Source organism: Populus nigra, chromosome 1 (genome assembly GCF_951802175.1).
Source record: "Populus nigra chromosome 1, ddPopNigr1.1, whole genome shotgun sequence".
Lineage (NCBI taxonomy): Eukaryota > Viridiplantae > Streptophyta > Magnoliopsida > Malpighiales > Salicaceae > Populus > Populus nigra.
This window is the reverse complement of record NC_084852.1, coordinates 18,864,876-18,936,325: the sequence shown is the minus strand read 5'-3', so window position 1 is coordinate 18,936,325 and position 71,450 is coordinate 18,864,876. Positions and strand designations below refer to the sequence as shown.

Below are 71,450 nucleotides of genomic sequence, written 5' to 3'. Positions count from 1 at the left end.
TTCGCCCAGTTATAGGAGGCGTAAAAGCCGGTCTCCAACACCTCCTAGGCGGCGTAGAAGACATAGAAGTAGAAGTAGGAGTGGATCATTATCTCCATTGCCTAGGTCAAGAAGTCTAAGTATTGCTTCTACCAAAATTGCTATCGAGAAACTAAAGAAAGAGGAGGAAGAGAAGAAAAGGTAAATATCTTATGCATGTTCTTGCTGACATCTTATTAATATTGCTAGCAGCTTAGTGACGTGAGTTTTAAATTTCTTCAATTTTTATCCCTATTTTATCCAATTGGGTTTTTGCCACTTTTCAGTGAGCAGGTTGATATTTAGTTCTGACATTTGACAGGTTAGCTTCTATGGGTTTTTGAATTAGTAAGCCACTGCTTATTCTAACATGCGTTGTTTAGTGAATAATTATTTTCTTGTTTATGTGTGCTTCCTCGAAGTGGAAATCTGCAATTTACTTAGGATAGCTTTTGCTTGCTTATTGAATGACTCTTGCTGTTATTTTTGTTTTTATTTCCGTACACACTATCAGGCGTCAACAAGAGGCTGTACTAAAACTATTAGAGGAAGAGACTGCAAGGAGACTAGAAGAATCCATTCGGAAAAATGTGGAAGAGAAGTTAAATTCTGAGGAAGTTCAGTTAGAAATAGAGAGGCGAATAGAAGAAGGTCGAAAGAAATTGTTTGATGATGTTGAAGCTCAACTTCATAAGGAAAAGGAAGCAGCGCTTGCTGAGGAAAGAAGGAAAGAAGTAAGAATTTTGAACTCTCGCTAGTTACTTGTCCCTTTGTTGCAGGTTGGTTATGAGCTTCCACCTGCCACCTGCCTATTGGTATTTTATTTGCAGTTGTAAAAAATCAGGACCTTAACATGTAAAATGTTTAAAGGAAGTGGCCTATGTTATATAGTAATCATTTGTTTTAACTTCTATTTATATTGCAAAGAGTTTTTGAAGAGAAAAAAGTAATTGAGGCATTGTCAATCTTGTAAATTGAAGCCATCTTTTCTATTCTTCTTTTAGGTGTGAGGATAGATTGGTGAGTCTTGTGCATCCATTGTGTTTTCTATCACTGTGTTTAAATATCATACTGATTTTTTAGGCTTAAGTTGGGATTTCCACTTGTCAGATATCTTGAGAAGTGATGTCAATTACCGCTGCCATTGCATCAGCCATTCTCAATATTGACACTATCAGGAATGTTCTCATTGTTTCTGTTTGCACTCGCTGTCATTGCCAATGCCAATGTTATTGTCCCTTACGTGGCATAAATAATCTTGAGTTCCCTTTGGGTGAAGTCCCTGAATAATGGTGAACTGACCGAATCCCTGGCATTCAACTGTCGTTTCTAACACTTATCATCATAAGATGCTAACACAAAAGACTTAGGTTTGCTGTTATATAGATATTGGCAATGTAGAATCACTTGTGCAAGTCTCCGCAGAGTACCTTTACAGTGAGTAATAGGAGGTCATTACAGTGGGCAAGACCACTTAGGATGAGGAGGTGCTCCTGCATGTAGAGTTTGTAGTTCTCTCCAATATTTCCTAAACTCAGGGCTTAACTTCTTTCTAAAGGAGATAAATGCCAAAAACTGTTTTAGCTAAATCATGGTTGAGTTAAGTCTTAACATTAAAGAGCCTTAAAATTACTGTCCAAGCATTGTAGTTTTCAAACATGAAACCAATGAGGGGAGCTGTAAGATCAAAGAATGTTCGGATCAGTCATCTATCTGTTTGGCAAAGAACATATCTGTATTTACTAAAATTATAGTAGGTGCAAAGCCAGAATCTGAAGATTTTTATCTGCTGAACCTTGAACCTAGATAAGTATTCGAGATGGTCACTCCTAAAGTTAGTTTTCCCCACCTCTGTTTCTTCTGCTCTTCTACCCACTTACATTAACCATCTCAGATAAAGATTTACCTGGTCTGTCTGTCATATGTAAGGGGACTGCACCACAGTTAATCCTTACAATTTGTATCAGTTCCCTTTTCTTCTGTGCCCAGCAGTGTACCATTCGATATCTATTTTGATCAAAGTTTATTGCTGAAAGCATATGAATAAGCTTTTCTTTTATTTTCTTTCGTTCTTTCTTTTTTTAAGAAGCTAGAAGTATCAGAAATTTGCTGCTCTCTAAAACCAGTTCATTAGATGTTTCTGTCATTTTGGCCTCGTGCATATTTTGATATGTATATGACCACTCAGGAACAAGCTCGAAAAGAAAGAGAAGAGCTGGATAAGATGCTGGAAGAGAATAGGAGGAGGGTGGAAGAAGCACAGAGAAGAGAAGCCTTGGAGCAACAAAGGAAAGAGGAGGAACGATTTCGTGAGTTAGAGCTGATCCAAAGACAAAAGGAAGAGGCTGCTTGGAGGAAAAAGCTGGAAGACGAAGAAGAACATGCAAACCAGATGAAACTGCTGGGTAAGAACAAATCTCGACAGAAGCAACCTTTTGGAATTGGTTTATGACAACAATTAATTGCCTGTATGCTGTATCCAAATAAGTAGGAAGTGATGACTAGAGTTTTGACAAGAGAATTGAAGGTAGGTTGTCGCGAAGGTATTGGAAATTTGGAATTGGCTTTATTTTGCTTTTTTTACTCCTCTTTCCTCTTTAGTGATATTACACCGACTTTTATTGATGTTCTATTTCATTGGATCAAATATCTATAATCCCAGGAACTGCAGCAGTTTTTGTTGAATGTCGTCAATCATGCGTACAATTCACCTTGCGCTGAAAATTTGCACCTCGCTCCCCAATTTAACTATAAATGGTCTAGAATTATCTCAGACACTGGAATTATTGTTTTGGTTCTGCCTCAACAACGCTCAAGAAGACAAGAAGCAAAGAAAAACAGAATTGTTGCCGAAAAGGGTTATCATCATAAGAATTCTAATTCGTATTTTGTGGAAATGTTTTTCTCTAATATGAGATACTGTACTTGTACTTTAATTAGCTTAGAAAATATAAAGTTCAAAATTAAACTACGAATCTGAAAATAAAACAGAAATATATTGAAATTGACTCGAATAGAATCGTTTGGGTCTAATTTGAGGGTCTTCTTAACCTACAAACTCAAATAGAATTGAATTTGTAGAGTTATTTTGCAAAATTTAAGTCTATTTTAATGGTTGAATCTAAAATTATGTGTTTTTCTTATTAGACTATTCATCTGGTGTGAATAAACCTCCTTTTAAGCCGTGCTTTGTCCTATCAACTAGCAATTCAGAACTATCATATTCTTTATACTCGCCTACATAATTTGTCCTACACATTTCAGCTAAAAATTCTCCTTTTCCCGCTAGTTTTCTACAAATTTTTATGTTTTAACTGAAACTGGTCTTACCATAAAAAATTATGGATCTGTTGGCTGTCTTTCTCATCTTAAGATCTGCTTTTTGTTGTGGTTACATCATCATACAAATTGCCATGAGATTTTTGCAACTTAGACAGTCTTCGAACATCAAATTTCTGCTTACTCAAGCTTCTGTATTTCTTGATCAAAGTATAAGATGCTAAAAGCTGCAAGGCTTACCCCATACATGACTGTCATGTATTCGAAACTTTGTATAGTAGTTCAAATGTCTGTTCGTTTCTTTTTGGTCAGCAAATTCTCTTTACATTCCTTAGGGAGAGTGTCTGAATGAGGATTGAGTATGAGGTATCTTCACTCAAATTCCTTCCTTTGGACCCAACTGAAATGTTTCATCCTGCTAAGAGTAGGTGTCGGGAGAAAAGCTTGCGAAACCTTGTACTAAAAGGAAAGCCACCCAAAACACACACACTGTAATAGAGCATTTCATTTCTTTTCTTTTCAGAGCTTTTCGAACTAATCAGCTGAGTCCATCCTATTAACAGTTGATACAAGTACAATTCAAATCAACTCAATGTGAAAGGGTCAGATTGAAAGAAAAAGAAGTTAAATGGCTGGATTTCTTTTTTAAAGGACCCAAAAATAGGAAAGCAGTGGACAAATTCACAATGCTCTCTCTCTTAATCCACTTGGAGGCCTTTTAGGGTTTTTTTTTTTAATTATTTGCGAAAACTAATTTCTGATGCATGCTTTTTTGGATGTATAACGTGCTCCTACCCTTTCCCTCGAACTCAATTTCTAAGTTGGGTTCGGAGATGAGTTCAAGAAAGTAATGTTTTCTTTTCCTCAAAGGACAATTGCTTATATAATGATTCATGAGCAATCCACATTGTCCCATCATAATATGAGATCTTCTCATATTTGAGAATAACATGATAGGTTATACCTCGTATTGTCTCAATTTCTTTAAGGTCATATGCCAAGATTATCCGATAATCAAGAAAAAAAATCATGAATTGTTCTATTTTCCTATAAATATAACAAGATCATGACAATATATATATATATATATATATATATATATATATATATATATATATATATATATATATATATATTAACATTACTAGTTGTATTATTCCAGGTATTCAAGTTGTAACTATAAGATATATACAAATATTTTTTTAATAAAACAGATAATTTTTATCACTTTTTAGTGAAATTTTTTTCTCTTTTTTTGTATTTTTTTCTCATATGTTATAAATAATCAATAATTATAATTTGAATATCATAAAATTATGTATTATTTGTACGAAGAGAGCATACAAATCCATACCATTAATCAGTGTCAATATTTAACTCTTAATGTCAAAGCCAAAAATGTTAACTTGTTTTTTCTTTTTTGGTGAATGGGTAATTTTTCTAACCAAAAAGAGAGAAAATATGAAGAAAGATGTGTAAAAGCACAGATGGCATCTGCCATAATAGAACCATCAAACCAACTTTGTTCCATCAATATATACCTAATTATAATTAGTAAACCAGTTAGCTCACCAAACTTCAACACAATTCTTCCACTTCTCTGTAAATATATTGCACTAGATAGAAAGAAGCAAAGACAAATGGAATCAATGAATTAAAATCTGTGTAGAAAGAATAAAGAATTTACAAATTTAGGGGGGGAATCCCTATAGTCTGTCTAATTTGCAATATGTATAGACATCATTCAATCAAGTTGTAGATCTCAAGCAACAAGTTAATGATTCTAGACTTAACTACAATTGGTGAAAGCAAATGAATACAAGTATTATGATATACTCATCAATATATATGTGTATGACAAATGGTAGGGAAGTCCAAAAAAACAAATTAAATTATCCCGGTTATTAAACTCGGCTATCTGGATCGATCGACCTGGTTTGTAAATTACTTGCAAGGTATTAAGATATTGTCATCCTTCTTAATTTCTCAAAATGGTTGTAGCAAATATGTGAGTTCAGTCTCATTTTTCCCAACCACCACTCATGACTCGGCCTTTGGTTTCACTCTCATGACCGATGATATCTCAACCTTCACTACAAGTTCAAATGTCTTGGTTTCCACTTTAAACCATCTTCAATGATCTCCTGTAATATCTCTCCTAGTCTTCTTCACACATGCGTCCTCCATTTTGTTCTCCTTTTTTGTAGATTCCAAAGTCCATCATGCAAGACCATTTCTTCCTTGGCTAACCTATATAATTAACCTTCACGAACCCGTCCATCTTTTCTCTCCAGCAAACATTTTCTTCTTGAGTGATTGCGTTATTCGATCATGGCTAGTATGACTGCTTTGTGTTTTGTTTTGGCGTTGGCAATGTTTACCATATTATTTTCTCCCGCATTTTCTACGTCACGGCGAGCTTTAGAACATCCGAAGATGCAAAAGGGCTTTCGTGTTAGGCTCAAACATGTTGATTCAGGTAAGAACTTGACGAAACTTGAGCGTATTCGACACGGGGTTAAGCGTGGAAGAAACAGGTTGCAAAGGCTCCAAGCAATGGCCTTGGTAGCATCTTCAAGTTCTGAGATTGAAGCTCCAGTTCTTCCAGGGAATGGTGAGTTCTTGATGAAGCTAGCGATTGGCACGCCGCCGGAGACATACTCTGCCATCTTGGACACTGGTAGTGATTTGATATGGACTCAGTGCAAGCCTTGTACACAGTGTTTTCATCAATCGACCCCTATTTTCGATCCGAAAAAGTCCTCTTCTTTCTCTAAGCTATCATGTTCTAGCCAATTATGTGAAGCACTACCCCAGTCCAGTTGCAACAATGGCTGTGAATACCTGTATAGTTATGGCGATTATTCTTCAACACAAGGGATTCTGGCAAGCGAAACTCTTACATTTGGCAAGGCTTCGGTTCCTGATGTTGCATTTGGTTGCGGAGCAGATAATGAAGGAAGTGGATTCAGCCAAGGTGCTGGCCTAGTGGGGCTTGGCCGTGGGCCCTTGTCATTGGTTTCTCAGCTCAAGGAGCCCAAGTTCTCTTATTGCTTAACCACTGTTGATGACACAAAAACCAGCACGCTATTGATGGGATCTCTAGCTAGTGTGAATGCATCAAGTAGTGCCATCAAAACCACCCCTTTAATCCATAGCCCAGCACATCCATCTTTTTACTATCTTTCTCTGGAAGGAATATCGGTGGGTGACACTCGCTTACCTATCAAGAAATCCACCTTTTCACTCCAAGACGATGGAAGTGGTGGCCTAATTATTGACTCTGGCACTACAATAACCTATTTAGAAGAAAGTGCTTTTAACTTGGTAGCCAAAGAGTTCACCTCTAAGATTAATCTCCCTGTCGATAGTTCTGGCTCGACAGGGCTAGACGTTTGCTTTACATTGCCATCAGGCTCGACTAATATAGAGGTGCCCAAGTTGGTATTCCACTTTGATGGAGCAGACTTGGAATTGCCGGCCGAAAACTACATGATAGGTGATTCAAGCATGGGAGTAGCTTGCTTGGCTATGGGGAGTTCAAGTGGCATGTCTATTTTTGGCAATGTTCAGCAGCAAAACATGTTGGTGCTCCATGATCTTGAGAAGGAAACTTTATCATTCCTTCCTACACAATGTGATCTGATTTGAGCTTGTGTAGTACTTAGGTTATTTCTTTGTGTGCTTGTTTGTGTGATTTTACAGAAATTTGCTAAATTTATTAGATGATCTGATTCAATAAAATCAATATTTTCCATCAAGGTTTCTAGTGTGCACATTTTCTAGGCCAGCACCTTGGCTAAACCTTCTCTTCCTCCTTATTTCGTTACACTTGAGATGCAACATTTTCAGCTCAGCAAGCCATCATAGGTTATATCAGGAATAAATAAATAAAAGGAAGCTAGCTAACACACACTACCAAAAAATTAACAAATACAAATGGACACACTGATAGAATATTTTCGTCGGTAGATGTGGCGAATATTTCCGACTGAATATGCCCTTGTAGTATCCATTAGTAAATACTGAGAAAACATTCAATCAGTATATACCAAGGGAATTACAGTGGGAGAAGAAGCTAGGAATGAGAAAAAGCCAAGAAGTACGATGATGTGTAATTTTTTCAAACCGAATTACCGACGAATTTAAATCCATCGGTAAATCCGTTTGTAACCTGACGAGCGACCCTCCACTCTCTCCTCCTCATTTCTTCTTTTCCCTCCATTTTTCTTTGCACCAAACAATACCCCCCCCCACCAAAATTTTTTTTTTTTTTTATCACAAATCAATCTCCTACTATAAATTCAGCCACACCCCCCCCGGCCCCAAATTTTATCACAAATCAATCTCCTACTATAAATTCGGCCACCCTGATACTTAGTTTGTCATTATCCCTTAAATCAATTTTAAAATGTTAATTTTTATTGAATATTTTTGTAGTATAAGTATTTTGTTTGGATATTTACTTCTTTTATAGCTTTTCCCCATGGAAATTTGTTGTATGAATGTATGATTTGTACATGTTAGGGTTTGTTTAAGATTTTATAAAATTATATTTATTTGTAAATTGATGAAGTTTAATTTGAATTTGTGACTTAGGTGTTTTGTGATGAAATAAATAATATTTATTTAACAGATCCGTATTTTTTCAATTTTATTGTTGAGTTGAAATTTTTAGTAAATGTATAGAAATTTAAATTTATATAGATAATTGATAATGAGTTACTTGTACTATTAAAATAGTTTAAATAAGTATGAGTTAAACCAATGTTCTATTATTTTTTTAGTTTACATAATTAATTAATTGATATTATCATCAATATTCTATATAGGTTTGACATAAGTAATGAATGATCGTTTATGGATGTGTCGAGATTCACCCAAAGGGTAGCGTAAAATAAATTATTGTAATGGAGTTCAGAGTTTTATTAATTATATACTATCTAATCCGAGAAATATTAGTGAATGCGATATTGGATGTCTATGTAAGAGGTGTAAAAATAAAAATTTTCTCGATTCATATATTGTAACGATGCATTTTCTACAAAAAAGTTCATGGAGAGATACCTATGTTGGTTTGCATATAAAGAACCATATATTCCTCACAAGACCATGGTAGAAATGATTGTTGGGTCAACTTCTAGTTCTAGCAACGTGCATGAAGTTATAGATGACAATAGGGAATATGGTTATAGATGCGATGAGAATGAATTAGGCTTATATCGGTTAATTTACAATAGTAGATGAAGAACCTAATATAAACGCGACTAGGTTTTTTTTATTATCTTTTGAAAAACTTTGACAAAGCATTATGGGATTGATGCATAAATCACAGAAGATTATCGATCGTTGCACATGTGTTCACATTTGAGTCAGATCATAGGTTGAGTAAGGTCAATTACAACATAATTTTTGAATGGGAGAAAAGCATTTTACATGAAAGGATTATGCTAAAAGAAAACTATTATGCTGCTGAATCCATGATGAAACCCTTCGGTCTAAGATATTAGAAAATTGACATGTGTCCACACTTCCGCATGTTGTACTACCTTAAAAATACAGAGTTGATCGAGTGTAGAACATGTGGGCATACTTGTTATAAACCCATAATTGGCAGGGAAAGAACTCTTGTCGCACATAGAAAACTTAGATACTTCCTAATCACAACTAGACTGTGAAGATTTTTCATTTCATAAAAGATTGTTAAGCATATGACATTAAATCATTCACATGATGTGGTGGATGAAGTGATGGTGTATCATTTCGATGGTGAAGCTCAAAAATATTTTAATAGGATGCATCCTTGATTTTCAATAGAATCAAGGAACATTCATCTTGGGTTATGTACAAACGAATTCAATCTATTCGGGTCATTTGCTACTTCTTATTCTTGTTGACCGGTGATATTCATGATTTTTAAATTACCACCGAGGATGTATACAAGACTGAAGTTTTTTTTTATCTATGGTCATACTCAATCCTAATAGTTTGAGTCGAAATATAGATGCTTGTCTTTGTCCATTGATTAATAAGTTGAAGTAGGTGTGGTCATCCGAGGTTTTAACATATGATGTATCGAGGAAATATAATTTTTAGATGAAGACAACTTTAATGTGGACTATTCATGATTTTCTTGCGCATGAAATAGTTTCTGGTTGCAACACACATAAAAAACTAGTATGTCCATACTATATAGAAAATAATAAGGCCTTCACGTTAACAAATAACACTAAAACAACTTTTTTTTATTACCACATACAGTTCTTATTAATGGATCACAAGTACATAAATGACTTCTTTGTTGGCAGAGTTGGAAGGGATATTGCATCACCGCTACCATCGAGTGAAGAATTGTATGACGTGGTGTTAGAGTAAGATGAATTATTGTAATGTAGTTTATGTTTTTATTAATTATGCACTATCTAATTCAAGAAATATTAGTGAATGCGATATTAAATGTCTATGTAAGAGGTGAAAAAATAAAAAGCTTCTCGATCTAGATGTTGTAACGATGCATCTTCTATAAAAAAATGTTCATGAAGAGATACCTGTGTTGGTTTGCACATGAAGAACCATATATTCCTCACGAGACCATAGTAGAAAGGGTGGTTATGTAAACTTATAGTTTTAGCAATGTGCATGAAGTTATAGATGACAAAAGTAATCATTGTAGGAATATAGTTATAGATGCGATGAGAATGAATAAGGATTATATTGGTCGGTAGTAAATGAAGAACCTAAAGTAAACACGACTAGGTTTTTTGATCTTTTGAAAGACTCTGACGAACTATTATAGGATGGGTGCACAAATCATAAAATTTTATCGGTCGTTGCACATGTGTTTACATTCAAGTCAGATCATAGATTGAGTGAGGTCAATTACAACAAAATTGTTGAATAGAAGAAAAGCATCTTACTTGAAGGGAATAGGCTAAAAGAAAATTTTTATACTGCTAAATCTATGATGAAACCCCTCGGTATAAGATACCATAAAATTGACATATATCTAAACTTTTGTATGTTGTACTACCTTGAAAATACATAGTTGATTGAGTGCAGAACATGTGGCATGCTTGTTATAAACCTATAACTGGTGTGGAAAAGACTCTTGCCGTACTTAGAAAACTTAAATACTTCTCAATCACACCTAGACTGTGAATGTTATTCATGTCATAAAAGATTAATGAGCAAATGATATGACATCATTCACATGATGTGGTGGATGAAGTGATGATGCACTCTTCCGATGGTGAAGCCCAAAAACATTTTAATATGGTGCATTCTTGATTTTTAGTGGAATCAAGTAACGTTCGTCTTGGGTTATGTATAGACAGATTCAATCCATTTGGGTTATTTGCTGCTCTTCTTGTTGGCCTGTGATATTCATGATTTATAACTTTGTCACCGAGGATGTGTATGAGACTGAAGTTTATGTTTTTATCTACAATCATACATGGTCCTAATAGTCCTAGTCGAAATATAGATGTTTATATTTGTCTATTGATTAATTAGTTGAAGTAGTTATGGTCATCTAGGGCTTTGACATATGATGTATCGAGAAAATATAATTTTCAAATGAAGGTAGCTTTGATGTGGACTATTAATTATCTTTCTGTGTATAAAATGGTTTCTGGTTGGAGCACACATGAAAAACTAACATGTCCATAATATATGAAAAATAACAATGCCTTTACATTAACAAATGACGATAAATCATCTTTTGTACGAAGGACCAAAAGCAGCATGTTCATGGTTTTGTTACCACACACAATGACAACTTCATCCTATTCATTTCGCATGCGAAGCGGATGGTAAGATTTTGAAATCACTTTCATGTATTTCACAAAACCATTGTTGAAATCACTTTCACGTATTTCACAACATTAATCTGAAATCACTTTCATGTATTTCATAAAACCAGTATTGAAAACACTTTCATGTTTTTCACTTGGGCAGGTCGCCCATAACAATTAGACCAACCGAAAAATCTGTGCATTTTTTCAACACTTCCATCGTTTTTCTTTACAAAACTTACTATGCAAAGTCAAAAGAAAATGAATTTTCCAATGCCTTTGCACCGTAAGCATTGTAAAGAGGGGGCAACTGTTGTAACCCAATTTTGGATCCACCAAGATTTTCTCGAATGTTATTTTATTTCTATTATTATTTATAAAAATCCAAAAAAATTAAGAAAAAGTTTAAAAATTCAAAATATACTTTTCTCAAGTCAACCGCATCTTTCCATCAAAACCGAGTCCACCGGGTCAATACGGGTCAAACCATGTCGACCAGGGTAAAAAATGAGTTTCGGACCGTTTCGGGTCAAAACCGTCATTTTTGGTCAAAACCGAGTCCACCGGGTCAATACGGGTCAAACCATGTCGACTAGGGTAAAAAATGAGTTTCAGGCCGTTTCGGGTCAAAACCGTCATTTTTGACCAAAACCGAGTCCACCGGGTCAATACGGGTCAAACCATGTCGACCACGGTAAAAAATGAGTTTCGGGTCGTTTCGGGTCAAAACCGTCATTTTTGACCAAAACCGAGTTCACCGGGTCAATACGGGTCAAATTATGTCGACCGGGGTAAAAAATGAGTTTCGGGTCATTTTGGGTCAAAACTATTATTTTCGGTCATTAAAATTAATTTTTAGCGTTTGAAACGAGGTTTTTCTAATACTGATTTGAGTTTTTAATTTCATCTATATAAATATATATATTATTATATATAATAAAACAAAATTAATAATTCAGAATTGTCATATTAGGCGGGGCTGTTATATTTATTGTAGGCGGAGCAATTGGATGAAATACAATTTTTATTTAAAGGAGATGCTTCTTGTCTCCTGTCATTGGCTATAAATAACCAGAGCCAGTGATAGTTCGAAAAAAAAAAAAGAGGAGGAGAAGGAAAGAAAAAAAAAAGAAAAGAAAGAAAAAAATTCTTTACTATTCACGTTTTTTCACTATTTCTTTGTGCGAGTAGGATATTGATTTTCAAAAAAAACAATTTGAAAAATACCAAATATATCCCGACGTCGTGTATCGACAGAATGGCGACTCCACTGGGGACTTAGGGTTGAGCCAACTGCTTGTGTTTGCTTTTCATTTATTTTTTTTTATTGCTATTTATTTTTGGGTATTTATTTTATTTGCATTATTTATTTTATGCAATATCTACTGTGATTATTTTCAATTTTCATATCGTCACATGCATACATGTTATTTATTTGTGTATTCACACACTTCACGGTGAACCCATAAAAGCTCTGGACCCGAGCTCGTCCTGTTTAAGATTAGAAAAGAAAGATTCAGGTGGCAAGTGTGACTTATGTCCACTGATGCTCATTTGGACTTTCGCTTGGATTGTAACTCACCCTATGCAACTAGTACTGTGGAGTCTTTCTCCCCTACTCATGTTGTATAAGGTTAAGAGGCCGATTACTTCACGAGTAATTCGGGCAATCTAAGAACCAAAGAATATCTTTAAGGATAGACTAAACTAAGCCAAACCTTATGAGCTAGATCCTATCAAGTAGGATATACCCATTAGGACACGAACAAATGTCAATGCATGAACATACATGTTCATATACATTTCATATGCTCATTAAGTCTCCACCGATCCTTACAGGAAGTGTGAGATGGAAAAACCCATTACTATTGAGGAATTTTTGACCAGATCAGAATTGAGCCAACATGATGAAGGGGATTGTTTGCCATTAGAATTTGAGTCTCAGTTGCCAGAGCATGTTAAATTAGATGATAGACCACTTGGTACAGGACAACTGCTAGACTGCTGGGAAAAGTTATCCTCTCATGATCAAATCACTTTCCAGAAACAATATGGGGATCTGTCACAATTACTGAAAATTAGGGTCCAACATGCTTGTTTTGAGGCCATGATAGGGTTTTGGGATCCAGAATATCGGTGCTTCACTTTTGATACTGTGGATATGACTCCTACTATCGAGGAGTATGAATCCCTGCTAAATTGTCCCAAGTCAGAAAAGGTGTACTTTTACACACCTATAGAGCATGCACTTTCCAACTTTGCTTGGATTACCCAGACAGACTGTCAACTAGCAAAATCACATGCAACTAAACGAGGAAATAGCCAGGGTTGGTTTTGGAATGAACTAGAAGCCATATTCAAGAGGAGATTACATGATGAAAGCAATGAAATCCGATTGAGAATTTTGGCCTTAGGCATATATGGTTTGGTTCTTTTCCCATCTGCAGAGGGAATGATCGATTTTGAGGCTGTCAATGTATTCAAAAATGTGGTGACCCTTAAAATTAACCCTGCTACAGCAATATTGGCAGAAACTTTCTCATCCTTGAATTATTGTAGAAAAGTCAGAAGGGGTCGTTTAAGATGTTGCTTGCAGTTGCTGTTTGTCTGGACTGTGAGTCATATGATTAAGGGGAAGATTTCAGGTTTGGTTGGTACCCCATGGCATCTTTATTCTCAGCTGGAGAATTTTGCTGAAAAACACTTGCATGAAGTAGGAAGAACCACATGGGAATCAATGTTCTTGAGTCTAAGTAAATCTCCATTTCATTGGAGAAGTCGATACTCTTATTTCAAATCTTATCTGGCATACTGTGGTGGGTACCCATGGGTCCCGTTGATAGGAGCCCGCTGCTGTATTAGTTATTGTCCCAACATGGTCTTACGACAGTTTGGATTTGAGCAGTTTATTCCAAGGACTACCAAACTGGGAACATTTTATGAAGATTTCAAGACCTCAAAGAAATTATTGGAATCAGTGAAGAAGGCATGGAAACATCCTGGTAGGGTTACTTCTGCTAAGAGAGTAGAAGGAAAAACAACTGAAGGATATCCAATATGGCAAAAGAAGAGAGGGAAAGAGTACAAAGTTCCTCCTTTTGAAGGGCCACCCAGGTCTTTGATTCAGTCTGCTGAAGACATACACGAAGAAGTCTGCGCCCAACAAGAATCTTATAACCTAAGTTTGAATGCTGAAGTGGAAGAGTTATGGGCTAAAAAAAGAAAGTTAGAATCTAATCTCGCCGTTCGAGAGAAAACTTTGGCTATCATACAACAAGAAAAGGATGACTTGTCAGCTCAGCTACAACATCAACAGCTTCAGTTCCAGCAATTACAAGAAAAATATGTACTTTTGTCAGAAGATAGGAGGAAGCAAGATGTCAACTTGAAGAGATGGGTTAGAAGAGCATCAAAAGCTGAGAAAATGGTATTAAAATTGGAAGAGAAAAATGAATCACTTCAAGAGCAACATCAAAATCAAGATTTAGTCATTGCCAATTTAGATGAGCATGTCGACCATTTGCTTTCTGTTGAGCAAACCTTATCATCAGAAAAAGAAAATGCAGAAAGAGAAGCAGAACGTTGGGCTATCATATACAAGCAGATGATGCCAAGAATTATGCTTTAGGATTACGAGGCCTAGCCCAACAAGTAGCAGATGGTGAGCCAATGACCAGAAATGAATTCCATCAGTTTTTTGGGTTGATCAGAGATGGAATTAATGAGATCTCAGCATATGACGGTCCAAGGCTTTGGAAAGATTGAATTATTGTACTTTTAATATTATCAATTAATAAAAGGCAATTTCATCATCTTTTTGTTATGAGAAATGTTTATTTTGATTCTGATTTATGGCATCAAATTTCTCCCCCAAATTGGTTCAAGTTCCTGTAGGTTTGGAGTCCTCAGTGAGAACTTTCTTAAGAGAATCTGATCTGGTCTATTCCTCGTCATAAGGAAACCTTGAAACAAATGGCATTTTACATCCATTTGTGCATTTCATTCATTTATCAAGCATGCACACGGTTGAAACATACGTTCCCCTACCTGAGGTCTAATGGACTGATAAAGACGGAGGTTAGACAGAGGTTTGATAAAGGAAGTTAAGAGCAGTAAAGGTGAGGTAGCTCGACTCATAAATCTGTTTGAATAAGTGTTGAGCTTCAAGAATGGAAAGGGAACGTTTGCACAGTCTCTTGCTGGAACATTACTTGCCCACGTTCCATTGAAGTTGCACCTCTCCTTTTTTGTCATGAACAATGACAGCAATGCCTTCAGTCATCAATTAATGACGACAACCTTTGCTCTCGTTCAACTGCACTGATAGTTGCTCAAAGCCTTCACATATTCCAAGAGCACATAATAGCTGCTAGCTTTCTGTTCCTGGTGCATTGGCCTTCTTTCCAGACATCTCTATTGTAAACACCATTCCGGTCCAGGAGCATCGGATGTTGATCTAAGAAAAACAAGAGCAAACATTGCAACTTTAACAAAGCAGAATTCCTACTATAGGTGTTTGTTTAATGTACTGCTAGTGAGGAATCGAAGAGGAGACAAAAGGGTTTCAGATTCATCATTTTCTCTTCCAGTTGAGACAACGCGTGATTCCACACGTCGGTAGTGGTGGTGCTGCATGTTTTTGTGCGTTACCAAGATTGCCTGGTTGTTGGAAAGTTTCTACCAATCCATAAATAACCACAACAACATTGGAAGATTTACATGAGGTTGTGAGGATTGTCGAAAGAATTGAACAAGCTATGAAGAGGGGAATGATTGAAGATTCTACCAAGAATTCTAGAACAATAATGAGAGATGAATCAAAGGATGACCCTGACGATGGGAAGCCTTAATTATGTGGTCCAACCAGGTCTCACTGTAGCATCAATTGCTCAAATGTTTTTGCTAAGATTGACATACCTCAACCACTCGAGTTTGTCTACCAGCATCTGTTAGACTCTAGATTTATTGCCTTGACTATGCCAATTTACCTCCTTTTGAGTGCACCTTTGAGCCACCTCCATTTTGAGTGCGCCTTTGAGCCCTCATCCCTTAGGTAGTGCGTTTTCTAACCCTACCTCCTTTTGAGTGCGCCTTTGAGCCCTCATCCCTTAGGTAGTGCATTTTCTAACCCTACCTCCTTTTGAGTGCACCTTTGAGCCCTCAACTCCTTTTGAGTGCGCCTTTGAGCCCTCAACTCATTTTGAGGGCGCCTCTGAGCCCTCACCTCCATTTTGGGTGCGCCTTTAAGCCCTCATCCCTTTGGTAGTGCGTTTTCTAACCCTACCTCCATTTTAAGTGCGCCTTTGAGCCCTCAACTCCTTTTGAGTGCGCCTTTGAGCCCTCATCCCTTTGGTAGTGCGTCTTCTAACCCTACCTCCTTTTGAGTGCGTCTGTGAGCCCTCAACTCCTTTTGAGTGCGCCTTTGAGCCCTCACCCCTTAGAAAAAGATACATGAATATCATTGGGGGATTTTGTGTCATTCAGTTGAACAGTTGCAAGAATTTAAAGAATTGAGTTGAGTTTGTGAAAAATGACATCATCGGCCATATTGTCACCTCAACATCCTCAGAATGACAAGTGATTGAAATGCTTGGCAAAACACAGATATCGCCAGAAAAGCTTATCCAAGAAGAGTGTTAAACTGTCGATCCTGTTTGTTATGAGTTTTGTCATTCTGCATTTTATTTTGGGATCACATCTCATCTTTTAATGAAACATGTCTTTTCTTTGTCCCTTTGTTGTTCTGAACGCATGAGATGTTTCTTTCAAAGGTTATTTACAAAATATTTTGATCAAGCTCCAACATGCGTTTAAGATTAGTCAATCCTGAAGATTAAAATTATGTTGCTTGAATGACTCGATGCTTGTTGAAATGACATGAGGTGACCAAAAAACTTTTGAGCTCACACATGAATTGAACCATACACCATGTAGCTAAGTTTTAGCAGTATGCATAATGACATATAGTGGATTCAGTAGTTATGGACTCATGAATTATGATTCGTACAAGTCTAAACCATTACATTGGGTGAGGTCAAAATTTATCGGTTCTAACCGACCTTGCTTGAAATGAGAAAAGGCCATTTTTGTTTCATCCTTTCACAATTCTTGAAATATATATCCCTTGCAGTCCCATTTTGAGCTGATAGAATATTTCTTTCATAAAAAACCCTGACTAGGATCACACCCCACACTGGGGGCAATGAGAGTCTTTTCCTAGAAAAGACGAAGACAATGTTAGAGTCGATGGATAAAGGGAAGGCTTAGAACAAAAGTCCAATAATTGAGAAAGGGCTAGAAGAAGAAAGCCAAAGATTGATAAAGACATAACAAATACCAAAAGTTAACACGAAAAATCAAGCGTTATGTCTTTCGGTGTGTCTATGGTAAAGCCTCTCTAATCCTCAAAAGTTTAGATTGGCTATTCATCAAAGAAAAGTTGGATTTGGGTTATGACCTATGTTAAACAAATGTTGATTTTTGAGATTAACAAGGTTATATGTCACTATCTCTACAAAGACAACGTGAGGAAAAGAGATTGATGAGTAATTAATGGTGATCCTAAGTTCTTGAAACCCTCAAACACCTTTTGAGATTGTGAAATTCCTTTCTTTCATAGCCAGGAACCATAGCCTACATTACGTGCTTTAGAAAGTCCTTTTTAATCAAGTAAGCAATCTGAACCGATAAATGGCGATCTCAAAGCTTGAAGAGTTGTTTCATACAGGTCGTGACTTCATGAATCAAGCTACTGATTATTATGCATACTGATAAAATTGGTGCTAAGAAAAAGAAACAATCTTTCTTGATTAAGCCTCAAGTTTTGACTCGGGTACCTTGTTTTTCTTGAAATTCATAAAAGGTCACCTCATCACAAATAATCAAAAGATATACCCAAAATTAGAGTTTAAAATGGATACAAAGAACCATGAAAAAAGCCATTTTAATCTTACAACGAGTCAATTTCTTTTCTCTAAAAAATACAAGACAATCAAAGGACTACATTGAATAGCGTGTGTTGGATCTTTGACCAACAAAGCTTGATTTCCAAAAGTACTTTCAAAAATTGACATCTCTCTGATTTCATTTCAACAATCAGACTTGAATTGACATGATCTTTGAAATGTGAGATTTGATTTCAAAATAAGAAAGATTTTCAAACAAGAAAAACATCGACCGAGTTTGCAAATTCCTGACAGAAATGACATCAATTCTCCTCGACACTCCTGGGGCAATACAATGGACCTTCGAGAAGGAAAACAAACAGTATTTAAATCAGCTGGGGGTAAAGATGATCAAATGATGAATCAATGAACTGAGGACAATATGGTTCGAAGAAAGATAATCAGTGAATGAGCACATTCAGATCAATTACGGGCAATAATGTTCAAGAACAGTTTATGATCCAGTAAACCCCGACAATAATTGAGAACAAGGATGTACCTGAAAGACATCTTCATATCTTCGTCTTGGTTTATCGTCTCCAATATGGCTATGACTATTGAAAGATATTATCACATGATTGCCTTTGAATGAATGTTGGAAGGATGCACCACACCTGCCTAGACTGATTGTGGGACCATCTGATTTGAAGCTCAAATGCGCATTGCACCACATGAGTATGGGTGATAAAAGCAACATCATTGATGAGGCTGAGACACTTCTTTTCACAATCTGGTTAGATGAGTTGAGAAAAACTTATTGAGAAAGAAGCTGAGCATACAACGATGAGCTTTGTACTGCAAAGTATGAAATGCAGGTCTGAATAACATAACAGTTCCATGAAAGTGGATGACCGCATATCCTTGAAGGGTATGCTTCAACTGGAGGTGAGTTCATAACTGATTGACAATCTTGATGGGTGTTGGCACGATGCGCACAATCAATCAGAGAATAATTCTTGAAAGAATCCTGGAGATGAACGATTTGTTAAGCTTCTTAATGATAAATCAAGCAACACCACACTTGGGGGCATTGTCAAGCTTGATAAACAGCGAGAGCAGTAATCATCACGGACAGCCCAAGATGGGCACTGCATTTACAACTGAGCGGATGGCTAGCACATGAATGAGCCAATGCATCGAAAAACAAATAAGGCTTTGGAATGCAAACAAAGCCACCCTAGATGAAACATCAAAGAGGGGGGGAACCTATATTTCAAAAACAGGTAAGATGCATTGCATATCATCTAACTTCACATGCATTGCATAATTGTTTTGCAGATATTTCATGAAACAATATTCCCACTGGGATCCAACGAGACTCACACGAATTGAAGTTCTTTTAAATCACATCAAATATGGCAATTCCACAAAAGCAAAATTCATAAATGAAGACAAGAAAGATGGATTTTTATTCATGGAAAAGGGGTTTACAAGTACAAATGCTAAACAGTGCGAGGACGATCAGGGATATTTTCATCTTGATGGTTAATCATGCCTCGGAATTCCTCAAATTGTTTATGCATACGCTCCATCTCTTCCTCGAACTCAAGGTGTCGTGTGTTAACATAGTCCCGCCAAAAGTCAACACGTGTATTCAGCTCTTGGTTTCTCCTCTCCAAGTTGTTTCTGTGACGTCTCTCATCACGGAGTCTATTCCTTAAATTCTCAATCTGATGATGGAGATCAAGAACCTGAGTATTCAACTCAAGTCTTCTGGCATGAAGACGTTCTGCAACGTTCACCAAAGACGAAGTAGCTCTGATACTGAGAGCAAGTGACTGATTCACCGCTTCAATATCGGTCCTGGAAGCTAGCATTATTTCATCACGAGGAAGGATCATGTCTCTAGCCACGGCTACAACAATATCTTCATTGTCCATTACAGTATCCTCTATTGTAACCAGACGACCATTCACTTCAAAGGTAGTACGCCAAACTGCAGGCTCTACTGCAGGAACAGGGTTTGGGTTAGCATTGGAAGAAGAGGAAGACATGATTAAAGCTTCAAAAGTTAAGAACTTTGAGAGTATTGAAAATGCAAAAAGTTGATGATGTCTTTTGCCAAATACTGCGTGATTTATAAGGAATTTACTCCTACCATCGTTTTGAATGACAGCTCAAATCTCAACTGTACATACAGTACTTCCTTGGGAAGCTTTCCTCATTTTTGGGATCCACAAATTGAATCTCAACCATCATAGATGACTTCCTTGAGAAGCTTTCCTTATTTTTGGGATCCACAAATCAGATCTCAACCGTACATACAAGATTTTCTTGAGAAGCTTTCCTCATTTTTGGGATCCACAAATCAAATCCCAACCATACATACATGACTTCCTTGAGAAGCTTTCCTCATTTTTGAGATTTACAACTCAGATCTCAACCGTACATACAAGACTTTCTTGAGAAGCTTTCCTCGTCTTTGGGATCCAATTACAAATCACATCCCAACCGTACATACAAGACTTTCTTGAGAAGATTTCATCATCTCTGAGATCGATTTACAAATCAGATTTCAACCATACAGGTATGACTTCCTTTAGAATTTTTTCATCAACCCTGAAGCTTATTGCTGAAATCACTTTCATGTATTTCACAAAATTATATTGAAATCACTTTCAAGTATTTTCAATTAGACCACTTGCGAGTTTCCTCGCATCTTCGCCATCGGGCAGGTCGCCTGGAACAATTAGACCACTTGCGAGTTTCTTCGCATTTTATCATCGGGCAGGTCGCCTGGAACAATTAGACCACTCACAAATTCTTTTGCTTTCATCTTCGCTATCGGGCAGGTCGCCTGGAACAATTATACCACTTGCGAGTTTCCTCGCATTTTATCATCAGGGTGGTCACCTGGAAAATAGGACCAATGTTGAAATCACTTTCATGTATTTCACAAAAAAATCAATTTTTGAAATCACTTTCATGTATTTCACAAGACTAATGTTGAAATCACTTTCATGTATTTCACAAAAAAATCAATTTTTGAAATCACTTTCATGTATTTCACAAGACTAAGGTTGAAATCACTTTCATGTATTTCACAAAAAATCAATTTTGAAATCACTTTCATGTATTTCACAAAACCATTGTTGAAATCACTTTCATGTATTTCACAACATTAATCTGAAATCACTTTCATGTATTTCATAAAACCAGTATTGAAAACACTTTCATGTTTTTCACTTGGGCAGGTCGCCCATAACAATTAGACCAACCGAAAAATCTGTGCATTTTTTCAACACTTCCATCGTTTTTCTTTACAAAACTTACTATGCAAAGTCAAAAGAAAATGAATTTTCCAATGCCTTTGCACCGTAAGCATTGTAAAGAGGGGGCAACTGTTGTAACCCAATTTTGGATCCACCAAGATTTTCTCGAATGTTATTTTATTTCTATTATTATTTATAAAAATCCAAAAAAATTAAGAAAAAGTTTAAAAATTCAAAATATACTTTTCTCAAGTCAACCGCATCTTTCCATCAAAACCGAGTCCACCGGGTCAATACGGGTCAAACCATGTCGACCAGGGTAAAAAATGAGTTTCGGACCGTTTCGGGTCAAAACCGTCATTTTTGGTCAAAACCGAGTCCACCGGGTCAATACGGGTCAAACCATGTCGACCAGGGTAAAAAATGAGTTTCGGACCGTTTCGGGTCAAAACCGTCATTTTTGGTCAAAACCGAGTCCACCGGGTCAATACGGGTCAAACCATGTCGACTAGGGTAAAAAATGAGTTTCAGGCCGTTTCGGGTCAAAACCGTCATTTTTGACCAAAACCGAGTCCACCGGGTCAATACGGGTCAAACCATGTCGACCACGGTAAAAAATGAGTTTCGGGTCGTTTCGGGTCAAAACCGTCATTTTTGACCAAAACCGAGTTCACCGGGTCAATACGGGTCAAATTATGTCGACCGGGGTAAAAAATGAGTTTCGGGTCATTTTGGGTCAAAACTATTATTTTCGGTCATTAAAATTAATTTTTAGCGTTTGAAACGAGGTTTTTCTAATACTGATTTGAGTTTTTAATTTTATCTATATAAATATATATATTATTATATATAATAAAACAAAATTAATAATTCAGAATTGTCATATTAGGCGGGGCTGTTATATTTATTGTAGGCGGAGCAGTTGGATGAAATACAATTTTTATTTAAAAGAGATGCTTCTTGTCTCCTGTCATTGGCTATAAATAACCAGAGCCAGTGATAGTTCGAAAAAACAAAAAGAGGAGGAGAAGGAAAGAAAAAAAAAAAGAAAAGAAAGAAAAAAATTCTTTACTATTCACGTTTTTTCACTATTTCTTTGTGCGAGTAGGATATTGATTTTCAAAAAAAACAATTTGAAAAATACCAAATATATCCTAACCGTTAGATCTATAGTGTTTAGATCTGAACCGTTGATTTAATAGGGTACAATAGGGCTTGCCACACCCAATTAAAACCCAAATCAATCTCAGCCCTTAAAACAATTCTCCCTTAGATCCGGTGGCGCCACGTCACACGGTGTACCGAGCTTTCGGTGCACCGCGCCACACCAGATCAAGGCTCCTCTCATCCGGACCGTCCGATCAACTTGCAGATCCATCCAATCGCAGCCGCAGGATCAGTTCAACGACGATCCAACGGTTCACAGCCTTCAGATGCACCGGTGAACCATGCGCGCGTTCACACCATAGGACAGCTCAGAGTCTCTCTCTCCTCTCGCCGGCGACTCTCTCTCTCTCCCCCGATCTCCCATCTCCGGCCGTCTCCAGCCTCCGCACCACCACAGAAAGGTTTCGCCCCTGATGTAAAGAAAAACCCCGGTGGTTTTCATTGATTTCGCCGCCTCATTTTGCCGGAAAAGGGCCGCGATTGTCGGCGGCCACCGAAGCTTCAAGTCGTCGATTCTCCTTCGTCAGCCATCAACGGCCGACGATACCACCTCCATAAGAATCCTCGTCCTCAGATCTACCAGGATCGACCGTCGGTTGGACAGAAATCTCGCCGGGAAATCTCGCCGCCGCCCACAGTAACCGCGCGTGTGCCACACGCGCCGCCAGTGGCATTTTCGTAATTTTTCGAGAAATCCGAGGGTATTTCAGTCTTTTACCTATACATTGACACTCAGGTAATTTTTTGGGTTTTAACTGGTATTTTTGATATTTTTTATATATAAATGCTTGTAAATTTTCTTGCATGTTGTAAAAAAAATACAAAAACCAAAGTTGACAAGTCTCCTAATTTTTAGGGACTGATGTCATTTTTAGCGCGTCTCCTATTTTTAGGGACCGACGTTAACCATTTTAAAAAAAAACAAGTTACCAATAAACCCAAAATATAATGGATTATATCCATTATTTCTTTTGGTAATCCAGACGTAGTTCTCCTTTTTAGGGACAAGCGTCAATATTTTAGACGAGTCTCCTAATTTTTAGGGACTGATGTCATTTTTAATGTGTCTCCTATTTTTAGGGACCGACATTAATCATTAAAAAAATTTACAAATCAGCCCAAAATATAATCGCATTTGAATCAAATAGAAAACACACAAGTAAGGGTAACCTTTCTATTGAAAGGATGTTTTAAGGGTGGTGTCTACCTTCCCTTAATCATAACTAACCCCGTACCCGAATTTCTGGGACCAGTGTCTAATTTAGGATTTCTAGTTCCCTCAAATTACTAGATGGCGACTCCAATAAAATCTTTGTTTTCCTCCAATTGAGAAAAAAACCATTTTTGTTAAATAAACAAAAAAAGTGGGAGTCGTCGCCCGACGTCGTGTATCGACAACAATGATTAAAAAAAAAAAGGTTAAATTAAGGTACGCCTTGTAGACGATCTTAGCTATGGATTCCTGGAAAATCACGTAATAATTATTTATGATGCTAATAAGGTGCAATATCTGGAATACATGCCCTTACATGGGTCTCAAAAATTAAGGGATTAACTTACATCAAATAGTTAATACAAGCAAATCCAAATCAATCTTCCTACTCCGAAAACTTAACAATATGGAAGCTCTCCATATATATATATAGAAAAAAGGGGTTTATTTGTCTGAATAAAAAAAAATTAACTGAAACTTTTTATAATTATATATTATTTTTATATCATGTTTAAATATCAAATTATGGGGTATCAATATAAAATATTTTCAAAAATAAAGTTACATTAGTTCGAACGAAGTTATTAAATCCAATTTAGTTTATGAACTAACTCAATTAATTTTTTTATTTTTATTTTTATTTTTAAAAAATTAAAATAATATCATTTTATTTTTTTTTAAATTATAAAATCAAAATTTAATTGAGTGGATCATGGATTGATCTACTAATCAACCGAGTCCACTTTAATTTAATTTAAAAAAAAATAAAAAAAACTTGTCCGGGGTGAAGGACGGGTTCAGCTGGGTTTTGTGACTATGGTTGGGATTCCTTGGGTCAAACAAAAAGAAACATGGTCTTGAAAATGCTACGTCTAGCGATCAATTAATGTTAGGCACTTTTTAACTTTCTTCAGCTTCCTAATAATCTAATATAATATGTCATGGCCCTTTCTTATGAATCATTGGCGCCTGTATCTAGCCTAATTGAAAATTAGAAAATAATAATAATTAAATATTTATAAATTAGAAAATAAAATATTTAACAACACATTAATAACTTGACTAATATATATCCACTCAGACACTTTATTATACAAAATAAAAAAATTGAACACCTATTTGAACAAAGATTAAATATAAGTCACTTAATTATAAGAATTAGATAATTCCAAACATTTTATTTTGGTATTGAACACCTATTTTAACAAGATTAAATATAATTTACTTTCTCAAATTTGTTTAGGAGTATAATTGTAATTGTTTTTCAAAGTGATTTTTATGCCGAAATGCATTAAAATGATATATTTTTTATTTTAAAAAAATTATTTTTAAAATCAACGCATTAAAACGATTTAAAATATAAAAAAATTAATTTTTAGTAAAAAATTAATGAACATAACATTAATGAAAGTTATAAAGGCAGAGCTAAAACGACTAAGATATATTTACCACGTGGCATAATGGGTGGATCGCCCACCCCAACTTTCAGTCTTGAAATGAATTAAATAAAATATTTTAATTGAAATTGTAGAAAACTTTTAGGGTCAAACCGAGTTTTGTTTTGAATGACTAAAAGCTATTATTACCTACTCTTTATTAGAGGGCACCAAACCCATCTGCTTAACTGTTCATCCTACTTCTTTTTCTTTTTTCTTTTTAATTCTACCTTCTATTTTTTTGAATTGAATCCTTTTTATTTTTAAATTTTATTGATTTTAAATTAGATTTCATAATTTTTATTTATTTATTTTTATAAGTGTTTATTCTTATTATCATATCATTAATTAAAAAATAGTTATAAATCTTTTTTTGTTAAACATAGTGGAGTTCATTATCCAAATCGTGAGTTTAGCTGGTTAAGCCATGAAACTTAAGTCAATCCAATAAATTATTGTCTAAATATTAAAAAAAATATTATCTTTAATATTTTTTTAAGCCAGACTATGTTTTTACCAGTCGTCTGGGTTGTCTTCAGACCTGTCAAGTCTATTGAATCATATTATGGCAACTTCAACTCAGGTTAATTTTAAACCCAAGTTAGGTAAAAAGTTGGTTCAAAAGATTTCAAGTTTGTTCGCTAGGTTAGGCCCCTTTTTTATTTTTCATTTTATTTAAATTCCATCTTCCAATTTTTTTCTTATGATTGAATCCATTTTGATTTATTTTTTAAACTTTATTCTTTACTATTTGATTTATTTTGAGTTAGTCTTCAGAATTTATTTTAGTTTGCTATCTATGAAATCATTATAATCTCAAACAAATATCTTTGTATTTGATTAATGCTTAATTTGACAAGTATTTATTTTTGTTATCATATCATTAAGTAAAAATTAGTTTTTTTATAAAAAAAACATTATTAAATCCAGTAAAGTCCACGATTTGGATCGCAGGTTTACAGATTGAGTCGTAAATCGATCTAATATGTTGTCTTCTCAATATTAAAATAAAAAATACATCATCTTTATTTTTTTTCAAAGTCAAATCACTTTTTTTACAGATTATTTGGGTTGTTTTTGGACCCGCCAAGCTGACAGGGTTATATTAAGGCAACTCTTACGTGGATTAATTTTAAAATCAAGCTAGATAAAGAGTCAGATTTCAAGGTTAATTTGTTAAATTGAGTTTAATAACAACGAAATAATTCCTTGTGACTTGAATATATTTTTTTATGTTCAAATTTTGTTTTGATATGACCCACAATATAGTATATTAACAAAAAAACATTAAAACATATGAGGTGGTGAACTGTATTCATATGAAAAGTGAACCACCTAAAATGTTTTCCTTTTCATTTAGGTTTTTTTTTATTGCATCTTATTTTTCATTCAAGTCTTTTTTTTTTATTGAGTCATTATACTTCCCATTTAACAAACCTCAATCTTTTTTTTTTCATTCTTGTTATTTTTTTATTTCAATTTTTTGCTTCCCATCTAACATTTGCAATGAGGTTTCGAAAAATTGAAACCAAGTAAAACATGAAATGATGTCTAGAATCACGAAGATGCGATGTAATGCGAGAGATGAGGAGAAAATATTAAAAAAGACAAATGAAAATACAACATAAAAAAAGAAGCAATTTATTATAAAGTGCCATAGTTACCCACAATTTAATGTGATTTTAAATTGATTTGGGATTGAGTTTAATGATTTGTTTTGGTTTGTTTTAAATGGAGCTATCGTGATATTGAGAATAAGTTTTAACATTGAATTAATACTTGATTGAAATAATTTTTTTTATTAATTTAAGTTAATTAAAACTTTAAAATTTTAATTTTAATTTTTTTAAAAAAAATTATTTCACCCGCAATGTAGTAGTGCGATTAATCAAACTAGTATATATTTAGAAAATAACCTAGAGTTAAAGGTTTTCTTGTAGGTTTTTCTCGGGGGTAAGGACTGGACAAATTGATTAAAATTCCAAGATTTAAGCTGTGATATTCTTTAAAAAGTAAGATACGTGGCAATTCAGCAGCCCATCATACGCAGCAAAATATCAAATTATCTCTAAAAAGTTGAGGGACGAAATTGACCATTAAACAACACAGTTGCCTGACACGTAATTAAAATCTGGGAAGCTACCAAATTCCATCCGATGAGAGAATTAAATTCGTATCAGCATATAATTTATGAAAAAAATATTATCAGGAATCTTTTAATTTTTAACCATAAGATTATTAGGAATCTTTTAAATTGGAAGGAAATAAAAACAATTAGTGGAAAGTATATTGTGATGTACAAGTCCAATTCAAGTCGTGGTCCATTGAAAATGGTCGGTCACATGTGATCATGGCTCCTCCAGTGCTTCTGGAAAGTCCTCCATTACATATTCGTGGTATAGGAATAATCCTATTCCTGCCCAAATCAATTTACAGTTCTATAGCAACATTGATCTGCGTGAGGGCCAGGGCTTGATTCTCTGGCCATGGTCGACCTCGCATCATAAAACAAGAATTTCACATAGTTAACCTGAAAAATATAGTTTAACTTGTCAAATGCTATATTTATTCTCTAAATATTATCAATTTAAATATTATAAATTTTAGGGTTATTGAAGGCTTGCATGATGGTTAACTTCAGGATCTCGGGGGATTAGTCGAGATGCTTGTAAACTAACTCGAACATCCATAATTAAAATAATAAAAAAGAATTTCACATGGTTGAGTTTGACTCAATATGCATGAAAATGTACTCTTTGAAGAATATATGTTTAACTTTTGTAAAAGAAAAACAAGGGGTGATGAAGAAGATGAATGAGAATAGTAGCCGAGCTAGGAAATTCTTTTTGAGGGTTAAGATCAGGAAATAATTTTTAGGGGGTCTAAATTTTAATTTTATTAGTTTTAATCCTAAAGTTCGAGCCCCAGCTGCCAGTCTTTCCTAGCTACGCACCTAAATAAATAAGAAAAGAAAGAGTGAGATGTATAATTCGATTATTAAATATATAATATATGATTGGTTTTCCTATCCTTGATGTAAAATACAAACCATATTCTAAACATTTTGTATGGAAATAGAAAATTCTAATGAAATTGCATAATACATAGACGAATCAAGCCATTCTCATGCCGTTGAAATTTACAAAAATCTCTGATTAATTGTGTAGAAGTTTGATGCCATAAAACTATATATGTACGTTTCCTAAAGTCAAAGGATCTTAGATTTTTGTCAACGGGCTATTTTCTTTTGTCAAAAGACACTGCCACGTGCTGGATTCTCCACTGCCAAGAGTGCCAGGTGGAGTATCATTTAATTTCAAGATCAAGAGAGAAGAAGAGTTCATGCTGAAAGCTCAGAAATAATGGTGAAGAACACCTTGGAAAATGATCAACATTTATCAATTTCCAACCAATAATTTTGTAAGAAAGTGCTATGGTCCACGTGTAATGAATCTCAAATCTAAAGTATTAAAAGCTACATGATCTTGAAAGTAAAGCCAGGCTGGTCGTCCCCTCTTGACCTCGGATCGTGGCTGGTTCCAACAATTTTGTCCACATAATTATTTCTCTTTTGGGATGATTATACCTAGCTACCAACTAGTCATTTAACCCATGCTTAGCTGTGGATTATGGTTTAAAAAAAAACAAATATCAGTTATTTAGATTGTTTCAATGTATTTTTTAACATAAAAAATTTAAAGTATAAATTAAAAAATCTATACACGTATCTTATTAAATAAATTAATAATCATTTACATAAATAAACAAGAAAAACATTGTTAACAATAATTGAAAGAAAGATTTATAAAATTGAGAAATGAATGTAGATTAAGATATTCAACCATGTAAAATGAAATATTCACCTTATTGTGTATACTGAATTTATTTATTAAAATCAATAAAAGATAAATCCGCAACCTAAAAAACTCATGACTTAAAAGATAAGCACAAATAAAATTGACTACATAAACTTATGCCAAAAAAAAATTATGTAAGGTCAAACACATCAGCAATATTATTTAAAAATAAATATTTAAAAAACTTGGATTATAAGAGTGAGATAAATTCATAGAAAAGAAATTGAATATAATTACAAAACCAATACTTAAAAAAAAAATTGCAAAGCGATAAGATCGTATGAAGCCGAGTCTCTAACAAATCAAATGTCAAAAGAAGAAATCAAGAAGAAAAAAAAGTCAAGTACACAAAAGGATCTAAAAAATAAGGGTGAAAAAAAAACATTAATTGGAGGGCAACTAAAATTTGATTTGATATGTACTCCGTAGCGGGTCGTAATTTTTCTTTCTAAAAAAAATTGAGTATACAAACTATTTTGATTTTTTTTTTTACATAAAATAAATTATAAGTGTAAATTGAAAAGTTTATCCAAACATCTAATAATCATCGATGTAAATAAATAAATTTTTTTTATTAATAATAACTAAAATAAAAAATAAAAAAATTAAGAGATTGACATAGATCAAGATATTTGATCTCGTAAAAGGAGAGATTTACCTATTTGTGTCCACTAAATTTATTTATTAAAATCAATAAAAGATAATAGAAATAAAAACAGATATGAAATAAAGTGAATAAAATAAAAAAGAAAAAAAATATGCTTGGCCGAACATGTAAGAAATATTATTCCAAAATAATTATTGTTTGTACAAAACTAAACCTACTTGTATAAAGTAAAATAAAAAATCAACAAAAATTAAACACAAAACAAAACAGTTTTTTTTTTAAAAAAAACTTTTATCCAAAAATAGCTTGTAAAACATGTGGTTTAGGTAATGAGATAGACAAACTGATAGAAAAGAATATGAAGGTGACCACAAAACAATTTTTTTAAACAATGTAGAAAGATAAAATTACAAATATAATGAGGAAAAAAAAATTTCTAATCGTATTAACACTTAAAACTTGTGACGCGTGTTATTAAATGGAAGCATTACAAATGGAAAAATTGTGAAGCCCAATCCCAAATGAATCAAACACCAGAGGATGTATTTGGGGAAAAAATCAACCACATAAAAAAATTAATGAAAAAATAAGGGTGGAAACCAAAATAAAAAATAAATTTGAGGGTATTTAAAAATTAAATTGCAGGGTTAAATCGAAAAGGAAAAAACAATTAACAAGGACAAAAAGAAATCAAAAGAATGAAGGCTAAATTGAAAAACAAAATAACTTAAACTTTGATTGAATGATGAAATTGAATAGTAATAAAACTTTAACTAAATATCCAAGGGTATAAATGACATATCAAGAGAATAAAGATCGAATTGGTGAAAATAATATATGAAAAAATATAATTTAAAAACTGAATTAAAAATATAAAAAACTTTTCTAAAAGGATCAAGGACGAAAATCAGCAATAAAAAAAATATAAGGACTGAAATTGAAAAACAAAAAGAAAAAAAGGGACATACACGTACTTTAATTGGAGGGGAGAGAAAAGTAGGAAGAAGAAAAAAAAAATGACCACCGTCGAAAAACTATCGGATCACCACTGACACGCTTCATGCAAGGAGGAAGAGCACGTGACAACGCTTTTAGTGACACTACAGAAGGTCATTTTCGGATAAACAATGGTGTCGCATATGCCATTGAAAGAGCACGGACACCACCAACGCGCTGACATGTGAAAAACATTCACCAATAGCTTTTTGAAATTTAATATTAAAAATAAATGTTAAATTACTAAAAAAAACCTCATAACCCTGGAAATAACAAATAAACTAATGTGAGGGTACCTTAATACCCATGAATGCATATAAGCTATTTTGTCTTATTTAAGGAAAAAAAGAAGTATTTTATTTATTTTAAAGTTTGTACAAAGTAAAAAAAAAAATAATTGGTCAGTGGGTTTAAATTTCGTTGATCTTGGGGGTAAAAGAACATTTTTACTGTACCAAATAATAAAAAATAATAATAATACTCATGTTTAATCTTTTAATGATCAATGAGTAAAGATCAAAATACCTTTATATCTTAGCCTTCCAACTTTTTCACTGAGAGATACAAAAATAAATTCATTGTAACTAAACAAATTTATATGTTGCAAAACTTTATATATATATAACAAATACATGAATGGGTCAAAATGGTTTTTTTTTTTTTTTGGAATGATTATGTATGAAAGCATGGTTTAAATGTGCTATTTTGTGATTTATCAATTTAAATTTTTATTTAAGTAAAATAATTATGTAATTTTATATTGTTGTCATTGTTAATATTGTTATATACCTCTAATAGAGAACACTTATTGTCATTTTGGTTGTTGCATAAAAACCCTGTTTGTTTATATATATATATATAAAAGGATTAATAAGGAAAGGATAGATAACATGAGAGGGATGTGGGATGATTATCCAACGAGTGATTGGAGAGATCCTTCCATTAATCATTCTGATTTAGAAGGATTGACTTCTATCCTTGCAATTCTCAATAATTTCAATTTACATAGATTGACTCTCATCATTTTGTTTCTTGTTAATCAAATAATTAGAAATTTGGTGTAGATAGTTTTTTCCTTTGGAAATATTGAACTTCTAGGTACCTAAAATTATTGATAGTTCGCATCAAAGTTGTCATCATAAAATTTTTTTGTTTCGTCGATATATCATAAGTCAAAGTCTCAGGTGAATCACATCCATTAATGATCATCCATAATTTTATCGAACCGATATTAAATAATGATGACAACATGTATTAATTAACTATATTAACTAAATAAATTTATAAAAAATATTGGTTTAGCTCAAGATTATCCAACCTACTTTAATACTTCTCTTAATTCATTATCAATTATCTGCGTGCATACAAATTTGTACACATTTACAGAAATTACAATTCGGCAATAAAATTAACAAAATATAAAATAAACTCATTAAACAAGCCACTATTAATTTCATCACAACAACCTAAGTTTGTAATTCGACATAAGTTTTAACAATTTACAAACAAATATAATTTTATAAAATCTAAAACAAACCATAACATGTACAAAATCATAAATTTATATAACAAGTTTGTTTGAGAAAAAACAATAAAACAAACAAACACTCAAACAAAATACATATACTACAAAAATATGCAATAAAAAAATTAATATTTTAAAATTGTGTTCAAATTAGAAAAATTATAGATTTATTTACTTAAAATGAAAAATTCACAATAAAATTTCATTCAAAACACGAATATTGTCAAACAGAGTGTTGTTGTGACTGGAAAGGTTGAAGAAAAATGAGTTGTGTTGAGATGGGGGTTGTTTGTTTAGTTTCAAAACGGAAGATGGAGAAATATGGGAGGCGAGGGTCAATGGTCAGGTCATATATTAACTATTACCGAAGAATTTATCAATTAAATATTTGTATCTATCAATACATGGGCAATTCTATCGGTATAAATGACATATCATTATACAAACTTTCCTATTTGAATTCAACTATAGTTCTGTTGGTAACAACGTTCACAAAAACTTATATGCCATTGTATCGTTTGATTTTTTTAAAATTCCTTCTATTATGACTGGAATTCCCTTGGTACATATCAACAAAATATTTCTATCGGTAAATACCGATAAAGTTAATAGGAAAAAAATTCGGTTAGTAAATATCACCCTAAAATACCGACAAAAAAAATCCATTCGTACGTAATTCTATTCATAGATTTTCTGATAGTGACCTAGAAGTTCGACATTTGTTGAAATTAAATTATATCAATACATTCTAAAAGAAAATTATCTCAATTGTTGGCAAACAATAAGCTGCATGTAGGGACCAACCCAGACCTGGTAGAGCATCACTCCTGGTTGATTGTTTAACGAAAATATCACTGAAACATATAAAACATTCTCTGTGTGTGTGTGTGTGTGTAGAAAATCCATGCTTCCAAGACGAAGTAGAATTTTTTTCCAAAAAGCTATACCAAGTTAGTAGCAACTAGGGGTGGCCCTGGGTGCACCGACCGCATCCTAGAGAGAGGGACAAGCCATCATCTCATCACAAGATACTATACTTGGCATCTGAATCTAGTTAGATAGCATAACATTTCAGCAGAAAGTGAAACGAGGAAAGAGGAACGGGCAATTACTTAACACTCCGAATCGTTAAAGGAGAGAGCTTTTTCTAGGGCAAAGTTGCAGGTACAATGGAAGATAATACTGGTAGGCAAATACTTGTACGGTAAAGGTGGTGGTGGTGGTGGAAGATAAGCCTGATAGAGACAGAGTGTGCGCCACTACCGCCCAATAGCATGTGAGCAAGAGTCAAGTCTTTAGTACAAAGGGCCAACAACGTAAAGCACAGAGCCATTGAGAGCATGGTCCCCATGAAAGCTCCTATTCTTCTTCTTTTTACCTTCTGAAATCTTCCAAATCTTTGGTTTGATTAATTGTGACTCAACATGGGGAAGTACGGGCTCGATGCCATGACAAGCTAGTCGATTTTGCGTCAACATTCTCTTTTTTTGGTTTTAATTCATAATAGCATTTGTTTTTCCATATATATATATATATATATATATATATATATATATATATTGATTGATTGATAGATAGATACACAGATATTTGTGTTTTCCTTACTAGCTGTCTTTTTAGGAAAATATTTTATAAATAAGTTTTTTTATTAAATCTTGACACGAATTGATTTGTCAGCTTATAAATTGTAAAATCCAACAATTTTCATATATTATTTTTCTGAGAAAAAACTTAAATTTCACATGTATTTGTATAAAAATTTTATACAAAAAATCTGTTTATAGCAATACTATATATATTTATCCTTTTGGCCATATATTTTATTGTTGTGTTTAATATGAGAATTTCTTAGCTCTCTTCTATACTCACATGGTAGGAAAAAGAAAATGAGGATGCAGTCTTTACCTCACTACTTTACATTTATCATGCTTCACCGGCCCTCACAATATTTGCTGAGTGATATGATTCAAATCTATCTGATGTTAGTGATGATTTTATGAAGATGAAACTTGAGATCATACATCTTCCTTCTTATTTGACAAGAGTATAGATGAATTGCACGCTAACTAATAACAAAGAAGGTATTTAAAAGTGTAATAATAATTAATTTTTAAAATATTTTTTTGTTTAAAAATATATTCAAATAATTTTTGATATCAACATATTAAAACGATATAGAAAAAATTGAAGTATAGAAAAAAAAAATAATTCAATTTTTTTTTAAAATACTTTTAAAACATAAAAATAAATAAGTCTAAATTTCAATTTATTAAAACATGGGATCCTTTTATATTTATTTTTATTTTAAAAAATTGAATTCGTAATTTAATGTAAAGGCCGGAGCACTGTGTTAAGTGGGAAATATGGGTATTTGAAACCTAACCCAACAGTGGCCAAAATCGTGCTACACCATTCGAGTCAACGTTTTCTACTTTAGCAATATCAGGTTGTTTGGCTTGGGCATGCCCGAATCAAGTTGCGCAGTTGTCTGGTTGTGCGCTCTGGGTAAGGCAGCTCTATCGCCATGTGACACACGGGTCTGATCTAGTGCAAGCACATGTAACCTAAATGCCAGGTGTTTTCATGTGGTGGCGTAGATCTGGCTCACACTCAAGACAAGGGCAAGCCAATTCCAGTGCTACGAGACGCTCGGGTCTAATCTAGTGCAAAGACAGATCAGTCCAAGCACCAAGTGTCCTTATATAAAGATACAAGCCTAGTTGATATCTAGGACGGCCCTACTAAAATTTGAAGTGACCATTTTTTTTCCGACCATGTATTCAATGTTGAATGCATCCTAGTAAAAAAAATAACTTCATCTCTTTCTTGTTGTCCTTGCAACTCTTTGTAGCAAGGGTTATACTGTCATTACACTACTTCAATCTACAGTACTTTAAATTTAGATAAACAGTAAGAGGGAAACTGAACTATTTTAGTATATTGTATAATATCATCTTTAAAGGCTTCTTACAAGAAAGATTATACTTCAATGCTGATTTAAACCAACCTTAGACCAAGTATAGAATTAATGGATCAATAAATTAATCTATTAAACGAAACTAAATTTGATAATACCAGGTGAAAGCGGGTTCTATAAATACCCTGAATATTGGAAAAAGAAATTAAGAAAAAGATATCCCGTGCTTCTCGTTGGTACTAATTGAGGTATACGCCAACTGACCTGAACATCTACATTAAACTAAATAATAATAATAATAACAATAATAATAATACAATCCGCGCTAAAAACAATTATAAAAATATTTTTTTATTAAAAATAATATATATTTTTTAATGTAATTTTAACATAAATATATTAAAATTATTAAAAAATATCAATTTAATATATTTTTAAGAAAATACCCTTTAAAAAACAATCAACAACGATATAAATGAACTTTAAAAGTGAACCCATGCCTTTCAACACACCATGAATCCTTGATGCCGCAGAAATACCAAGATTTTGCACCCATGTCCGGTGGTGCCATAAAAGCCATCCGGTGGTGCCATAAAAGCCAGGTAAGGTAAGATTCCTAAATCTGAAGTGGCACAAGTTTCAAGAGAAAAACATGGAGCTTCGGTGTCTCCTTCTCAGACCACACGATCGAGGAGTAAAGGGACGGCTCATAAAAGTAAATTAATTCCATCTCCGAGTTATAATATTCTAACTTGACTCCGTATAAAGTACATGGGACACACGAACACTAATATTCTCAACTTTAATTATATTCTTATAATCTTATGCTTGCTTAGTTTTTCTTTCTTTTAAAAAATATGATAATAAGAATAATCTCACTTGGTTATTAATTTATAATAACTCTAAACACCATGTGCAGCTACATTATTTCAATCAGAAAGGTGTTATTTTTCCGTCGATAATTTTGTTGATAAATTAATTACTGATGGAACTTTTGTTTTACATTAAAAGAAAATTTTTATTCATAAAACTGTTAAATCTTGTAGTGAATATCGTGGGATAACATATATATTGAACTATATTAAGAGATCAAAACAATATTATGTTGTTTAATAATATTATTATATTTTGAGGTCATTTATGGTATTAAGATTAATTACTCTCCATGTTACTAAGTTCCTAAGTTCATGTTTATGATTTTAGTATTTGTTAAAATTAATTGACAACATAAATGACTACATAATCTCATTCTATAGTTTCTTACAAACAAAAATAAGAATTTGTTAGCCCAAAAATGCCCTTCCTTTTTTCTTTTTTTCTAGTCTCTTCCCCGTTCATACCTCTATAAGAACACCTAGTACTACGATTCAAAGGCGAGCTAGAACAAGAGATTTCTCCCTCTCTCAACCAACACTCTCGACACCAATATTCCAGTACTATTACATCCATCATTTTTTTTTTATTCAAAAAGATGAGCAGCATGCAGGAAGACAAGAAATCGAAGGTAAAGAAAGGATGGCTTGCAGTTCGAGTTGGTTTAGAGGATGAAGATGGTGGATTTCAAAGATTTGTAATTCCGATTTCATACCTTTATCACCCTCTTTTCAAGCGACTTTTAGAAAAAGCTCATGAAGTTTATGGCTACCACACCACAGGTCCACTAAGGGTACCGTGTTCTGTTGATGATTTTCTTCATCTCCGGTGGAGGATTGAAAAGGAGTCCAGTCATCATAGCCATCACAGCCACCATCACCACCACCTTCCTAGTTCTCTGTCTTTTTACTCTTGCTGATCATATGTAGAAACTAAGTTACCCCATATAGCTAGCTTCTTCATATTTATAACAGAAGCTAAATTCCTTGTACTGCATATATAGTTAAGGAGGTGATGAAGATGTTGATGCTGAACATCAACAACACTCTTGTCTTGCGTTTTTCTATTCAAAGAAAAGAAAAGCAAATACAATTGGTGTTTCTTTTTTCGTGTATGGTGAAGAATTTCCTTCATTTTACACTACTCAGCCCCTCTAATTTATTTTTTTATTTGTTTCTGAAGTAAAAAATTATCTCCTATATACATCAAATTTCATTGTGACAAGGTGTTTTGTTAATTTTATTCAGTCTAATTAATTTTATTAATTTTTCACAAGCAAACATGAAGGATGAATTAAAATTTAGATATGTTCCTAGTAATTAATTAATCGTCTAATTAATAAATATGTTAAATATATATTCCTCTAATCTATAGCCGAAGCAAGATATCTTTAACTTTTGGGAGTCACTTTCCACAAAAATATTATGGCCAGTTAATTAAAGAAAATGCAATGTCCATTGCTTTTTTGAACATGCTCGAGGACGTCATCGTCCTCTCGTAATCATTTTGCCTTTGTGGGGTGGAAAAGCGCTGAGAACTATTGAGACCTTTTCAATGTTTATCTTTTCTTTTCTTTCCATTTTTTTAACCTCAAGAGGTTCATTAATAAGATATCCTTTTTTTGGTTGGAAAATAATTTTTTTATAAAATAAATTTTAGAAAAGTAAATTATTTTCTAATGTTTAATAGTGTAATGAAAAATAAATTGAAAAACAATTTCCAGTGTTTGATTATATCATGAAAAATGAGCTGGAAAATAAATTTTTAATGTTTTATTTTTCTCAAGTTATTAAAATAATGAGGAACAAATCTTACAAATTAAAAAGTTGAATGAGAATGAAATTGAAAAAAAATATAATTTCATAAATTATCTCAAATAAAATAAATAATAATCAAAATAATAGAGATCAAATCTAAAAAATAAAAAAATAAAAGATGAAGAAATTAAAATAATAATAATTAACATTTCATAAATTATTTCAAATAAAATAAGTAACAATCAAAAGAATAAGGACCAAATTTAATACATAAAAAATTTCAATAAAAAAAATGATAAGGGAAAAACAAATAACAATTATAAAAATAAGGATCAAAGTTAATATAAAAATTAAATTTTAAGAGATGAAATTGAAAAAGAAATTTTCAAAATAAAATATATATAGCAATTAAAATTTTGAGGATCAAATTTGATATAATTAACAAAATGGTTTTCCGGAAAGTAAATTTCAGAAAACAAAAATAGCCTAAATCTCTCACCATGGAAAATTGTCTTAATAGTGTTGAAGTTTTGAGTAAGATGATCAAATTTTTTATTTCTCAAATTATCATTTCAGATTTAAATTTGGAAAGGAAGATTATGAGATTTTTTTTATTAAATACATCAAGATGACCTATTTGTATATGAAAATTTACCCTCAAACACCTCCAAAGAGTTCATCTTTTTAAGAAAAAAGGTATTGCTTATGCCATTAGAATTTCTAATCCATACATGTGTAACATTCAATTCTAAATGATGAAGTTTTTCTTTCTGCTTGGTTGTCCGAAAAGTTTCAAATAATGGAAAATTACAAAATTCCCTACAAATCATCAAATTAATTAGCAAATACAAAAATTAGTTATTTTATAGCTGTAAACCTCAGTCTAGAAAATCGGTAAACCAGTTTAATAGTGTAATCCTCATTTAAAAAATAGTAAAACAAGAGAAAAAGTTGTTGTGATTTAGGATGAACATGCCCAATAAATTAATTTAAATTCCTAATCAAATAAAGCAATAAAATCGATTGGTGAAATGTTAACTAGCGATAAAATAACACAATTCAAGGGAAGGTTGATTAAGAAAATTCAAACTTTGGCATAAATTTTATGTTATTATTCAATTAAACATAACTTTTAATATGAACATGAGACTAGATTGAACCTGATATATTATTCTATCTTAAGTTAAAATTTCCGGAATTAAAGTTCGAGAGACTTTAGCTCTCTCTTCTTCTCCTCCTTATTTTTTTTTTTGGTAATCCGGGGTGTCCGGGCCAGCTTACACGCACCACAACTAATCTTCAGATTCACTGAACACCCAGCAAGTCCAGTAGACATGTAAAATACCGCGGGAGTGACAAACATGCATGTTAGGGCTCGAATCCAGGTGACAGAGGCAAGGAAATCTTGTCTCTGCCGCTGGGCTAAAAGCCCTGGTGCTCTCCTCCTTATTCTTGTTATTTCTTTGGGAGGTCAGGCTAGTGTTATGACACGAGTAATACCAGAAACTCTGGCGCTAGTATCAGGTTTAACAAAGTTAATTACGCTGAACTGGCAACAAGAGGCCATTTGGTTCAATAGTGCGCTTAACAACCTACAGTACCATCACATTGGAACTGCTAATGGTTAATTAGGACTCCAGGATTCAGTCACGCCAGCTTGAGATTCCACACGGCTATCAGGGTTGATGAGGGCATCAAGCTTATTGAGTTGATGTTGAGCCAGGGAGCCATGGAAGATGACAAGAACAGACAAAGCAGGGAATTAGACTTAGCCATGGTATTGTAGCTGGTTCGTACAAAAGGGATTGGCTATTTATGGGTTGAAGGCATGCAACTAGCTAGTCGGAAAGGTGAGTCAATTATGACACAGATCATTCTTTAGTTTGCATGGCTTCCTGGCCCTGTTGTCTTACACCTAATAAGGTGAGGTAGGGCAGGTGTCTTTCAGCTTGGAGAACACAATTTGCTTAGATAAAAGAGAATAAGAAGATCAAGACATGTCAGTTCTTGTGTGTCCTTCATGGAGTGGTTGTGGCACATGAAATTTTTTTCAAGGTTAATAAAAAAAAAAAAAAAAAGGAATATCCGACCTGCCGGATTCGAACCAGCGACCTAAGGATGACAGCAACAACTACAGTCCTCCGCTCTACCAACTGAGCTAAGGTCGGAAACATTTGTGGCTGCTGGGATTCGAGCCCAGGTCTCCACGGCCACAACGTGGAATTCTCACCACTAAACTACAGCCACTTGGTGATCGAACTCTTTCCATTTATATACTTAATATATACTTATGCTTTCAATGTGCCTAACAACCACCCTACATGTAACTCTTGCCATCGCGGCTCACAAGGAAAATCTGGCGGGGTTAAATTCTCTTCCGTTGATGTTGTCGTATTCTTTACTGTTAACGGCGGGTTTTTTTTAAAAAAAAAAAATTATAGTTTTTATAATTAAAATTTAACGCATGGAAAACTATACTAAATACTTTCAACCACACCACCCAATGAACTCTTGATACATTGGAAAAGCATTTTATAAATAACTAATCAAATCAAGAGATTTGCTCCCTTCATTGATTTATTGAATTCAAATCTTAAGACTGAATGCTCCAAGCTGGTATGAAAAGCGAGTCCGATCGATGAACAAACTGATTTGAAGATATCACTTGCCATCAATATAAAAAAAACTAATGTCTGCTGCACAGTAAACTTGCTCAAGAGCAGTGGATAAACAAGTATTAGGTGATGATGCTAGAAAGCAAGTTTCCACTACTTTTTAAATGGAACCCGTGATACACAATACAACACCGATGTTTTACATGGACTGTCAAATGGGTACAAAATTCTCAGAAAAAAAAGTAGAATTGATGTGGCAGCAAGTGAATCTCGCTACAGGAGAGGGTTTGGTTGGACCTTAACGAGCTTCTTTCTTGTTTATGTTCATGTAAATGGTATGGAATTGCAGCTTGGTGTCCAGAATACTGGCTCCCTTCTTTCTCATGTTTTCCAAACCTTAATTGTGCCATCTACAGAGGCGCTTACCATGCAGTTGTCAGTTGGATGGTAACTCACACTTGTTACCTGCCAAAAACAGCCACAAAAACCATCGACTGTCAGGTGTGAATTCCTTCTAAAAGTCTATAAATCAGCATCATGCAATAGCAATTCCTTTCTACAATTGATAGTCCTAGTTGCAGTATGTAGCAATGAACCCATGGTATTTGATTATACACAAATTACAGCAAAAAAATAAATTAGAAAGAGAGATCAGTCTTGTGATTCGAAATGATCGTTTTTATAAGATCACCATCTAACAATATTCAATAGTTCATGCCAGCAACTATATGATATATAAGGTTTGAGAAGTTAGTTGCAGCTTTCTGATGTTAAGCACGGATCACCCACCAAAAAGGTCATTCAACAAAAGGTGAAAGTTAAAGTTTCAGGAACTCACTATAGTAAGAATCGAAGATTTAATCAGGAAAAAAGGTAAATATTGTGTAAAAAAAATTTATAATATGGCTCGCAAATGGTTTGGAACCGTTACAAAAGACCGACAGTGTATACAACATTCCACATCTTGAAGCATGGCAAAACTGGCTAAAACTGCACGAACTTAAGCACAAACATGTAATTTGAATCATTTCAATAAGCAAACTAAATGTTTTTTAAGAATAGAAGTGAGAAAAGGTGGAAATTTGCTGCAGTTATCAAATAAATATGCTAAACAACTTTACCACTGAGGAATGAGCTCGGAAACGTGACAACACAGACGCATCCACAAGATCCCAGAAGTAAATGTAGCCATCCTCTGAGCCACCAGCAACATGGGCGTCAGTGTTGGTGAGGCAGCAATCCAACTTGTATGACTGATGCAGAATCACCCACCAATAACAACAAAATAATAATAATAATAACAACAATTAGAAGTGAAGAACAATGGAGAATGGAACTTGAGACATTGACAAGTTTTCAACTTATTATTGTGATCTCAAAATAACAACAGGAGGTTTGGCCAGCTAACCTTACATATATGTCCTTTATATTCTTGTAAAAGCTCGCCTGTAGTTCTGCCATCAGGAACCAGTAAGACAAGGCAGACAAACATCAGACAACAGAAACTATGAGACTAATTCATAAAAGCATGAGAATTCACCTGTCCAATAGGCGCAAAGTAGAATCTAAGCAACTCGCTAATATGCAGTTACCATCATTTGACATCGAGATACAGTTGACAGGATGCCCCAAGTTATCAGATATTTCTCTACACAAATAACGCAAAAGACCACCATCATTAATCCAATGATAACAATCCGACAACACCAACTTTATCAAATCCCAACACCTATAGATACCTCCCAATACGAATGTCGAATGTTCTAACAGTACCATCAACACTTCCAGCAATGATTTCAGTTTTCGTCAAACACACAGACATCACACTATCTGAAAACGTGTCAATGATCTGGAAAAAAAAATTACCAAGTTTTGAAGATCAACCACCGCACCTACATATTCACAATTTATAGTAACAAATTCAGAAACATAAAGCACCTGAATTGGCTCAGTACTATGAGATCTACAATCCCAAGCACGCAATGATTGATCATAACCTGCTGATACCACAACAGATGCATACTCATTAAATTTCACAGCATTCACCTACATCAAAACAAAAACAACATAAATACAACTGAAAAATACATCCCATATACTCATTAAACAACCTTAAAAAAAAATTACCTCACTACCATGTCCTCGGAATTTCCGAATTACACGACCAGTAGCCACATCCCAGTAAAACACTTGTCGGTCTCCTCCACAAGAAACTAATTTCGAATTATCCCTTTTAAAAAAAACCAAAAAAATTAAAATTAAAAAGAAATCAAAGCAATTCCAGTATTATTAAAATTAAAACAAAAAAGACTTATTTTATCTTACTGGGTGACGTGAACATCGCGAACTTCACGACCGTGAGATTTGTAGGTCTTAATGTGGATTCCGCGGTGAGGATTCCAAAGACGAATGGTGCGGTCTTTGCCGCAACTCAGGCAATAATTTCCGTCACCGTTGAATCTTGCGGCTAAGACTCCTCCTTCGTGACCTTTCAGCACGTTTGCCTCCTTATTTGGCAGTTCCGAGACGTCGCTCATCTCTCTCTCGCTCTCTCTCTCGATTGATTGATTCTTCGGTTTTTTCAGGGCGGGAAAGGGAAGGGAAAGAAAGCTGAAAGCTTTGTCGTCTGAAGAAGGGAGAAAGGAGACCAACAGTGTTTGAGGCAGGTGGACTTAATTTTTTATTCGCAAACTTAGGCCCACAACAAACTAGGCCGAGCCCAAAACAATATGGACCAAGAAGTTATGCTATGAGATTATTTGGTGTTTCTTGTTTTGATATTATTAGTAAATGACACAATACTGTAGATTTTGAATTATTTATTGTGATTTTTTTGATATGTGTGGTTCAATTTTATTTTAATTTTGTTTTGATAAATATGCGGTTTTAATTTTACTTTTAAATTTTTAATATATATATTTTTTAATTATAATTATTAAATTTGATCTAATTTGACAAATTAATTTAGAAAATTTATAATCAGAAACTTTACTTAGGTGATATTTTTAATTAAATCAAATAAAATATTAACTATGTAAAACTTGATTAACCAAGTTGAATCCAATTCAAACACAGGTAAGTAAACACCAAGAAAACAAAAGGAAATAACAAAACAATGTTATTTTAATAGAAAGAATTTACCTAATAATCAGTTAGATTACTCTAGCAAACCTCGAATTCATCTAATAATTTATAAGCTAACCCAATAATTTACTAATTTTAGTTCTTTCCGGACCAATTTTTGAATTATATAGTTCGAACATGAGAATTATCTTTGTACTTATAAGAGAATATTATTTATTCAATTATGAACTCATTGATTTATTTTGAAAATTACATAATAAATTTTTTTAAAAAAAACTCTAAAACATGTGGAAATTGTTTTAAAAAAAAACTCTAAAACATGTGGAAAAAATATTATGAATGTCCACAATATCTCAATATTGTTTTTTTCTATTTTTCCCTTCTCAAAACAAAAATAAATTCTAGCAATGAAGATATTTTGCAAGGTTGTTAAGAACTTTTTTTTGACACGACACGAAATATATAATACAAATTCTAATTGTAAACTCGAATCGTAAAATCATAGGTAAAATATTTTAACTAATTATATATTGATAATTTCAATCAAATATTAAATAATAATATAACATAATTAAAATAAAAGTGAAATAAACAATATAAAAATCCAAACACCTTAAAAGACATATTAACCCGTATTACAAAATCAAATATTTTAATCTATATTTGTCTCTTATTTTTTTTATTTTGATATTTAATTATCTCTAATGACTTATTATTTATTTATTTATTAACACAAATAGTTTATAATTTATTTAGTTACATGCATGTATTAATTTTTCAATTTATACTTGATTTTTTTTATTTAAGAAAATGCAATGGAGAAACTTGTATATTTAATTTTTTATTGAAAAACAAATCTAACCCAGAGTTTTAAAACCCGAACCGGCCCGGCAGGTTGACCCGGGCCTGAGACCGATCTGGGTGGAGGTAAAAACCCATTTGGAAATTGGCCCGACAAAACTGGTTGACCCGAGACCCGGTCCATCAGGTCAAACCCGGATAAGACTCAGTCAAATTTTTTTTATATTGGCAGTTATTAAACGAGTAGTTTAGACCTTTTAAAAAGCTAAAATACTGAAGAGTGAAGAGTGAAGAAAACGAAGCAATATTAGAGACAATTGTAATTTGCAAACCTAATTAACTCAGAAGCAAAGAAGCAGAGGACGTCTTGACTATTGATCGTTGTTGTTTCTCTGCGATCAATAGTCAAGAGACTCAAGACGTCAGATTTATGATTAGAAGCTGTAACTATAGTGAGATAAAGATGAGGAGAGATGGCTTTGATGGATAAAATTAAAGATTTAGGGGGGAGGTAGTTGAACGCAGCGTGACAGAAGCAATGGTTACGTGACAGAAGCTGTTTTTTTTTTTTTGGTTGATTCCCATCTGACCTATAATCCGATAACTTAATTAGATTGGATTTTAAAAGTATCATCTAACCAATGGCAGAACATGAGTTCAAATGCTAGTATTTCTCTATCTTTTGTATAGTTTTCCAAATATTCCAATACATGCCAAGTCACTAACAAAAGCTGATAAAAAGCCATATATCTTCAGTTTCTCTATTTTCTCTATCTTTTGTCTAATAATAATAACAAACTAAATAGGAACACACCAATTTCTTTCTTCTATTTTTCGGTTAATATAAACCGATAATTGTTTTTGTTAAAAAAAGGTTAAAAAAAAGAGATTAGGATTAGGATAATTAATCAAAAAATAATTTATCAGTTACAACTTAAGAAACCCACCATCTCCTCTTAAACTATTTGGATTAAATACCACTAATCACCGTTTTTGTTTTTTCTTCCAACGAGCCCTCTCATCTCCCTTGCGGCCAACTCTCTACAAACTATAAATACCCCCACAAATTCTCAAACCTAAGCATCTCCCTCCATTCTTCATTTCCTCTTACACAAACACAAGCAAAATCATGGCAGCTTTCAAGAATCTTGCTCTCTTCTTGTCTCTCACATTGCTGATCTCAGCCAATATTTCAACTGCAGCTAGAGACATTCTCATCAACAAACCAGGCTTCAACAGCCTTTCAGCAAGACTTGAAGACGAGGGCAGCCTTGTGGAGTGCTGGAATGCACTCGTGGAGATAAAATCTTGCACAAATGAGATTGTCTTGTTTTTCATGACTGGCCAGGCTGATATTGGCCCCGACTGTTGTCGCGCTATTCATACTATCACTCATAATTGCTGGCCTGCCATGTTTACTTCTCTCGGCTTCACAGATGAGGAAGGAAACATACTTAGAGGATACTGTGATGCTTCTCCTAATTCACCTTCTATTTATTTTAGTCCTGCTTCTGCTCCTTCACCTCTTGCTGCTGGCGCTCCTGCTCAATATCAGCCTATGCCGGTTTGAAGAGAGTCGATGATGTCTAGTCTACTAGCTTTGTATTCCAGGGTCTTGTGTGTTTTTGTTGAATTTGCCTGTTTTCTGTTGTTTTTGCTTTCCACGTTTGAGTCGTCAATGTTGTTCAAGTTTGGTGTCATGATGATGTAGTGTTTAACCTTGAGGAATAAAGTTGTGCTTTCTTAATGTTTTATTTTTCTCTCCATAGTCCGTGTTAATTACATCACTGATCAATCAACAAGAATCAAGGGATCGACAACCACAACATACATCAAGAAGGATCAGATAGATAATCCCATCCTATCTTCCGATCCTGATCAATGAAACTAATTCAAGCCTTTACATTTTCTAATCTATGTCTACACAAGAGTTGATGATTGATGTGGGATTTTGAAAACTTAACATTATTTCATCTTAATAGTGCAAAAAATAGCATTCCCTTTAAGCAAAGTCGGGTTCTTGCATGAACCCTTACAATTTCCAAGGTTAAATTTGCACAGAGGGGGTCAAGGTTAGGGTAATTCCAGAGCAACCAGATTTGACAACAATGATACTATTATGAAGAACTATGTGACTGAAAGCGCTATGAACAAAAATTCCCTTTAATTTGAGATGCAAAGTTGTTTCCAAGTTGGATGATGCTAACAGTGTTGTCTTGTTCATCATCCTTGTCACAACAGATTCTGCTCAAGGCCTAAGGTCAGATTGAAATTGCTCTACGTTAAATATTGATTAGGTTTTTTATGCAGGAGATTCTAGAGAAGCTAACTTGTCTCGGAGTTGATGGTGCTAGCGGATAGACAACCTTGACAGAGCAGACCAGCACCAGCGAGAGGATCATATGGTAGGAGACACTAGCACGGGTTCAGTTTTTAGTGCATCCAATGCAATAGCACATGCAGCAAACGCATACTGTGACTCCCAACTCTTTCATGAGACATTCTTTCTCTTCAGTTAACAAAAAAATGGCCATGCCCACAGGCACCGTGTGTCTGCATCATCTGTCATCAATCAATTTCTACAGTTCCTAGCCAACTGAACGAGCAGGACGATCCATATACCGCAAAAGCTACCTGAAGACATCATCATCAATGACTATTATGAAATGCTTAATTCATAATCCAGTAACTTACAAAACAGCTAAACCCTTTCATCTGCTGTATTATTAGCAGTTACTAGAGCTCCTGATCTCTCAAAATCCTCAATAAATCTCCCATTCACTCCTTTTCAGTCTCTTAAGCTCCCCATAATCATAAACAATTCAATCTCCTCGTCTATAAAATCAAACTACAAACTCCATCTCCTCCACGCAACATCCTTTGCATTCCTCTCTGTCTCCAATGGATTTCTCTTTCAAGCTCTTGCTCACTTTCTTCCTCACGTGCTCCACAGCCTCCATGCCCATGATGGCGGCACAGCCTCAAGTCTCCACCCACACAACTCTCGCTACCCGTCTCCGGTTAGACAACGAAGAAACGACCTGCTGGGGCTCCTTACTCCACCTCCAATCCTGCATCTCCAATGTCCTTCTGTTCTTCCTTAACGGTGAGACTTATCTCAGCCCTAGCTGCTGCCACGCCATCCGCATCATCGGACACCATTGCTGGCCTTCCATGCTTGCCTCCCTTGGTTTCACCGTTCAAGAAGGTGATATCCTGCTCGGCTACTGCGATGCCACTGCTCATTCATCTTCTCCACCACCAGAACCCATTTTTTTTCCCAACCACACTTGAAGCCTCTAATAATTATTCTCAGAAACTAAATAAAATGATCCGAACAGTTCGATTTCGATTCCTAGTTTCCATGTTTCCTTTTTTTATAGTTCTTATGCAAATAATTTTCCAATGAAATATCAATACTGATTATCAAAAAAAGTTACGCAATAATCTCTTTTTGTTTACAGAATCTGAATGGCCCACATTTCCAACTAATATTTTGGGTCATAAACTGTTTGGTTAAGAAAAACATGCCAAGAAAACAATCCCACCAATTTCTCAGCATCCAAACGGGCTCTGAATCCAAAAAAATAAAATTCAGAGCAAATTAAAGCTCTGTTTGGATTCTTTCAAAAATATCGAAGTAAAGAATCCATTAGTGCTACAAAATCCAAACAGACCCTAACAGGAAAAAAATAACGGAAACTAACAACAAATTAATGGTGATTAAACCTTGCAAATGCACCATGCGAAACGACATCACCGCGAGTGCCTCCGTTAAGGATCCACCCTCGGCGATTGTTCCCTCTCCTGTCACCATTCCTCCTCCCCGCCAGTGGAGAATTCAGCTCCTCAGACCAAATAGCGTCAATCTGAGACGACGTCGCAGCCTCAAACGACGTGTCTTCGAGTCTGTCTTCGAATCCAGCAACAATAATGCCGTCAAGTCCATGAACAGAAATGGAAGGACCGAGAAAAAGATCAGGAACTGAAACCCGAACCCGATTAACCAAAACGGACTCCACAACGGTACCGTTTACGTGAGCCAGAGAGTTAGAGATCAAGAGACGGTGATTCGGCATCAAAGAGTCAATGGAGGCCCCACCGGAGGAGGCGGTCAAGTTTCTTAGATCTGAAGTCGACAGGCGAAAGGGTGACACGTGGAGGGAGATGGATTTGGTGTAGTGAGAAGCAGCGGAGGCAAGGTCAAGAGAGAAGAGGAGGGAGTCAGGCGGGGAAAAGAGAGTGAAGGTTGAGAATGACGACTTGGCATGGTTTGATTGGTTGAGGAGTTGGAGGCGGAGATCAGATGTGGCGATGGCGTTGGGGAAAAGTGTGTAGCCGTGTGATCGGAGGGAAAAGAGGGCAAAGTCAAGTTCTTGGTCGGTGAGTTTAGCGGTTGTGATTTGGTGGAGGAGAGAGAGAAGGAGGATGTGGAGGAGAATCTTGGCCGTTGATTTGATGATCATGAAGTCTTGGGGTTCCATTTTTCTTGAGAGAGAGGGAAGGAGGGAGCTGTTAGAGAGAGAATTCTGTTGAGGTAGTCGGGATTTTCTGTTAGTTTTGGCGGGGTTTTGGAGCTCTTGAATGGGAGAGGGTAGAGAGTAGATTAGGTGTGGTGGGGTTTATATTGGGGGTGTGAATGGATTTCCAGCCATTGGATTATGAATGGAGGATTTATGATATGTGGTTGAGATCGAATGAGAGGAATGTTGGGATGGGCCAGGATTGCAGCCTTCAAATCGCAGTGGAGGAGATTGGGCTTGTATTTTATGCATTGGAAAGGTCCATCGGATTTTATTTTTTATTCATGGAAACATTTTTTAAATAATTTTGTTAAATCAATTTATATTAATATATTAAGAGCTTGTGTATTTTAAAAAATACATACATATTTAATAAAAATCCATGCATATCATGTATAAATTAATAAGCATATTAAATGTTATTTTGTGTATGTTATTTTCATGCTTTTTAAGTCAACAAGACTATTAATGTCTTCTGCATTTATGTGAACAAGGCGCGTGTATCCATGATTACTTCCTTAGAACCTTGATTCCCCTCCAACGAGACTCCATATAATCGGACGCACCCTCCTGTGCATAGACTCCAAATTTGAAGTAATGGGATGAAGCCCCATTCCCATCAGCTTCGTGCACCAATGACCCATCAATGTAGACCTTGACTTTTGGGGCACCAGCATCATGGATTACGTTGACTCTAAACCATCTATCATATATGTTTTGAGCAATTGGAGTCCTGTAGTAAGATAGTGCTCCATTGTAGACTCTAAGCATCATGGTTGTGGCTGCGCTAGCGCCTCCGAAGATTTGCATGATGGACACACCAGTTGTGCCTGACGGCACGTATGCATATCCTTCAAATTGCCACACACCAGAAGTGTAGTCATATCCCTGTTGAACACAGATTGAGTGAGTCATATATCATCGTGGAGCAAGTGGAGAAAAGTCACCAAGAATTAACTTTGAGCAGGAACCCAGAAATTCAAGAGGGATCCTCTTTTCAGATATTTACTTAATTGTAGCACATTTCTGGATACTGTCACGTATATATATTATGCATATGGTACTTACTCGAACGCGGACCTCAGTCCTGGGACTGGTATTGCTCCCAGACATGAAAGGCTTGTCAGCAGAGTAAACCCACAGCTTGTGGATGCCATTTTGGAAGCTATATCGCTCACTTTCAGATACGTCATAAGGCTTATGAATGACAAAGTTGGATCGACCCAATGAAAGGGAGGTGAACCCATCTGCGGGATCAGCAATGGCATGGTGTGGCATGAGCTCAATAAGGCTGAGAGATACGAGGGCTAAGAGAATAGTGGAAGCCATTTTTGTAGAGTGAGTTCGAGGAACAAAGGAAAAGGGTTAATTATGGGTTTGAGGCAATGAAAGAATGAAGAACCAAACTTGAGTATAAATAGGCAATGAAAGAATGAAGAACCAAACTTGAGTATAAATAGGCAATGAAAGAATGAAGAATGAAAGAATGAAGAACCAAACTTGAGAAGAATATGAAGAATGAGTACGTAACAAGAAGATTGAAAGAGCTATACCTTGTAGTTGCCAACATGGACAAGAAGATTGAAAGAGCTATAGCTTGTAGCTGCCAACATGGAAGTCTTATCTCTTATCATGATTATTGCATTCAAAACCTATACTCTCTAAAATATTGGAAGCTTGAGGGATTGAACTTCTTTGTTTCTAAGAGAACATGACCATCATGTTTCAAGAATTTAAATCATTGAATTTCAGTTCATTATTTAAAAGGTTTTTGGGAATGCGGTGCAACCGTATTTAAAAAAAAATTAATTTTTTTATTATTTCTGATTAATTTAAAGCAAAAAACTTGACTTTGGGTATGAATGTTAACTCCTCTGAGAAGCTAAGCATTGAACTAAGACTTTTGACTTTATAGGTGCAATATTTTAACTGATTTTTCCATTCAATTTTTTTATTATTATTTTCAAACCCTAATAATTAATGAAAGGGCCGGTGAGGAGAACGATCTGCCATGGTTCCCTCACATCTTTAAAGTTTATAATTACAAAAAATAATTAAAATCACAATTTGATCAAGAATATATAATTAGGTTTGAAACTTGGCAAGGTATTAGCCGCCTCACTTCCCTTCTTTTTAGGTTACCGAATAAGAGTTTTCTTCATCATCATTTCATGGCTAAATTGTACAAACAAACCCTTAATTGTATTTGGTCCAATTTAACCTAACTGATTTTTTTTTATTTCAAAAATTATTTTTCCTCTTTGATTAAAATAATTGGTTATTCCTAACTGATTTTTTTTATTTTAAAAATTTATCATGCCACGTCATCTAATTGGTCAATACCAAGTGAAGATTATTAATGATGGAATAAAAGGGCATGGCCCAATAGAAATATGTGAGGATAAGAAATCTTTTGGTCCGTACCTTCTTCGTCAATATATATATATTTTTTTGTGTGCGCGCGTGTTATGACTATGAACTTCCTTGCAGAAGAATATGAAAAATGAACTTATCATTATAATTGCATTCAAATTATTACTTTCAAAAGTAATACTCTCTGAAATATTCCGCAGCGCGATTGAACTGTATTTTTTTAAAAAAGTTAATTTTTTATTTTATTTTAAATTATTTTGATATACTAATATTAAATATAAATTATAAAAATATTTTTGGTATATAAAATCTATATCAACACATGGAAGTAGACAAAAGGAGCTTTAATTTATTTTTTCCCAATATTTCAGTTTTTCCTCACCTTCCCTTCCCGAACAGAATTCATGAGGTTTAGATGAAGGTTTTTATTTTACACCTCATTTAATGGCTTAGTTATAACTTCAGGTGGTGAGTTAACTTTGGATACAGATTTATCGGAGTTGAAAAAACATATATATTAAGGTAATAATTTAGGTTATTATGGATCTTGAACTTTATGATTTCTTTTTGTTTTCCTTTCTGTTAGCTGTTTTGGTCTTATATCATGAGTGATATTTTAGTAAATTTAACCTGATTTATCTTGAATTATCATCGTTTGAATATTATTTTCTTACGTTGAGAAAATTTAGACCAGCCCGCGGTATATCACGAGCTACCTATGATCTAGTATCTTCCTAATTAAAGCAAATAGAAAAAAATAAAAATAACTAAGTAACAAATAATTTTTCTCCTAAAAATCCTCCTATATTAACCAATCTAGAGCACTATTATAGGTTCTTAGTCAATGGGAGAAGTTGGTTTCTGGCAAGTTTGAAAGATTTTCTATATTCAGCTTTTTACCATTCGGTTGTTCATAGACTTTGCAATTCTTTGGGTGGTTCCATTTCCAGGTTGCTGATTTGGTTAAAACAAAGATGGTTAGCCAGTGCGCTGTTGCATTTGCCTACCTTTGCTGCACTTTAACTTCCCACGCCCTGGCTAGGAGTTCTTTAGCTTTAGCAATTAAAGCTAAATTGGCGTTAACTTTGTTGTCTGTTGTCTTGCTTCGTAATCAAGTTTATTGCCAGTACTGTAGAATCAAATTCCAAAAGAATCTTGCGTGCGTATCCCTAGTGACCAAGCAAGTTCAAATCCCTACAGCTCCGCTTTAACTGAAGAGCAAACACATGTGTTAATAGCAAATCCATTGATCCATGATCCCAAACTATCTCTACTTCTCATCTTAAAAAAATGTTGGAAATTTATTTTAAATAAATAAATTATAGATAAATAAGAAACTAATCTCAAATAACCTTTAGTTTTCTCACTCAAAGAACTCTTAATTTTTTTATTTTTATTTTTTAATTTATGATACTTAATCAATAATTGACAATGATGTGAATTAATTCTTATTAATTCTTCAACATTTTAGCTTAAAAAATCCGCTATAAAATGACACACACTTTGATTTTCCTTCTAAATCTAGAGTTTAGATTTATCTTATTGAGAGATATTTGAGTTACATAATTTTTAGTTCAAATACCTTATTTATAAAGTGTATCTAAACAAATATGGTTTTATTGAAATCTTGAGAGATATATTCCAAACATTCTAGTTGCACGAGTGATAAGTAATAAAGTTTTAAGACCAAATGATTCATTCCTTTAAAGTACTTCAATAAGTAAGTACTTTTATTTATTTTAATTTAAGTATTGTTATTTTTATTATTAGTGTACATGCTAGATTTTTATTTTTATTTTTTTTTTGTTGAATGCATATTTGTCTTTAGTTATGTCTTTATATACTTATAGTTTTAAACATGTATCAAGTCTAGGCTTTTTTGTTAGACATATTTTGTTTAGTATGGCTTTATAATGATAAATTAAATATCTTTGCCCACTATATATATATATATATATATATATATATATATATTCAAGAAATAACTCCATTAATATAACAGGACTTAATAATGAACAAGAACTAAAGCATACATATATTACTTGTCTTTATTTCATCATTGTTGCATCACACTACTTTCAATGTCCAAACAAAGAACAAATAACATGATCAATCACTTTTTTTAAGAATCTTGATTCCCTTCCATCGAGACTCCATATAGGAAGAATCATCATTCTGAGCATAAACTCCACACTTGAAGTAATGAAATTCCCCTCCACGCCCAAGTGCCTCATACATGAAAACCCCATCAATAAAGACCTTAATTTTCGAAGCATCAACATCATGGATCGCATTTACTCGAAACCATCTATCAAAGATGTTTGGAACAATGGCCGCTTCCCTGTAATAATATAGTGTACCATTATAGACTCTGAGCATCAAGGATGTTGCATGATTCCCACCAGCTCCAAACACTTGCATGATACAAACTCCTGATGTTCCACATGGCACGTATCCATACCCTTCAAATTGCCACACACCAGAAGAATAATTATATCCCTACGCAAACAAAAGATTGAATAAGATTATAAGTAAATAAAGGAATAACAATATGATGATAAATAGTTCTGTTAATGTTGTACACTAATAATGATTTCTGTTCGAGGCTTGGTTGGGCTATTTTTGGACAGAGGTTTGTCTGTGGAGTACACCCATAGCTTGTGGATGCCACTGAAGAAGCTATACCGATCAGTTTCAGGCAAGTTGTAAGGCTTTTGGATATGGTAAAAAGATGTGTTAAATGGGAGCTGTGTGAAGCCATGAGTTGGATCTATAGGCCAGCCAATTGACTGGCAGATGAGAGGAAGAAAACTGATGGTGATTGGTAGAGCAAGGTGGGAAAACGAAGCCATCTCTTCTTTTCGAGAATACACAGAGAACAGGAAGGAGATGTGAAATGAAGCACTGATCAAGTGAAGGTTGTTTTGAATAGTCGCGAGAGTGTGAAGCACAATAACTAACGACTACGCACATATATAGTAAAAGGTACTGAGAAATTAATTACAAAAAAGAAAAGAAAAATCATTGCCTAAGTATATTAATTGTGGATTGTAGAATCGTTCATATGCCGAAACAAAATCCACTTTTTTTTTGTCATGGAAGTCCGATTTTTGTTTCACCTTTTCTAATGGGACAGTTGTTTTCTTCCATGATTATTACAAGCCGTTGTCCCTCGAGACAAAAGGGCATCTATCTTTGTTAAAGACATGCAAATAGCTTCAGAATCTTGTGGCTATAAATTATTTATGTAGGGAAAAATCATATTCACGAGTCATTTCTATGGTTGTTATTTAAATGTGCTCAGTTTTTAAAATCATAGATACCATACTAATGAGTCCCTTTCATCCTTCACGGATTCATATGTATATCGTTAGCATTGATTTTTGAAATTAATTTAATTAGAATAGGTTGGCATATTGATCCGTCCAAACATTTATAATCACTAGATTAATCGAGCTATTGTTATGCCTTAATTTTATTGGATACAATTACATATAAAGTCATTCAATCTAAAAAATATCATATGAAAGGTGTTGGTTTTAAATTTGGTCAAATTAACCTTGGCACTTTCGATTAAAATAAATTTAAGGTCTTTTATCCAATCTAGTCATTAAAATTACATTCATGTGACAGTTTACTTAGTAAAGAAATTGGATATAAAAGCTTAATTAAATTTTTTTTTTATTAACGTGGATGTTCGGGTTAATTTATACATACCTTGACTAATCTGATGAGCCCTTAAGTTAATGACTATATAAGTTTCTAGTGGCCATGAGGTTTATGAGACTCGAACTGATAATCTTTAAAAAACAAATCTAAAATCTAATCAATTGAATTATACTTTTCAGAGTTTTTATTAAATTATTTTTAATTAAATGTAAAGGGTTTGCCTTAGCAAATTTTAAGTAGAGGGTTTGGTTTGGCATTGACCCAATGTGTAAAACTAGAGAGACATTACAAACAAATGATAGGAAATAAAGAAAAATGGAACTATAAAGTGTTTTCACAAATAGAAAATATTTTAGTAATTTTACTCCATCAATTCCATATACATGCACAACTTTGTACTTTAAATATTATACCTTTTCGGAATTATTACATCTTTTTTAGAACCTTGATTCCTTTCCAACGAGATTCCATATAGTGAGAACCATCATCCTGCTCATAAACTCCACATTTGAAGTAGTGAGATTCCCCTCCACGTCCTTGTGCTTCATACACCAGAGCCCCGTCTATGTATATATGTAGTTTATCAGCATCAACGTCATGGATCACATTAACTCGAAACCATCTGTCATAAATGTTCTTGACAATGACTTCATCACTGTAATAATATAGGTCACCATTGTAGGTTCTAAGCATTAGGGTTGTGGCATGACCAGTTGCTCCAAAGACTTGCATGATGCACACACCAGATGTGCCGCTTGGTACGTACCCATATCCTTCGAATTGCCACACACCAGAAGAGTAATCGTATCCCTGTTAGCAGAAAGATAATTTTATAACTATAAACATAAGATTTATTGGTAATTTATATTTCAAAACTGACCTTAATTATATGCACTTTTCCTTTAACTATAAAGAGAATTACAAATCCAAGCCTTCGGTCCCTAAATTTATGAATTTTAGCACAGGAGGTCTCTTAATTACCTGTATCCGGACCTCAGTACGTGGTCTAGTATGACTAGTAGGGAAATGAGGCTTGTCATTGGAGTACACCCACATCCTACGAATGCCATTTTCGAAGCTGTATCTTTGATCCTCTTGCATATTATATGGCCACTGAACTTCGAAATTTGATTGATCTAGAGGAAGGGAGGTGAATCCTTTTGTGGGATCCAGTGTTCTTGAAGCAATAGCTTGGTACGATATCAGGCTGAAACACAGAAGACTCAACAAAACAATACTTGAAGCCATTTCTTTTTGGCTAGTGAGCCAAGGCAAATAGAAGATGTTTTATGGGGTTTGGTTGAGGAAGAACCATGGTTAATCATGATCTATTTATAGAGATAATAGCTGGTATACTTTTGTATTGATAGAAGCATGCCCAGTTGAAGATTCCTTTGGATTATGTAAGAAATTGTCTTGTGCAAAACAATTTTACGGCACGGTATAGCATCCTCTACTAATAATTTTTTTTAATTGGGTTGCCCATCAGTTTTTAAGCTTTTAGGAAAGGCCGAAATTTATTGCTATTATTTTTACTATGTGATGAACAAATTACTAGAAGAAAGGAGTTTAAAATTAAAAGCAGCATGGCTGAATCAATGAGATGACCATTACTCTCTTCTATCCCCATTGAATTAAACAAAGCAATGTAAAAAAAATGGCCTTCATACTCGGTAGCCTGCAGGGCACGATGAAGCAACGTGATCGTCGTCTAAGAATTCATAAAATATGTATTGATTTAACCTCTGTGATTAGTGGCTTGGTTTTGGAACACTAATTTACTGGAAATTACTTGTAAAAAAATTATCTTAATTAAAAAAATATTTGAGAATCAAATTAAAAAAATATAAAATTTTACATTATTTATTTACAATAATATATGAAAAATGGAATAATGAAGCTTTGCACAGTGAAAAACTAACTATGTTTTAAGTAATACTTAATCATTTTGGCCAATGGCAGCAACTAGTAATTAATGGCATGAATCATTTGTGTTTTTAAGCCTAAAATCACCATCCTAAATCATCAATTGAATCAAGAGACCACACATGTCGGTGAAAAATAGTGTCCTTTTTTTTTTTTTTTGTAATCCGGGGTGTTCGGGCCAGCTTACGAACACTACAACTAATCTTCAGACCCACTGAATACCCTGCAAGCCCAGTATGCAGGTAAGACACCGCGGAGATGACAGACATGCACACTGAAACTTGAATCCAGATGACAGAGATAAGAAAACCTTGCCTCTGCCACTAGTGTCCTTGATGAATAAGTCGGTGGTTGAAGAAATTATTAATCTGAATTAAGGAGGAAAAAAATAAGAAAACATTTAATCAAAACTTTTTTGCGTTACTTTGTTATTTTACAAAAACATGCCTTTTCTATCATAAATATTAATATTAAACAAAAACTTGTTATAATTTAAAAAAAAAACAAGTTTTAATAGAAAAAACAAAAGAAAAACATCAAAAAATAATTTTGACTCAAATATCTTAAAAATATAAGAATGATAAATTTGATAAGAAGTTATATAAAAAAAATTACAATAAAAATAACAAAATAAACATTTTATTCGCATAGAATATTTACTATTAGCTTCATGTATTATTATTCAAAAACTAATTGTTAATATTTCCATAAAAAAATATAATATTATTTAAAAATTATAACATAATCAAATAATTATTTTAATAAATTTATTTAAAGGGAGCCTTATTATAAAATCAAATCAAATAAAAAATTAAGAGATATTATTAAAAAATTTATTAGACCCACATGTTTTTTTTATTTTTTAAAGGAATGAATGACATGTCATCCACCTTTATTTTTAAAAAAATTAAATAAATAATATATCGTTCACCTACAACATTTTCAAATTATTACAGGTTGTTCAGGTGACTGAAAAATCATGGCTAGATTTTTGAACTCCAAAAACTCAAATTTAATTTAACTTAAAAACATGAAAAGAAAAACATCAAACAAACCTCGAAAATCCTAATTATAATCATAAAAGACATTTTAATTAGATAACAAACTCAAAATAAAAAAAATATTTGTCAAGTCATGATCTACTTTTGAAGATAGAAACCACTTTTATTGAGTTCTCTTGGAATCCAATTCTTCGCTACCAAAATTGTAATGTGGCCATTCAAGAGTGTTTTCTCTCCTCTCTTTTTTTTTTTTTGACTCTCCTTTTCCTTTAATAATAATAAGGAATTAAAATGTAAAACAAATAAAGTTTTGTAGTTGAAATATAAATGTTAAAAATAAAGACTAAATATGCAAAACATGAAACTTGAGGGACCAAATTGAGATTTTCAATATCTTTTGTATGGTGTAATTGAAAAACGTTTTTAAAATAACAATTTTGATCCTTGATCTTTTAATTATTATTTTAAAAACAATCTAAATTTCAAGATATTCGACACATCTGATATGCGAGAGCAAGCAGATCAAAATATATACCAAGACATAGAATCATATGAACACAACTTGTAAGGATGAAAGTAAAAGGAAATAATAGTGACCAAAGTGTAAATAAATAAAAAATTAGAGACCTATTCAATTCCCATTGTGGTTGTGCCGGCTCCTGGGCCTAGGCCTAACCTTTCAGTTACTGATCTGCGGTTTAACATGGCTCAAACCACTCTGGATGGAAAGAAGAGCAGGCTTAGATTCAAGGATTTGGCTAGGATGAAAGGGTATGCTACTGTCTTTGTACGTGTCCAGCCACTAGTACAGACAAGGGAGAAAGCAGCCCCAAGCGAGCCGAGGATAGCGACTCTATTATTGACACTCGGAAACGGGTCTGTACAGTTGATCCACTGCATGTTGAGGTGGGGGTAGCCAGCCTGAAATGGCCCCAAACCCATATATGAATATTTTGAGTTGGAATTGCCATGGCATGAGAAATTCCCTGTGTGCCACCGTATTCATAGTTATTGTTTGCTTAATTTAAAGCTGATGATGCGGTTACATAGATTGATATGCCTTTTTGCTGACTTAATTTGGGATCATGGAAGATCGTTCATGATTTTTTGAGAAACCTAATTGGATTCGCAAACTTTATTGCCACTACGATCATGCTTTTGTTAATGGGGCTGTTCATTGACCAGCAACGAATCTTACCATCTCATTATCAGAAAAAAAAACATTTAGAAACTAACATAAATAATCGACTTATGTATTTCTGAAACTTTTTTTTTAATATCTAGCATTTAATATTATATTTAGAACTTATTAGTTTACATGTATGCCCTATGGTGCTACGGGTTGGATAAAGAAATGAATATAAAAAGAATATTAAGATTTTAAAAATTATTTGGTATTGTTATTCAATCTTATTTAGTAGATTAACTTTGAAACTTTCTTATTTGATTCCTTGTCTAGCCCAGATTTATAATTAAATTGCATGAAAATTAACTCAACATGACCTAATCAACTTGATCGATCTAAAAGAAACTCAATCCACTAATAATAAAAATTTTAAAGATGAAATTGACAAAAAAAAAAAAATATTCTGACTCAATTTCTTATCTAACTCAAATTTAAAATTAAAACGTGTGAGAGTTGTCCTAATATGACTTAGTTAACTTGGCCAGTTTAAAAATAACCTGGTTAATTAATAAAAAAATATAATAATAAAATTTACATAAAAATACTTTTAGACTCAACTCCTTACTTAGCGAAAAGTTTTATTATAGTCTATCTTTTATTATAATTTTGAGAAACAAAATAAATATTCCCAAATAAATGGCAATCGTAAATCTAAGACACCACCAAGCATTTAATATTTTTGTTTATAATTAAATATTAATCATGAGGCCATTTGACAAAAAGTGAGAAGTTCTAATCCAGAAACTAAAACTAATTATTATCGGCTGACAAACAACTCTCCACCATCTTTTCCGACTAGGAATGCATTAAATGAGTCTCCATTTCAATTGATTGCACGAGAGGCAACTTCCCAAGCATTAAAATTAAATAAGATTCCTCGAAATTTGTTAGCCGAAAGACATTAAATGAACCCACTCACTTTTATAATTGATTTCTCAATATACACAAAAGGTTGAGAAATATTTTTCAACTTTCTCTAAAATTTGTCGAATAGAGCTTAATTACTTTTGTTGAAACTTTTTTCCAATCGAAGTCCTTTTTCACAGAGTAATTGAATAATATGTTATTTGTATTGTTCACTGCAATTAGGACGGTCAATTAGTACCTAATAGTTGGATTTCTTGATATACATATTTTATTTATTATTTATTAAGGTATGTATATATTATCATCAAATCTAAAAAAATATTATTCATTTAAATAGTTGGATAATAGTTGGATTTCTTGATATACATATTTTATTTATTATTTATTAAGGTATGTATATATTATATTATATTTTAAAAAATCTAAATATTTTATAAATATATTTATATAATATAAACATATATTTTAGAATAGGTTCAGGTGGATTTAAGATTGGGTTTAACAATATTTATACTTTATTTTTTATTCATCAAATCTAAAAAAATATTATTCATTTAAATAGTTGGATATTAATCAGGTTCAGATTGAATTGTCGTAAAGGAATCCTACATGAAATAGTGTAATAACATCTTTGTCCATCCAAAAAACGATTTAGCTCCTCTGGAATTTATTTATTTTTAATTTAGCAAACCAGAAATTTGTGCTACAATAGTGTATGAGAAGATTAATTGGCATTAACATCCAACTAGAAATGCAATCAAATTAAGAGTTTATAGTTGAAGCCGAAGGAGTTGTTGGGTTGATCTTAGGTAGAAGCAATAATAAGCCGTCAAATCCATATTTAAGTTGCCCACCGGCCTCCTGCTCCTCCTCCTTTGATGACAACCATCTCAAAATCTGATATAAATTTACGGTAGTCGACAAGAGTGGCCATAACAGGATATTGCCCGTGCTTCGCTACTGTTTTGGATTAATTTTTAAAAATATATAAAAAATAGAAAAAAAATTATTTTATTATTAAAATTTATCTAAAGAGTTAATTTTAAAACCACTTAACTCAATTCTTTACTTAACTCAAGTTTTTAATTAAATCATATAAGAACTAACTCAACTTAAATAGATCAATTTTATAGGTTTAATATTTTGTTTATAAACTTTTTTATTTAATTATATAATAAAAATAGATATTCACTAAATTAAACACTAATTTAAAAATAGACACGTTTTTTAGGCAATTATCCCTATAGAAAAAAATCAAAAATCCATAATGCAGTCTATTCTAATACAATATTAAAGGATGAAATTGAAAAATAATAAATGAAAAACAATTAAAAGATCTATATATATATCTTATCGGTTGGTAAACTCGTCAAACCTATAAATCGGTTAAGTCATGCTAGTATGTCAAACCTGTGAATTGAGTTATGAACTCCAATAAAATTATCATTTGTTTCTTTAATTGTTATTTATTTAAATATATGATAACAAAAATAGACGACTGTGAAATCAAATATCAACCTAATACTAAAATGCTTTTTTTAGATGGCAATAACCTCATAAAAGATGAAGTGAAATTAATTATAAAACTGAATTCTCAATTAACTTAGTATCTAAGGATAAAAAAAATTAAAAAAAGTTCAATTTGTCATACCTCTAAACTACGTCAACTAGCCAAACTTGTGAAATAGATCCATGAACTTTATAAAGTTCAATAACATAACTTTTTTCAAATACTATTTTTTAACTATATGATAAAAAATAGATAATAAAAAAAATCAAGTTCAATTAAAAAAAAATACTCCACCAAACTCATAAACCAGGACAACCCGGATTACCCTCGCAAACCCGTAAATAGTGTTAACTTTATAAAAAGGTAAAATAAAAAAAAATATGAAGTCAAATTATCAATCATTCTAATATTAAAAGATAAAATTTAAAAAAAATTAAAAAAATTATAACAAAAATTCAAAAAGAAAAAGAAAGAAAGAAAGCAAAACATTATGTATTATTATTGTCATTCATGGTGTAATATGTGTTGGTGAACAGTAATTTCCTCACACTTTTTAATTTTTGTTACTTTATAAAGTTTAATAACATAACTTTTATGTAAATTTATTTTTTAAACTATATGAAAAAAAAATAAACTATAAAAAAAGTCAAGTTGAATTAAAAAAAAAGACAATCCACCAAACTCGTAAATCATGTAACTTGGGTTACTTTGGTAAACTTGTAAACCACGTTAATCTCGTATAAAGATAAAATAAAATGATATTGGGTAAAAAATAAAAAATTGTTTTTTTTGGGTGATTTTTTAAAAAATATAAATTAAAAGAAAACTATAAATTATATTCTAAACTAAAATTTTTTTTAAAAAAATCATCAATATTTCAGGTAGAAGAAAACAACCAGACATCAAATCCACATTTAAGTTGCCCACCTGCCTCCTGCTCCTCCTTTGATGACAAGAGAGAGCGCCCTTGTTTTCTAATCTAGGAAACAGTGACCTTACTGGCTTTCACAACCACTACGAGCCCCTCGCATTTATTTCTACTTCAAAACAATGAAAATGATAAATTTTTAACTTGTTTTTTTAAAGTTATTCTCCAACTGTTTTTTTTTATATGATTATTGATGGTTTTAATATTTTTATGTTAAAAATACAAAACTTATTTTATATATTTTTATTTAAAATATACAACACATCATATTATCAAATACTTGGTGTGTGTTTGATATGGTAGCTTTTACGTTTGCAATTTAAAGTTAAAAAAAAACATGTTTTAAAAAAACTATAAATTATAATTTTTTCTTGATTAAAATTTTAAAAACAAATCAGTCATACTATAACATATATTGATTAATCAAATAATTTTAAAACTATAATTATATATAAAAAATAGTTTTAACCACACCACCTTCTAAACCAACTCTTATTGATAATAAGATGCATTGTATTTTATTTTATTGGAACAAAAAAATGGACTGGTCATCTTAAATTATAAACAAAATATTAATATTTTATGAAATTAAGTATGAAGTATTATTAAGTATGAAGCTAAAGATGTAGAGAAAATGTTGTTTTCAATACCCATTAACATTTTGGGTTGCATTTTGATTTTTTTTTTCATTTGGTTATTGATTTTATTTTTAACTCAATCCTTATATGATTACATGATGTGTTTACAAGGATTTAGAGTTGATAATTTATTTTTCATATAATTATCGCTATATCAAAAAATATTTCCGCATTGAATTGGTATCAAAGAAATATATAGCATTACAGTATGGTTTATTTTTTAAAAAGTTTAGTTAAATAAAAAATAATTAAAAAAACTAGGTTATTAAACTTTGTGGAATCAATTTGTTTTAGTTTGCTATTTATGAAGTTATCATAATCTTATAAAAAAGTCTTAGTATTGGTTTGACGTTTGATTTTGTGATCGTCTATTTTTGTTATCATATAGTTAAATAAATAATAGTACAAAAAACGTTATTAATTCCAATGGAATTCATTACCCGGTTTGCAGGTTTAACATGTTAATCCAGTTTGCCTGATTCACAAGTTTAGTAGGTTTACCCATAAAACATGATATGTTTTTCTTAGTTTATAGTCCTTTAATTTTCTGAATTGATCTTATTTATTAGATAAATTCAAAGAAAAAAATCAACTCAATAATGAAAAATATAATTAAATAAAAACCTCAAATTAAATGATAAAATTGAAATAGAAAAATATAAAAATAGAGGGTTAAAAAATTTAAAGAAAATAAAAACCTCATATTAAATGATGAAATTAAAAAATAAAAAATAAGTAAAAAACTTTTATTATATGATAAAAAAATATGTAAATTGATTTACCATCAATATAATACTAAAAAATAAAATTGAATAAAATTTCATATTAAAAAATAATTAAAAAAATCTCAAATAGTCAACTCTCACAAGCGCGTGAACATGGGTGAGCAAAAAAACCAAAGAACCGATTAAACTGAGAAAACCGGAAAAAAAATAACAGAAAAAACTAAATCATGAAAAAAACCGATTAAAATGATTAAAATTTTGAAAAAACTAACCGGTTATGTTCGGTTTTATAAGCCTGAAACTGAAAAAACCAAACTGAACTCAAACAAAAAAAAACCGGAGAAAACTGAGCCAAACTAGAAAAAACCAAGTCAAACCGGTTAGTTTGAACAAGTTTTTTCTCTAAAAAACCAAACCGAAATCGGTTGGTTTGAATTGGTTTCTTTTTTTAAAATTTGATTTGATTAATTTTTAATAAAAACCGAATCAAACTGAAAATGTTCACCTCTGAGCATGAAAAAACCCATAACATAAACTATTTTTCTTTGTTTTATATAAGTGTCCAACCCAATACTTTATAATTGTATTGATAATAAAAATAAAAATAACTAGATTTTTTATTATTTTATTTCTCTCATCAAACTCAAATCATTAAATTAAAAATTAAAAATTAATGATGAGATTGGAAACTGTTTCCAAATAATGCAAATCATTTAATTAAAATAATGTTTCCATTTTTATCATATTTTAAACTAGACTATCATTCTATTTACATTTAATAAAATTTAATTATAAACTAACTAGAGAAACTATTTAGTTCATTTTATAAAACTAGAAAAATTAATTTATAATTTATTTCAATTTAATATATATAACAATCATATTTTTAACAGAACATGTAAAAATATGGTGAAATTATTTTAAACCATAGATTTAAAACCCTATTTAGATAAACTTGTAAAAGAATTTTAAAACTTTTTTTTTTTTGAAATCAAAACAACATTTGTTTTAAATAAAAGAAATTCACAAAAAAGTCAAATGATCTAATTTTAACCGGATTAGGCTCATAATGAACCGGTCAATCAGGTTTTTGAATGAGTTTTAAAATACGGTTTTTAAACGTAAAAAATTCAATTGGAATAAAAAAAGGAGTAATAATTCAAATTTTAAAACAAAACATAACATAATCAATTAATTCTTAAAATAAAAAAGGACTGCTAACTAGACACACGTCTCAATCATCGTTAAGAAAAAGTAACAATAACCATAAAAAGCGAAAATGTGGCTTTCTGGACATGTATGATTGCTGTAGTTGATTTGTGTGTTTTAAAAAATTTAAATTTTTTTATTTTAAATAAATATTTTTAAAATATTTTAATATATTAATATTAAAAATTAAAAAAATATTATTTTAACATATTAACAAATAAAATATATTTTTAAAAATAACACAACCACACTCCCAACCACGATTTTATATATATACACACACGATCACTGGCTTATTGTTCTGCACTGAGTTTAAACTCATCAAGGAAGTGAAAAGCAGAGAGAATGGCAAAATCACCAGAAGAAGAACATCCACATAAGGCTCTTGGCTGGGCTGCCAAAGATAGTTCTGGGGTCCTTTCTCCCTTTCATTTCTCAAGAAGGTTATTGCTTTCTCTTTGTTTATGGTCTTTTTTCCTTCTCCTTTTCTTTTTGTATATGGTTCTTGGTTTTCTTGATTGTATGTACATATGTGTGAGTGAAAAAGATGGTAACTTTGATGGTTTATAGAGGATGTTCAACGTTTTGTGATAATGCCAAGATGAAAAAGATTGAATCTTTAGCATTTAGCACAAAGAGGGTACTGAGATTTTGTAGCTTTGGTTAATCATTAGGTGAATAAGAATTTTAAATTGTAAAAATAATAAATAAGTAAAAAAGTAAGTAAATAGAGAGAGAGAGAGAGAGAGATATTTAGATTTAAGGGGTTGAGGTGTTAATTAAAAAATATTTCTTTTTGGGAAGTGATAAATAAATATTGTTAGAAGAATATCTTTCTGTGAAGAGTGATAGTATATGATGGATCTATTCTAAGTCGTATGCTTTCTTTATTTTTCTCTTCTTTTTTTAAGTTTGATGCGATCCCTTTGAGGGAAAGCTTCTTTTAGCTGGTTGTTTTCATCGCAAAAGACAAATCATGGTGTGCCAAGTCATCTTTCGAAGGGGTGATTCCATGATTTTGGTGGAAAAATCAAACAAATGATGTTGCAGATGCTGATAAAACATGATGTAATGTAATGTAAGAAAAACATAATATATATTGAATGTCGTGTTTATTCTAATCAATTGGTAATTTCTTTTGGTTAGATTGTATTATGGTGTACCAACTAGACGGTACCTTTTTTAATTATTCACTGAATTTGGTGCCTACAGATTATTTTACTGAAATTGTTGAACTAACCAGCTTATATTGATACTTGGTTCTTTACCAGCTTTGTTTTGTACTGCTTCTAGACTTATACCAGACGAATTTTGGGCGCAAAATTTTTCATAAGCAATCCTGTTATTGTTGTTATTTCAAGTTCTTGCTTGTATTATTGGCAGGGACAATGGAGTTGAAGATGTGACCATAAAAATCCTGTACTGTGGAGTTTGCCATTCGGACTTGCACGCTGCCAAGAATGAATGGGGGTTTTCCAGATATCCTTTGGTTCCTGGGTATGATCTTCTTATCACATTCACAAAATAGATTCTACTCGTTCTATCAGCCAAAGCTGATAATTGATTTTGTGCATTGAGAGTATAATGCAATATTCATTCCCTTTTCAAAATTTTTATTCTTATCGTTATTTGCTGAATCATGCCTGCCCATAACTGTTATTTGCACATAAGCCACTAATGCAAAGCCAGATCCTTTTTGTTGTCAAAGTTCTACCGTATTAAGGATGGCCTTTATGAAGTTCCAAAGAAAATAACACTTAAACAACTGAAACTGCCTTGAGGCTGTCTTCTGCATCTCTACATTGAGAAATGCTGAAACACTCTGCATGTGAGCATATGCCGAACATCAATTAGCATTGATTGCTTGTAACTGTGTAATGCCCTGGACATGATATTGAACTATTTTGTTACTTGAGAGTTTGTACCTTCAGATATTATATTTGTGGCTGGCTGCAGAGAAGGTGCTTAAACAACTTTTAGTCTGACCGAATGCTAACTGCTGGGGACGCTTATCTATACACTAGCAATGCCATTGTTCTGCCAGCTGCTAGATGATTTTACTTTGATGCTGTCCCCAAGAATGCCACTCCTAGATTTATAATTGCTGAAATTGAATTCATTGCTTACCTCATTTTTAGTTCTTTCCATTGAATACATACAGACAAAGAACTGTTCTGCTGAGTGTTGGATGATTGGCTAAGATATAGTGTGCTGTAAGGATTTTATTCTTAGGTTTATGATTGCAGATACTGAACTTACGCTTAACTTATTTGCAAAATACTCTTAGGACTTGGTAATTTCCTTGTGTCACAAATGGAGTGAAGGATTAAAATCTGACCTTTTATGTATGTTGTGCCTGGTGCACTTTGTATTGGACATGATGGAGGTATAACAAATTTTGAATTTTTTCTTGTGCTATTTGCATGTTAAGTAATGTGGAAGATAATAAATGCCATTGCTTTTCTGCAGGCATGAAATTGTTGGTATTGTGACAAAAATTGGAAGCAATGTGAAGAAGTTCAAAGTGGACGATCAGGTTGGTGTTGGAGTAATGGTGAACTCCTGTAAGTCATGCGAGTATTGCGACCAGGACTTGGAGAATTACTGCCCTAAAATGATATTTACATACAATGCCCAAAACCATGATGGGACAAAAACTTATGGTGGTTATTCTGATACAATTGTGGTTGACCAGCACTTTGTACTCCGTATCCCTGATAGCATGCCTGCTGATGGGGCTGCACCACTATTATGTGCTGGGATCACAGTGTACAGCCCAATGAAATATTATGGAATGACAGAACCAGGGAAGCATTTGGGAATCGTAGGATTGGGGGGGCTTGGTCATGTTGCTGTGAAGATTGGTAAGGCCTTTGGTTTGAAAGTTACAGTCATCAGTTCATCATCAAGAAAGGAGAGGGAAGCACTTGATAGACTTGGTGCTGATTCGTTCCTTGTGAGCAGTGACCCTGGGAAAATGAAGGTATGCGATATCACTCACAAATAATAACAGATTGAACCGCTAAATAATAACACAGTAAAAGTTAAGGTTTTGGGTGACTAATTAATATGGCCTGTTTCCTTGTAGTTCTTATTTGCAGTTGTTAAAGGTTATAGAATTTGATTGATGTTTGGTATGCAGTGGATATATATTAACAAATCAGGGCTTGTATTCAATTTGAGTGCAAGTCTAGTTCCACCTTTTGAAATTCATTCACTCACTGAAGAAAGAAGACTTGCATGAGGATATGAATTTTGCTTATTACTTTGTTTAAATTACCCTCAACATGTCTGTGTTAACATGTGTAGAGGCACACTTGTATTTGTTATTTATAAATTGAACTGTTCCAGCTTACCCTAATAGCTTAAGATTTTAGAGTAGATACCGGTTGCTAACTCAAATCTTTCATGAAGTTTAGACCGATAAGTTTCATTACCATTTACGAGAGATCCTGATGATTTGTGATGCTTTATTTGCAGGCAGCATTTGGCACTATGGATTACATCATTGACACTGTGTCTGCAGTTCATGCCTTGGCTCCACTTCTAAGTCTGCTGAAGACAAATGGAAAACTTGTTACTTTGGGCTTGCCTGAGAAGCCCCTTGAGCTGCCTATCTTCCCTTTGGTCTTGGGTAAGTTTCTCCATTCCTGATCCCCAAATTCAGGGAGCTAACAATAAGGGTTACATGAGAAGGGGTGTAGAGAAATGTTTGCAAGATCGCATGTTGATGAGTCAACCTGGTCTGTGCTTTCTGAATTAAGATTAAGTACTTTTGAGTAAATGGAACTTAAGCTGTAACAAACCACCTACAAACCTCATTGTATTTATCAGTCACCATAACCTCTAAAACGTAGCCTTACAAACATGACATTGGCTTGAAAATCTGTATTATACTATTGACCATCTTCTTCTTGCAGGGCGAAAGCTAGTTGGTGGAAGTGATATTGGAGGGGTGAAAGAGACTCAAGAGATGTTGGACTTCTGTGCGAAGCACAGTATTACCTCAGATGTTGAGGTGATCCGAATGGATCAAATCAACACAGCCATGGATAGGCTTGCCAAATCGGATGTCAGGTACCGGTTTGTGATTGATGTGGCCAACTCCCTGTCACAATCTCAGTTATGAAGCCCTCGATTCCTCTCTAGGTCTTTCAGCTAAAACCAAGTCACGATATGCTTCGTATACTGTCCCTTCTCTGTTCCGAGGCATGGATAATGGAATAAGGTTTAATAAGGTTTCTAGCACCAGATCTTTTTTACATTTTGTGCTCCTTGGAGTGATAGAACATTTGAAGTGTTGTTGTCTTGGACTTGTGTTTCTGTATGTTTTTAATTATATCTGATCGCCTAGTAATGTTTCGATAACAAGCACAAAGGTTTTTGTTTTTTGTTCCTTAGATACAATTGGCCATGCAGGTGTTTTTATCTTAATAGTAATGGCATGGCATCCTCAGACACAAAATTGGTTTGCCCTTGATCAAAGCAGAATTGAACAAGTTTATGGCCAGTCTCTCTATTGTCTAATGGTAAAAAACAACAAATTAATTTTCATGCATTTTACACCTATATTAAACAAGAATAAGAAGTTGAGTAAAAAAGCTTTACGATTGACCTGAAAGGTTATGTTTAATAATAATAATCCTTTCATGTTTAATAATAATAATGTTAAATAGTTTTATTTTAATTTTTTTTTTCTATTTTATCTTGAATTTAAATTGATTTTAGTTTATTTTTTACAAGATTATCGTAGTTTTAAACAAACAAATATTATGGTATTTAGTTGATGTTAAATTTTATGAGTATTTATTTTTATTATTATATCATCAAGTAAAAAAAATTAAAAAAACAAAGTTGTTAAACCTAATAGAATTCATAATTTTGGTTGCGAGTTTGATGGTTTAAATCATGAAGCTCAAAACGATCTAATATATTATCATTTTAATATTAAATTGTTTTATTAATTGTTCGGGTTTGTCTTTGGACCTTTTAAGATTACTAAGTCATATCGAGACAACTCTTATATAATTAAATTTGAAACTCGAGTTAGATAAGGAGTCGAGTTTGAAGTTTTTTAAGTTGACCTGTTGGGTTAAGTTTAATAAAAATATCAAAGAATTCACTGTAATATGAAAAGTTTAAAGTTTTTTTGACCCAACTCATAATGTAACACTGACTAGGAAACTAATTATAAAAAAACTATGTTGTGAGGTGTTTTTACTATATTCTTTACAATATGCACTCTCTCACAAATCATTGTGGATTGAGATAATCAATTTTTTTTTTAATTTTTAGTTTGATTATTGAACTTCATTTTTGCACAATTGAACCTTTTGGAGCTCAAATTGGTGTCTGATTGCTTTTTTTTTTTTTTTTTTTTAAGAAAGGGTTGAATTGATAGATAGAGGATCAAAATAAAAAACATGAGGAAATAGATGGTAACTTTGAATTTTGGACAAAAATTTTTATTTTGGTCTCCTTTTTTTTGTTTTAAAGGTGACCGGTTTTTTTAGTTGTCAGAAATTCAATTTTGATACAAAATATTATTTCCCTCCTTTTTCAAACTTCTTTTTTTGTGAGAAGAGAGAGAGAAGTCTGTTTGACTCCAAAGTAGAGAAAGAAAATAGTCATTGACACCTATTCTGAATATCAAAATGGTTGAAATAGATGCTAACATGTTTTTTTTGGTAAGGAAAGTTTTATAGTGGTTGTTTTGAGCCTTGATATTATTTAGAAAATTTATTCTATTTGATTTTGTGATTTGAGCATTTTTTGGGTTTATTGCATTGCTAAACATACATGTTCTAGGAATGTTTGTAGGGTGCTTTTGCCTTTAAATGAGTTGAAAAATGGATTTTTTGAGTTAAAAATTAATAGTCTTGATTTTCCAGCCTCTATAGTGGTGAGTGGAATCTGGGCTTGCAGATGTTGAATTGTCTACTTATTTTTTTATTTTTTTTCTTTAAGAAAGGATGGATGATAACGTGTCTGCTCCTTTAAACAAGAAAAAAAAAAGACAAGGCATGCTGGCTTGGGTTGTTCCTTTCAAACTCGTAGTGCATTGGGATTTATTTTTGTCTTTTTTTTCTTTAGATAAAGATTTTTAAAAAAGTATATTAAAATTAGTTGAGTTCATGACCTAGAAGGCAGGTTCAACAAGTTAAGCCATCATTTAGTATATTTTTTTTCTTTAATGCATTTTTATTTTTTTTAAAAGCAATTTCACAATTTGTTATTAATTATTTGCTTTTGTTATCTAAGTCTCATGCATCTTTCATGTTTTGTTTTCTTTTAAGAAAAGTATTTCATATAAAAATATTCAAATGCGCTTTATTGTCATATAATTCTATTAAATAAAAAACAATCTTTGAGATAATTTTTTTTTTATTGAATCTAATAGCGTGCATGACTTGCAACAAGAGTTTGGTTGGTTTACTTAAGTTCACTTGATTTTTTAAAAAAAAAATAGTTTTTTTTTTGTTAATTTAATCTTTCAATATGTTTCCATTTCAATATTAGATAAAAATAATGTTTAATATGTAGCTAATTTTAAATTCATGATTAAAATTTATTTATTTCTTAAAATATATATTAGCAATACTTAGATTTTTTTTTTCCTTAGAAAACAAACTTTACGCTGACCCGCGGTGTATTGCATGCTACATGACTAGTTAAAAGCTAAATAGAATGAAATATGAAAGATTATGGGATACAAATTAACGGAGGTGAAAGTAATATTACCACATTAATAGCTAAAGTTGTATTGACGTGGTTTTTTTTAAATATTTTTTTAAAATTTGA

General features: G+C 32.9%; 8 protein-coding genes and 2 non-coding genes across 11 annotated transcripts in view; 4 read left to right on the top strand and 6 right to left on the bottom strand.

The window, feature by feature from the left end:
• Positions 1-2,595, top strand: part of LOC133688943 (uncharacterized protein At1g10890-like) — a 3,141-nt gene extending 546 nt beyond the window's left edge. Inside the window, exons 2-4 of the mRNA XM_062108611.1 lie at positions 1-180; positions 533-752; positions 2,207-2,595. The exon at positions 1-180 is cut by the window's left edge and continues 51 nt beyond it. Coding sequence (XP_061964595.1) covers positions 1-180; positions 533-752; positions 2,207-2,470 — 664 coding nt within the window. The 3' untranslated portion in view covers positions 2,471-2,595. The remainder of the gene's footprint in view (positions 181-532; positions 753-2,206) is intronic.
• Positions 2,596-5,187: 2,592 nt separating this feature from the next.
• Positions 5,188-7,058, top strand: LOC133699536 (aspartic proteinase nepenthesin-1-like). The gene has a single exon (XM_062122824.1). It carries the CDS (start codon positions 5,629-5,631, stop codon positions 6,946-6,948), a length of 1,320 nt encoding a protein of 439 aa, XP_061978808.1. The 5' UTR covers positions 5,188-5,628; the 3' UTR covers positions 6,949-7,058.
• Positions 7,059-39,678: 32,620 nt separating this feature from the next.
• Positions 39,679-39,762, bottom strand: TRNAY-GUA (transfer RNA tyrosine (anticodon GUA)). Its single transcript is given in 2 exon segments — positions 39,679-39,714; positions 39,726-39,762. It is a non-coding gene; the product is annotated as a tRNA-Tyr (tRNA).
• Positions 39,763-39,769: 7 nt separating this feature from the next.
• TRNAH-GUG (transfer RNA histidin (anticodon GUG)) lies at positions 39,770-39,841 on the bottom strand. Its single transcript has one exon. It is a non-coding gene; the product is annotated as a tRNA-His (tRNA).
• A 490-nt stretch (positions 39,842-40,331) lies between these two features.
• On the bottom strand, positions 40,332-42,859 carry LOC133695812 (uncharacterized). Of its 2 annotated transcripts, none has more exons than XM_062117763.1 (8): positions 42,535-42,859; positions 42,337-42,439; positions 42,148-42,255; positions 41,949-42,058; positions 41,750-41,857; positions 41,618-41,663; positions 41,331-41,462; positions 40,332-40,674 (listed from the first exon to the last, which is right to left on the bottom strand). In XM_062117763.1, the coding sequence occupies exons 1-8, from the start codon at positions 42,744-42,746 to the stop codon at positions 40,591-40,593; spliced, it is 903 nt and encodes a 300-aa protein (XP_061973747.1). In that variant the 5' UTR covers positions 42,747-42,859; the 3' UTR covers positions 40,332-40,590. The 2 variants fall into 2 exon arrangements, with proteins under 2 accessions (XP_061973747.1, XP_061973753.1); XM_062117769.1 differs by having other exon boundaries at positions 41,331-41,404.
• A 2,307-nt stretch (positions 42,860-45,166) lies between these two features.
• On the top strand, positions 45,167-45,813 carry LOC133690754 (egg cell-secreted protein 1.2-like). The gene has a single exon (XM_062111025.1). It carries the CDS (start codon positions 45,224-45,226, stop codon positions 45,662-45,664), a length of 441 nt encoding a protein of 146 aa, XP_061967009.1. The 5' UTR covers positions 45,167-45,223; the 3' UTR covers positions 45,665-45,813.
• A 3,172-nt stretch (positions 45,814-48,985) lies between these two features.
• Positions 48,986-50,329, bottom strand: LOC133700819 (citrate-binding protein-like). Its single transcript, XM_062124503.1, has 2 exons — positions 49,686-50,329; positions 48,986-49,505 (listed from the first exon to the last, which is right to left on the bottom strand). The coding sequence occupies exons 1-2, from the start codon at positions 49,944-49,946 to the stop codon at positions 49,128-49,130; spliced, it is 639 nt and encodes a 212-aa protein (XP_061980487.1). The 5' UTR covers positions 49,947-50,329; the 3' UTR covers positions 48,986-49,127.
• A 2,634-nt stretch (positions 50,330-52,963) lies between these two features.
• On the bottom strand, positions 52,964-53,919 carry LOC133687375 (citrate-binding protein-like). Its single transcript, XM_062107037.1, has 2 exons — positions 53,573-53,919; positions 52,964-53,489 (listed from the first exon to the last, which is right to left on the bottom strand). Exons 1-2 carry the CDS (start codon positions 53,840-53,842, stop codon positions 53,100-53,102), a joined length of 660 nt encoding a protein of 219 aa, XP_061963021.1. The 5' UTR covers positions 53,843-53,919; the 3' UTR covers positions 52,964-53,099.
• Positions 53,920-55,085: 1,166 nt separating this feature from the next.
• On the bottom strand, positions 55,086-55,907 carry LOC133672923 (citrate-binding protein-like). Its single transcript, XM_062093532.1, has 2 exons — positions 55,641-55,907; positions 55,086-55,469 (listed from the first exon to the last, which is right to left on the bottom strand). Exons 1-2 carry the CDS (start codon positions 55,905-55,907, stop codon positions 55,086-55,088), a joined length of 651 nt encoding a protein of 216 aa, XP_061949516.1.
• Positions 55,908-64,935: 9,028 nt separating this feature from the next.
• On the top strand, positions 64,936-68,897 carry LOC133692062 (probable cinnamyl alcohol dehydrogenase 9). Its single transcript, XM_062112741.1, has 5 exons — positions 64,936-65,092; positions 66,033-66,146; positions 67,119-67,632; positions 68,130-68,283; positions 68,570-68,897. The coding sequence occupies exons 1-5, from the start codon at positions 64,995-64,997 to the stop codon at positions 68,776-68,778; spliced, it is 1,089 nt and encodes a 362-aa protein (XP_061968725.1). The 5' UTR covers positions 64,936-64,994; the 3' UTR covers positions 68,779-68,897.
• Positions 68,898-71,450: the final 2,553 nt, after the last annotated feature.

Coding starts and splice junctions, on each gene's coding strand:
- LOC133700819 (XM_062124503.1), bottom strand. CDS start 49,946: ATGGCTTCCACTATTCTCTTAGCCCTCGTATCTCTCAGCCTTATTGAG. Junction 49,506..49,685: donor GGACTGAGGTCCGCGTTCGA/GTAAGTACCATA, acceptor TGTGTTCAACAG/GGATATGACTACACTTCTGG.
- LOC133692062 (XM_062112741.1), top strand. CDS start 64,995: ATGGCAAAATCACCAGAAGAAGAACATCCACATAAGGCTCTTGGCTGG. Junction 67,633..68,129: donor GTGACCCTGGGAAAATGAAG/GTATGCGATATC, acceptor CTTTATTTGCAG/GCAGCATTTGGCACTATGGA. Junction 68,284..68,569: donor TATCTTCCCTTTGGTCTTGG/GTAAGTTTCTCC, acceptor TTCTTCTTGCAG/GGCGAAAGCTAGTTGGTGGA.
- LOC133687375 (XM_062107037.1), bottom strand. CDS start 53,842: ATGGCTTCGTTTTCCCACCTTGCTCTACCAATCACCATCAGTTTTCTT. Junction 53,490..53,572: donor GAACAGAAATCATTATTAGT/GTACAACATTAA, acceptor TTGTTTGCGTAG/GGATATAATTATTCTTCTGG.
- LOC133672923 (XM_062093532.1), bottom strand. CDS start 55,907: ATGGCTTCAAGTATTGTTTTGTTGAGTCTTCTGTGTTTCAGCCTGATA. Junction 55,470..55,640: donor GTACTGAGGTCCGGATACAG/GTAATTAAGAGA, acceptor TTCTGCTAACAG/GGATACGATTACTCTTCTGG.
- LOC133699536 (XM_062122824.1), top strand. CDS start 5,629: ATGGCTAGTATGACTGCTTTGTGTTTTGTTTTGGCGTTGGCAATGTTT.
- LOC133690754 (XM_062111025.1), top strand. CDS start 45,224: ATGGCAGCTTTCAAGAATCTTGCTCTCTTCTTGTCTCTCACATTGCTG.
- LOC133695812 (XM_062117763.1), bottom strand. CDS start 42,746: ATGAGCGACGTCTCGGAACTGCCAAATAAGGAGGCAAACGTGCTGAAA. Junction 42,440..42,534: donor CGCGATGTTCACGTCACCCA/GTAAGATAAAAT, acceptor TTTTTTTAAAAG/GGATAATTCGAAATTAGTTT. Junction 42,059..42,147: donor ATAGTACTGAGCCAATTCAG/GTGCTTTATGTT, acceptor TTTTTTTTCCAG/ATCATTGACACGTTTTCAGA.